The 66397-nt window shown below is 59.0% G+C and overlaps 5 protein-coding genes across 16 annotated transcripts; 1 reads left to right on the forward strand and 4 right to left on the reverse strand.

The window, feature by feature from the left end:
* Positions 1–2117: 2117 nt before the first annotated feature.
* Positions 2118–3209, reverse strand: UBL4A (ubiquitin like 4A). The gene is made up of 4 exons (XM_025460558.3): positions 3069–3209; positions 2807–2912; positions 2414–2628; positions 2118–2303 (listed from the first exon to the last, which is right to left on the reverse strand). The coding sequence occupies exons 1-4, from the start codon at positions 3114–3116 to the stop codon at positions 2193–2195; spliced, it is 480 nt and encodes a 159-aa protein (XP_025316343.1). The 5' UTR covers positions 3117–3209; the 3' UTR covers positions 2118–2192.
* A 457-nt stretch (positions 3210–3666) lies between these two features.
* On the reverse strand, positions 3667–7724 carry SLC10A3 (solute carrier family 10 member 3). Of its 3 annotated transcripts, none has more exons than XM_049107742.1 (2): positions 7645–7724; positions 3667–5478 (listed from the first exon to the last, which is right to left on the reverse strand). In XM_049107742.1, the coding sequence occupies exon 2, from the start codon at positions 5338–5340 to the stop codon at positions 3907–3909; it is 1434 nt and encodes a 477-aa protein (XP_048963699.1). In that variant the 5' UTR covers positions 5341–5478; positions 7645–7724; the 3' UTR covers positions 3667–3906. The 3 variants fall into 3 exon arrangements, with proteins under 3 accessions (XP_048963699.1, XP_025316341.1, XP_048963698.1); XM_025460556.3 differs by lacking the exon at positions 7645–7724 and adding an exon at positions 7476–7563; XM_049107741.1 differs by lacking the exon at positions 7645–7724 and adding an exon at positions 6804–7171.
* Positions 7725–11664: 3940 nt separating this feature from the next.
* FAM3A (FAM3 metabolism regulating signaling molecule A) lies at positions 11665–19217 on the reverse strand. The gene is made up of 9 exons (XM_025460554.3): positions 18750–19217; positions 16923–17036; positions 16365–16388; positions 14521–14644; positions 14328–14386; positions 13767–13817; positions 13354–13438; positions 13150–13276; positions 11665–12400 (listed from the first exon to the last, which is right to left on the reverse strand). The coding sequence occupies exons 1-9, from the start codon at positions 18760–18762 to the stop codon at positions 12305–12307; spliced, it is 693 nt and encodes a 230-aa protein (XP_025316339.1). The 5' UTR covers positions 18763–19217; the 3' UTR covers positions 11665–12304.
* A 47-nt stretch (positions 19218–19264) lies between these two features.
* Positions 19265–38528, reverse strand: G6PD (glucose-6-phosphate dehydrogenase). 4 transcript variants are annotated; one of them, XM_049107743.1, is made up of 13 exons: positions 38267–38528; positions 37264–37391; positions 30121–30158; positions 29927–30035; positions 29119–29336; positions 26921–27079; positions 26703–26828; positions 26231–26324; positions 25738–25924; positions 25251–25486; positions 25098–25174; positions 24870–24962; positions 19265–19532 (listed from the first exon to the last, which is right to left on the reverse strand). In XM_049107743.1, exons 1-13 carry the CDS (start codon positions 38376–38378, stop codon positions 19301–19303), a joined length of 1809 nt encoding a protein of 602 aa, XP_048963700.1. In that variant the 5' UTR covers positions 38379–38528; the 3' UTR covers positions 19265–19300. The 4 variants fall into 4 exon arrangements, with proteins under 4 accessions (XP_048963700.1, XP_048963701.1, XP_025316330.1 ...); XM_049107744.1 differs by lacking the exon at positions 38267–38528 and adding an exon at positions 37980–38138; XM_025460545.3 differs by lacking the exon at positions 19265–19532 and adding an exon at positions 24014–24765.
* A 184-nt stretch (positions 38529–38712) lies between these two features.
* On the forward strand, positions 38713–60194 carry IKBKG (inhibitor of nuclear factor kappa B kinase regulatory subunit gamma). 7 transcript variants are annotated; one of them, XM_025460548.3, is made up of 10 exons: positions 38713–39367; positions 42580–42781; positions 45963–46174; positions 51985–52103; positions 54007–54159; positions 54684–54780; positions 55904–56047; positions 56309–56451; positions 56838–56899; positions 57107–60194. In XM_025460548.3, the coding sequence occupies exons 1-10, from the start codon at positions 39269–39271 to the stop codon at positions 57247–57249; spliced, it is 1374 nt and encodes a 457-aa protein (XP_025316333.1). In that variant the 5' UTR covers positions 38713–39268; the 3' UTR covers positions 57250–60194. The 7 variants fall into 7 exon arrangements, with proteins under 7 accessions (XP_025316333.1, XP_025316338.1, XP_025316337.1 ...); XM_025460553.3 differs by having other exon boundaries at positions 38713–38900; XM_025460552.3 differs by having other exon boundaries at positions 38913–39367; positions 51988–52103; positions 54684–54759.
* Positions 60195–66397: the final 6203 nt, after the last annotated feature.

The raw sequence follows: 66397 nt of genomic DNA on the forward strand, positions 1-66397 counted from the left end.
CTCATACGGGGCTCCCCTGTGGCCTAGTGTCAGGAAGCTCCTTGCCTTCTACCGTGTCCCCAGCAGGCAAACTGCCTCCAGGCCCAGTCCTCTCTTCTCTTTCCTGCACTCCCGGGGAAGCCACCTCATCCGCCCTCAGAGATTCTGGGACATCCCGTGCCCACCCAAGTCCTGATGGTCACTGTAGAGGCTGCACAGCGCTCTGGAACTGGCCGGGCCGGGGGCCCAGTCAGCTCTCCCATCAGGCTCCCAGCACACCCTGAACACCCCACTCCTGTCTCCACGTCCGTCCTCACCTCCACGTCCAAGTGGCCCGTGGATGGCTCCTCATCACCAGAGGGTTCTTGTCACTCGTGGGCCAGGAGGCGCTGGCACAAGGGACTCGACGACCGTGTCTAGGGCCTGTCGGATGCCCATCTGTGTCACTCCCCTGCAGCTAATGGTTGCTGCCTGGGGTCGCCACTGGGTCCTGGCTTTTGCAGAGAATCGCCCTCTCCTCCCTCCCGCCCACCACCCACCGCAGCCGTGGCCAAAGTGACTGGAGCATGAGCTGATTCCGACCAGTAAAAGGCCAGCGGTTATTTGCTGGGGCATCAGAGGAAGGAGCCACACTCCAGGACGGGAGGCCTAACCTTGCTGGCTGTGACCCAGGGAAACTGCAAAGAGCCATCTTTTGATCCTGAGGCAGCGGCCCGGGACGGAGGGGACACTTCCGAGCGCCACGGGAGGTAGGAAGAGACTGGGTATTTGGTGAAATGGTCCTTCTGCTGCCAAGACCCCGGGACTTCTCAGTTTTGTAAACCAATGTTTCCTTTATTGTTTAAACCAATGTCTTTCATGGTCCGACCAACTATTGGAAACCGAAAGCTGCCTGGCTAACAAAGTTCCTTTTGGATCGGAGTCAGTCTCACATTCACCTTCAGTGGGATTCAGAATTGGAGCAACAAAAATTCTCCGGACTCAAAATAAAACGAGCGCACGGGCGAGCGTCACGTACATTGGCACACACATCAGCTCCCGGGCGCGGGGGCCGAGCACTGCGTTCCCCTGTTCACAGTCTTCTGCCCACGAGGCCCAGGCGGGAGGGCAGCCCGAGGTGTCCCCCGCCAGGGAGTAGGCTCCTAGATGACCTCTAGTGCCCACGCGCCAGGTGAGGTGGGAGGATCGGTGCTGGCAGCCCATGCCCCCCGCCCCAGCACTCTGACGCCTCCTCTCAGGCCGTGAAGGGTGTGCGGCGTGAAAGGCTGGTATCCATGTGGCAGGGGAAGGGCCCACTTCCACACTGTGGGTGAACGCAGGGTGTGGGGGCCCGGCCAAGGCTGAGCGACCTCGACTCAGTCACCTGTCATCCCTAAGAGGTGAGAAATGCCCACGCCCAGAGGGACACAAGCAGGCGGAGTACCCAAAGAGCTGTGACACGAAGGGCCAGGAATCGCCCTCTGGGCCATGCTTGCTTGGCCATTCATCGGGTTTTGGCCTGTGTGCTTATGGATCACAGGGGACGGGTGCTGCAGACTTGTCACCCGGGCTGGGTAAGGATGAAGGAAATGGGAGGTTTCAAGAGTCATCCCCACTGTGCAGAGTGAACCAGGGACCAACGTGGCACCAGGAATTGCCTAAGGTCATACTGCAGAGGTCCCTGACCCCTCAACCTGCTTTCCCTTGTCAAGTGCACACTGGCCGCAGCAGCCGGGAGAGGGGGCCCAGGGTTTGGCTGTCACTTGGCATCCACCAATGCCAAACCTGTCAGAGGTCGGGTGACAGGACTGGGCAGCAGGGCCCAGCTGCTTCCCCTTTCAGGCCTGAAGAGGAGGTGCTGGAGGGCTGATTCTCAGTGCGCTAAACATGATATGCCAAAGGCCGTCTCCTGGAACCCGACCAAACAGCCCCCTTTTTCCTTTGCACCCTGAGGCATTTCTAGAAGCTGACTGCACTCAGATGCTGGCTCCCCCACCTCACTGCTGGGTACCTCGTTGTCTAAGCTTTTGCGGGAGGCATGGGAGCAAACCCACGTCAAATGCTCTGAGCTGTACCTGGCACCTAGCAAGAACCAGGTATGGGTACCCAGGTACCTGCCATTACTATTATTATTATTATTATTATTATTATGAGTCAAATTGCAACAAGAGAACACATTTAATGCTACATGCAGCTTGCAGCCTGGCCAGGCTCCTCCCCACGCTCTGAGGATCTTATTTGGAGAACCCCTTCTCCATAGCTTCAGTCACTTCAGGGTGCAGAAAGCGGCTCGCCAAGCGTTCGATGTCATCCAGCGTCAGGCGATTCAGGGACCTCTCATAATCCTGCGGACAGAAGGCCAGAAGGACTCAGGGGGGTGCAGCTGGGGGTGCACTCTGCCGGAGGCAGGGGATGGGCGCGGCTGGGCGGGGATGCCCCCGGCTACCCTTCTCACCCTCTGTAGCTGGTCGAGGACTCTGCTGGCATCCGCCGCACTGAAGTGGCGGGCCAGGACTTTGGAGACCAGCTGCCAGGCTGGGGCGGCTGGAGGCGGCGCCTCGGCGAGTCTGCGGGCAGCGCTTTCTTCCAGTAACACCTTCTCCAGAGGTTTGACCACTAGGTTCAGCTTGGAATTGGGCCCCACGCTGTAATCCGAGAGTCTTTTCCCATCTGCCAAAGAAAGACCGATGGAGGCGTTCCCCGCGGCGGGGTCTGCGGCGGCCGTCCGCGGAGGCTTCGGTCAGCGCCCCGAGGGCGGAGCGGCCAGCGCCCCATCCATCACCCGGCCCAGGCACCCCGTCCCCCGAAAAGCTGCGGGGCTCCCTGGGCGGCTCCGCTTCCCGGGTACCTGCCAGGGCCTTGCCCTTGAACAGCAGCCGCTGCTGGCGCACGGGGACGTTGAGTTTCTCGGAGACCAGGTGCTTCAGCGTGGACACGGGCTCGTCCTCCGACACCTGGCCGGGCCGAGGGTACGAGGCGGGGGTTGAGTCCGCGGCCCCCCCCCGCGAGGGCGGCTCTCCCGGCCTCCCCCTCCCCGGCCCGGCCCGGCCCCGCGCCCGCCGGTGGGGAGTGCGCAGGCCGGCGGGGCGGCGGGGGCCCGGCGACGCTACCTGCAGGCTGCACTCGCGGCCCTGGAGCGCTTTCACTGTCAGCTGCATGGCGTCCACTGCGGCGGGCGCGCACCCCAACCGCCCCCCGCTGCGCGCCGCCGCCCCGGGCGCGCGCCGGAACCGCCCGCCGCCGCCGGAAGCAGCGCGAGGGGCGCGCCCGGCCCCGCCCCTCGGCCCCGCCCCCGGCCCGGCCCCGCCCCCGGCCCGGCCCGGCCCCGCCCCGCCCGCCCGCCGGCTGCCGCGGAGGAGTCACCTTGGAGCCCGCGTCGCCGACGCCCGGGGCCCCCGGGGCCGCCCGCCGCGGGAGGGGCGGGGAGCGAGCCGGGCCAGGTTGGTCGCTCGGGAGTCCGCATGATGGCCCGGCCCCGCCAAGCCAAGCCCGCTCACTGCCCCCGCGGGATCGACGGAGCCGCCCTGCCCCTGCCCTCCTCGTCCCACGCCCATTCTAGAAGGGCAGGACAGCGGATGCATGGGGACGGGGGGCTGAGACACTGTGGTGCAGAGGTTGCCAGGCCTGCACCCCAGTCCTCCACGCCGGCCCGCGCCTTCCCACCCCACCCCCAGGCCCCAGAGGGCAAAGACTGCAAGGCACCACAGCTTGCTTCTCTCTTTTATTGAAATATATTTTCTGAGCAGTGCCCACCTACCTAACTCAGCATGGCCTCTTTGGCACTGAAAGCTGGAGAATAAAAAACGAGTAAAAAAAATAAGCCTGGATTTTTTCGTTTTTTCTGAGTGCATAGTGCATGAGAGCTGAAGGCCTTTGGTACACAAGAACTGTGGGGACAGTGGCTGGAGGCTGGGGGGCGAGGGGTGGTGAAAGCTCGACCCAGCGGCCTCAGGGGACTGAGCACAGGCTGCTGTAGATGAAGTGGCCAATCACCAAGGCCAGCATCTCCGAGGTGCCGCTCAGTGCTACAATGAAGGGGGCCTGGGAGGCGTAGTCTGCTTGAAGGCGCCGGAGGGACAACTGCAGCATGGCCAAGGCCAGCAGGCTGTTCTGCACCCCTACCTCAATGCTCACCGTCCGCCGCTGGGCCACTGGCAGCTTCAGGCAGGTGGCCAGACAGTAGCCCACCAGGAGGCCAACCAGGGGCACTGTGAGGCCCACCAGTACGATGGGCAGCCTGACGCCAGCCAGGATGAAGACCCCCATGCGGTAGGCCAGGAAGAGGCCACCCAGGAGAAGCACAAAGCTGAAGGGCTTGATGACCTGCAGCAGCAACTGGGAGAACTTGGGGAGCTTGGACTTGATCACCACGCCTGCTGCTATGGGGATAGCGATGAACAGCAGGGTCCCCAGGATCTTGGAGATGGGCACGTGGAGGGTTTCGTGGATGCTGAGCAGATGGCTGTAGATGGCGGAGGACAACGGCAGGAAGCCGGTGGCAGCCACTGTTGAGATGAAAGTCATGGAGATGGCCAGGGTGACGTCCCCTCCAAGGAGGAGGCTGAAGAGGTAGCTCCCCCCGCCGCCGGGCGACGAGCAGGTGATGATGAGGCCTAGAGCCAGGGCCTTGGGCAGCATGAAGACCTTGGCCATCAGGAAAGCATAGAAGGGCATGACCAGGAACTGGCCCAGGAGGCCCAGCAGCATAGGCTGGGGGCTCTGCAGGAGCCCCTTCAGAACCTCGAGTTCTACTTTGCACCCAAATGAACACTTGTTGACAAAGATAAGAGGCAGGAGCAAGTAGAGTATTGGGTTCTCCGAGAAGTGGACCATGTCAGTGCCAAGGGCGGTAGGGGTGTCTTCGGCAGGTGACACCTTGATGCAGAAATCTCTCCGTTCCTCAATTAGCACGGGCGGAGTCTCACGGGGGTCCATGAGCTGGATGTGGAGTGGGGCTAGCCCAGGCAGGCCTGAGTGGATGCTCACCACAAAGCCGCCCCCACCGCCCCAGGTTATGGCACTCACGTTCTTGATGGTCAGCACCTCTGTGTCCAAGGAGGTGACCTTCAGCACCGGCCTGGGCCCTGTCCTGTTGCCCTGGCCCGGGTACTGGCTGGAGATCACGATGATGCCCTCGCTCTCCTCTGGGAACTCAAACTCCAGCACAGAGCCGTCCCCAATGCTCAAGTATCGGCCCCCTGGCAGTGGCACCGTCTGGCTCACAGCTGTGCTGAGGTTGGCACTGGCTGTTCCCCGGGCCCCCAAAGGCAGGCTGACAAGCAGCAAGGAAGCCCTGAGCAGGCCTAGGGGGCCTGGGCAACCTCCCCCGACTCCCAGTCCAGGCCACCACCGACAGCTGCCCCTGCCCCTCCTGAACACCATGGCTCCTCCCAGAGGACCGTGTGTCCAGGCCCTCTGTGGCTCAGGAGAGCAGCCCTGCTGGTGCTGTCCGGTTGCCCAGAGAAGGGTCCATGGGCTGGGCTTGGCCCTGGGCTGTGTTCTCAGATGGCAGAGCTCTTCCTGAGGAGAGAAGGGACACAGAAAAGTGGCTGGTAAGGGTGAGCACCTGTTGAATGCAGAAGCAATGGGATCCGCAAGCCCATGGCTGGGAGCCCCAGCAGAGCCCGTCGGCCTCCCAGCAGAGCCCCTTGCCCCAAAGCTGGGAACAGAAAGGCAGTGCCTAGTGCTGGCCCTTGAGAGCCATTTGGCTGTCCCCTATCTCAGCACATCCTCCTCGTTTCCCATTCCTGACCCGGAGGGGCCGCGGGCAGGCCGGACCTCCAGGTCAGGCCACTGGCACCTGCCCCTCTCCCTGTCCTTTTCCAGCATAGCCAACAGGCACCAGTGTTCTGATACCGAGAGACTGAGGAGATCAATCTTTCCAGTCCTGTCACCACTAGCCTGCCCCCCACGGGCTCTGAGGGAAGGACACAGAAGGGCCACGGTGACACTGCAGCCATGATGACATCTCTGAAAGGCTGCATGGGAATGGCAAAGAGACAAGCCTGCTGAGAGCTGGGTGCTGAGGGCCGCTGACACCCTGGCTTGGGCCTGCTGTGAGAGGCCAGCAGGGCGTTTGGGTGTCCTCGGCCAGGCAGAAGGCAGCTGGCAAGGTAGTGTGGGCAGCGGGTAACCATCCGGCCGGAGGCCTCGGGGGCTGACCTGTAGCACCGCCATGCAGTGGTGAATGGTGCTGCTGTGGCTACCTGGCCTCCCCCGCCTGCTGACAGTGTGAGGTAGGGGTCCTGGGCGGGGAGCAGGTCCTCTCTCCCCAGGGAAACTGCTCGAAGGGGAAGTGGGAGGTGGTTCAGATGGGACCATGTGTTTGCTGCGTGCTTTTCTTCCTCCTGTCCGAGCTCTGCCTCCCCTGGCAGCCCCTGGAATGTGAGCTTCTAGAAGCACTGTGTCACATGTGAGAGGCTCTGCTTGGGGTCCAGGGGCTCCTCCCCATGCTCACATGTGGCTCTACCAGAGCCCAGAACTTCCGGTGGGACCATGAGTGTTTGTGGTGTGGGGAGGGTGCCTCAGAGGTTCGTCCGCTTCCACTTGTCAATCTGGGCAGCCACCGTCAGCTGCTGGGCCTGGGGCCACCAGGACGGGGACACAGCAGTTTGTCATCGCCACTGTTGGCTGCCGCACAGTGCTTGTCTGCAGTGTCCCAGTGCTGGAGGAGGCCCTTGCCTCTCCGGATCCTATCAGTCTTTGGTCCTGTCCGCCTCACGTGAGACTGGAGGGCAGGGGAAGTAGGGGGTGGAGGGCAGGTCAAGCCATAAGCTCAGCCCTGGGAAAGTTCTCTCACGCCCGCATGCCGTGGCCTCTGCTGGTTTGGAGTTCGGGTCACTTACCCGGGAGGCCTTGGTCCAGCTTTGCATCCCACCGCTGAAGAGGGAGGCAGGAAAACCAGAGGGAGTATGAGAAGCAAAGCGGAGGGGAGTCACAGGGAAAAGATGACAGCGGCCGGGCCTGAAGCCGCCGGGGTGGTGAGAACCAGTTCAGAAGGGAGAGGAGGCTAGGGGCCATCCACCCTGTCCTTGCAGTACGGCTGGCGGCTTTGAGTCACTGCCAGAGGGTTCTGGCCCAGATCCCACACCGGTTCTGCTTCGGGGGCTGGAAGAGTCTGAGCCGATCCGCCCCCAGGCAAGGGAGGGAACCCCGGGCCGGCCGCTTTCGGCAGCGCGGCCGCGCGTTCGCGGTTAGGGCAGCGGGCATGCCGGCCCCGGGGCTCCTCCCCGCCCGGGAGTCCGGAAGTTGCCGGGCTGGGCACGGGGCCGGGGCGCGAACCGAGGAGGGAGGGAGCGCCGCACCGCCGCCGCCGGGCTCGTGCTGCCGTCCTGCGGTCGCGGGCGGGCGGGCGGCCCCCGAGGTCCCCGGATCGCGCTCGGGGCCCTCACGCCACTCCCAGGCCCCGCGGCCGCGCCCGTCCCCGGCCGGGCCCCGCCGCCCGGGCAGGCGAGCACGGCGCCGGGCCGGGGCCGGAGGCCGCCTTCCGCCCGCCCTTTCCGGCCCCACGCTCTCACCTGCCGCCTAGGCCCGGGAGCTCGGCGCCGCGGCCAGCGCCTGCCCGGCCGGCGGACGCCTGCGAGCTGGGCCGCCGGGGCCCCGCCCCGCCCCGCCCCGGGGCCCCGCCCCGTCCCCCGCCGAGGCCCCGCCCCGCCGAGGCCCCGCCCCCCGCGGGAGCCGCCTCACCTCTCGCCGCGGGGGCCGGTCCCGAGCGGATGTGACGGCTGCGGGAGCGGAGCGTCGGGGACCCGGAGCTCGATGCCTTCCGGGTCGGGGGGCGGGGGCGGCTCCCCTCGCGCGGCGGGGCGTTCCGGGGCGCGGCGCCGGTCGTGCGCGCTCTGCGGCCGCGGGACGGTGCGGGCAGCGGCTGAGCCGTCAGCAGGGCCGGGGGCCCGGGCTCGGGCTCCGCCTCGGTCCACGTTCCTTCGCTCCGGCCTTGACCGAGGGTCTCCTTCCACACCGGGGCACACGGGTGGGCGTGTGCGCCTTTCCCAAGTGGCGCCGCTCGCACGGGATGCAGGCCTCCCGGAAAGGGGTGCGAACGGATGGCACGAGCTGTGCACACAGGCGCTGGGGGTGTGGACGGGACACGGGGAGACAATAAGCGACGGCTCGGTGTAAGGGGACGGGCATGTCCCGACCGTTCGGCCGCAGGGCAGGTGCCCGCAGTGCGCCCGCGGGGACGGTGGCCGCCCGCTGCTCGGCAAAACCCTGTCCCGGCTGCAACGGGGACTCGTGGTCCTGAGTCACAGGCACTGGCCCGCGGGAGGGGCTGAAGACGCCTCCCTGCGACCGAAAATGAAACAAATTAGCACGTGCAGCGTACTTCACTTTTCAGACACATAATAACTAATAAAAGCCTATTAGATGAACCTTAGATATATTTTGCTTAAAAAAAATGGTTTTATGGGGGATCCCTGGGTGGCTCAGCGGTTCAGCACCTGCCTTCAGCCCTGGGCATGATCCTGGGGTCCCGGGATCGAGTCCTGCGTCAGAGCCTGCTTCTCCCTCTGCCTGTGTCTCTGCCTCTCTCACTCTATCATGAATAAATAAAGTCTTAAAAAATTGTTTTATGAAGTTCACAGGAATGCGTGCATGTCATACATAAGCACACAGACACGCAGCGGGGGAGTATGTGCAAGATGCTGATTGATGTCGGTGATGAAACCGAGTCAAGGCCCTAGTTCTAGGCTCTTCTGTAGCCTCAGAGGGCAGGTAAGGCATAAGCCATCAGTGTGTGTGGACTCTGGGCCTCAGAACATCCCCCTTACTACCCCTGCCAAATGACATTGGGGGGGGGTCGGAAGCAGCCTGGCATGGGCGAGAGGCCTGCGTTGGGCACAGCACAGCAAGGAACAGTGCGGTTTGCAAAAGAGCAGTGCGGGTGTGGCTGCGTGAGGACCAGCTACTAGCGGCCACGTGGAGAGGGGAATGGGTCACCCGGAAGAGCTGGGGAAGGCAACCCTAAAAAATTGGCCCTGGACAAACTTCTGTTGTAATCAGCTAAATGGAAACTGGTGCCAGGGGTCAAAGGGAGCAAATGTACTTAGGAGGCTGCTCCCCGTTACTGCCAATCACCTCTGCCCTCCCTGAAAAGCCACACTGGGCTGCTGAGGTGTCTGGCATGCAGGAATTTCGGGGGCCCCTTCAGGAAAAAAAAAAAAGGACGGTGAAAATTAAAGGGAAGAGAATGTTCCTAGTTGGTTTAGGGGACTGATCATTTACCCCGGAGGAGGAGGAAGGGCTCTACAAATCAGTCAAGGATTCCCACTTCCAGAAGAAAAGTCATCTGGACAGAGGGAACATAGAGAACAGATGATGGTGACAGCCTGAACAGAGACACAGTTCAGAAGGCCGACCTGCCACTGGACCGCGGAATAGGGACACAGTGGTGACCCTGGGACGTACGCTGACCTCCTGGTCTCCAGGACTTCTACGTGATAATCGGCACACGGAGGGCAGGTTCTATACGAGGGTAAGTATGGCACACATTGGGTATTGACTGAGAAGGAGTGACAACTGTCATTTTGGCCTGCCCAGCATCAAGTGACAGCACCTCAATTTTGGTGGCAGGAACCGACCCTCCTCCACACTCAGTACACAAGCTTTGCCTGTGGATCACCCCGCACAGGCCTTGGGGTGGGCACACACCTGGGGTAGCCAGTCAGAGCCAGCCACGCCGATACAAGGATCGGCCCAGATGCAGTTGGACCAACGAGACTCCGTTCCCAGGGCCCTGTACGAGGACTGTCGCGAAGGTGGGGGCTCTTTCTTCGCTGAATTATTGCTCCCCCTCTGTGGGGGAGACAGCATGCTAGAAATGAAGCGAATACAGGCAAAAGTAGAGCCAAGAAATGGAGAAAGCCCATGTCCTGATAATGTAACTGGGGCTAGAATCACTGGGGAGCATTGGGGTCCCCTATGGGAACGCTGAGGGCCCCCTCCTCTGTCATTACTTATTTTTGCTTAAGTCAGTTGGAGTTGGGATCCTGGCATCCATGACCAAAGGTAACAGAACTCATAGAGGGGGTGTGTGTGGGGGGGTGGGGTGGGGTAGGGGCACCTCCCTGGTGGATGGGGACGCAGGACAAAGCTTTATTTCTGCTGGGAAGGTCGGGCAGCCCGCGCCACACCACCACCGGCTTCCTAGCCCGGCTTGGGCCGAGTGGACCATAGAGCTGGCTTGCTGTTTCCATGTGTGTGGCTGTGGCGACTCCCGGTGAGGGCACAGCCCCCCGAGGAATTAGGGACCGTCAGTGGGGCTCCCTCTTTCACTCCCAGTATGTAACCCAGTCCAGAGCCGGCCCGTGGTGGAGGTTTGGGGAAGGCCGGGCGACGGTAGCAGTAGTGTGAGAGGCACAGTGGAGCCCCCGCCTCCCAGCCTCGCAGTGTGGACTTTCAGTGAGGTTCTGTTTCACTGGGGACAGGCTACCAACCTTGGGGAACCCCACTTACTGGCTTCTAACCTTCCGGTCCCAGGGAAATTCTTTTGAACCCACCAGGGACTTTGATCTGTCCCATAAATGGGGATGGGGAGAGGCCTTTCCTGCTAGGGTCATCCTGAGGCCAGGGGAGGGAATGTGTGACGGGAATGACAGTGGCAGCATTAAGGTGAGAGGTGCCGTGGGGGGTGCAGATGGAACAGGGGCCACATGGTGGTCTCTGTGGCCCAGTAGGTACTGTTGTAACTTCGGGGGACGCTCGAAATGTTCTATAATAAAAGGTTTAAAAGGGAATACACGTAGGATTCCGCAGTCGTAGACACATGTCATTAACCATTTGTCAAACCCACGGACTGCGTAATGCCAGGAGGGGACTCGAATATCAACTCAAGTCTGGGTGATGACAATGTGTCGGTGTAGGCTGGGGACGTGGGACCTCTGCACTTTTTGCTCAACTTTCCGTGAACCTAAAACTGCTCTAAGAAAGTCTATAGGTAATGAATGTGCATAAAGCCCTCGGGTCGGGGTGAGGCTGGGACTTGACCTCTACGACCACCAGCTCCTGGGCAAGCACCTGGGCCTTCCTCGTGCCTCCGCGTCCCTGACCTCTGGGGGCCCGGCGTCATGCCTGCAGCCTCTCCTCCCGGCCTGGCCCTGGGCCTCTCACTCCTCCTCGGCTTCCCCCCTCGATACTCTCCTTTCTTGACACTTCGTTCACACGCTGGCAGCACTGGACTCCCCACATCGAGGGACTTCCAAGTGGCTGCCTCCTTTTTCTGACCGCAGGCCGGCCCTCTGCCCCTGGATGTGCCTCTCCTGCAGCCTGGTTTCTTGCTGCTTCCCACTTCATGAAGCGAAACAGCCAGAATCTTCAAGAAATGCCAAGAAGCTCGTATCACTTGAGCTTGGGAGCCCTGATCTCCTGATCTCTAAGGCGTCGGAAGCCAAGTGTTGCAGGTAGACCCCCGAGCTCTTGGGGAGGCTGTGGGGAGCGGGGGAGCACCCGGGTCGGTGGGAATCCTCACCCCTGTCTCCGCCGGCCTTGGAGGTGTCTGAGGGAGTTGGTGGGTCTCCTGCATCCCTGGAGGGCAAAGGCCTCTCTCCCGGGCAAGGCCATGGGAATGCCAGCTGGGGAGTGTCCCCGTGCCCGTCCGTGGCAGGAGCCCTGCAAACGATGGCTGTGGGAGCAGGTCCGCCAAGCCTCCAGGAAATGTCCCGCCCCGCCAGGACAACGCCACCCCGCTCCCCACTGAACGCACTTGACTCCATTGGGGCCACTCATTTATTAAGAGGTCATCTAGAAGGCGGGCCCCCTGGCAAACTGCAGGAACCGTCGTCTGCTGCGCTAAGGATGGTGATGAGGCTCACTGCTGGCGCCGAGGCCCCTCCGTGCGGAGCCAGGCAGGAGCCGGGCAGGAGCAGGCAGGAGCAGGCAGGAGCCAGGCAGTCGGCCGGCTTCCTGACGCGGCCACCGGGTGTGGCGCATCGGAAGGAATCACACTGGAAACAGGATCAGCCCAAAGAGCAGCGGGTGGCTCTGGGATGGAGAGATTCTGGAGGATGTCCCAACCTGCCGCAGAGCCACTACCACGTCTGTGCAGCGTGGCGGGCGAGCACCCCGGGCCCCGGTGCGTGGCTGCGGGGGCTTGGGATCAGGTTAGGGCTCCCCCCGGGGAAGCAGCTTTGGACAAAGGAGATGGGTACCCGGCTTCCCCTGGCAAAGTGAGCCGGGGCTGGCCCCTGCAGCCCTCAGCACCTGTCACACTTGGTCCCCGGTCACTGCCTCGAAGCCCCGATGTGGTGGAGCAGGACGGTGCTCCCGGCTGGGCGTGGGCTCAGGCCTCAGCCGTGCACTGGCCCTGGCACACGCAGCCTCCCTCAGCCTGGTCCTCGCGCTCGGCCAGCTAGCCGGCCACGGTCCTCCTCGGGATGCAGCCTCCCATCTCCAGCGCCTCGGGCCATCCTTCATACTTATTGGTGTGCTTACTGTTCTTCACGTGCTGTGGGGTTTGGGGAGCGGAAGTCATGGCCTCAGCCCTCGGGTGTGCGGGACGGACAGAACTGTCAGTGCCCTTGCGCTGCTGTCACGCAAGCCTGCGGGCCCGGGGCACTCACCCTGTCTGCCCCAGCACCCAGTTTTCTCATCCGCACAACAGCGATCGCCGCACAGGCCTGTGTCCCTCACGGGTGGAGTGTGAGCACGGCACACACCGGGAAGGTAAGGAGGGACCGCGTACGTTCCTGCCCTACTTGGCCCTCAGGGAGCGCTAGAAGCTTCAGGGAGAACCAAGCCAGAGGGAGCATTTATTCTCAGGGTGCTGAGTTGCTCTTTGTGACAGAGCACAAAAAACGCCTTCCAGAAAGCACTGGAACAGCCTATTTGCCTGGTTCGGCTGTGGGGGGTGGGGCTGAGGGGGCAGCATGGCTGTCACCAGGCTAGGAGGCTCCCAAGCATGAGGATGGTGCCTGGGGCTCCCCAGCCCCTCACATGGGGCTTGACAAGTGTGGCTCCGGAGGAGCAGTGGACGAGAGGGCAGCAGGGGCTGGTGAGAGAAGGAAGTGCAGTGTGAATCGGGGCACTGGGTGGCAGGGAGCGGGGACAGGATGGAGCGTCTTGGGGGTGTGTGGGAGAAAGCTTTCTTAATTGTGAGTCTTGCCACCGTGAAAGCTCTGCCATTTACAGACCCTGGAGGGGTCCGAGTTACTGGTCTGGGTTGGGAAGTCGGGGTGCCAGGCTCTGCACCCGTACCTGCTCAAAGGGGCTCTTGTTCTGCACGCCCTTGGCCCCCACAAACACCCAGCTGTCCCGGAAGGCCAGATCCTTCACGTTCTTGCTGCCCAGATCGCTGAAAAGCTTCCTGGTCTCTTCGTTCATCCTGCCACACAGAAGGAGGAGATAGAAGCAGTCGCCGTTGGGAGGGTGAGGCTGAGGCTGGCCTTAGCAGTCACTTACTTGGTGGCCGGGTCGTCGTAGGATGCCACAAACACCAGGGTGCCTTCATGCAGTGGCCGGATAAACTTCAGCAGATCGTTGACATCTGGGGCGACAGGTCCCACGGAACATGGAGCGTCAGGCACCACAGAGCACCCCTTCCCCATCAACCCCTGTTCTCCAAACAAGGAAACTAAAGCAGGGATCGGGCCAGGGACGCACCCACCAAGCGTCACCAAGTAAGTGAAGGGACCGACTGGTGTAAGAGGCCAGGGCCATCCCTCTGACCACACGCCTGTCCCTCTCCCTGCCTTTCCCAAACCCAGGCAAGTGCTCAAGCCACAGTGAATGGACAGAGGGCGGTGCTTCAGGGGAGAGATGCTCGGTCATTCTGCTGCACAGGCAAAAAGCAGGAGGCCATGGCGGCCACTCACCTCCTGCCCACATGTCGAAGGCCCGGGCCTCGATGAGCTCACCGCTGACCCCTGGGTTGAGAGGGAGAGAGGGGTCCTGCTGGGCGAGCCGCCAGGGCAGCTCCACCCTACCACCTCAGCCCCCTGAGGTGAAGCTAAGGACACAGCGGTGGCCACTGGTGCAGACCTTCTGGAAGCTTTTCAGACACGCCTCCATATTCATGCCCACTGTGCCCCCTTCTTCGGACGGCTGCAGCCCACCCAAGGCTGTGCCGGTTCTGTGTGCCATTGGAGGCTCTCCAGGGGCTCCCTAGGAAGCACCTCCAACCTCTTGGAAGCTTCTGGTTCTTTAGGGATACTGTGCTTTTGTTTCTTGGGTCACTTCTTCTGGGGAAGCTTCTGCTGGCACAGACCGTTTCCCAGGCCTCCCTGGGCATTCCCAGCAGGGAGGCGGGGGGAAGACCAAGGCAAATATCCAGACACCTGCTCACGGGGAGAGCACGGGGCGGGGGCAGGGTGGCAGGTCACGGGCTGGCTCTGCTTCTGTGCTCTGAACCTTGATCCCACGTCACAGGGACTCACCATTCACGAGGGCGATGTTCAGTCCCCGGCCCACGTTGTCCTTGACACTGCTCATGAGCCTAGCGGGGGGAGCGGGGAGCGGGGAGGCAGGGCCCTCAGATGGCACATTCGCTCCACTCTCCCTCACAGATCCAGCTTCTGGTCCCCCCCTCCCCCCCGCCCCGGCATCCCCCGTCCAGCCCACAGAGCTCACATCCTATCTTCGAGGCAGATCTTTGGTCCGATGACATTGGCAGCTCCGCTGACCATGCGGAAGGCCAGGTGCTCCTCGGGACATGGCTGGGGCAGGCCGCATTTGTACTTCCGGGCTCGTGGCTCTGGGCAGGGACAGCAGGGGTGACCCATGGGCCTGGCCCCGGGTCACCTGAGATCTGAGGGGGGGAGGTCAGGACCGGCCCACAGGGGGTAAGAGTGGCCACAGAACAGGGATACTTCCACCGACACCGCATCCTCCTGGGGCTGGCCTCAGGGCAAGGCGACAGGACCTCAGGGGGGCTTTTCTGCCACTGGCGGGAGACAAGAGGTAGGAAGGCTGGCCTTGGCTGTGGCCCTGGCAGGAACAGAGCAGAGGTGGGGAAGGGAGCAGCTGGGAGGGCGACCGCAGGAATGCGGTGACGAGGAGAGCACCTGACCCCCATGGGCAGAGGTGGCAGGGCAGGAGGAGGGTGGCCTCCGTCACAGGTTGGACTGTAACCCATGAAACACGTGTTGAGGTCCTAATTCTAGCACCTACGCATATAACCCTGTTTGGAAATAGAGTCACTGAAGATATGATTTGTTAAAATGAGCTCTTCCTGGATCAGGGTGGCCCGAAATCCAATGACAAGGGTCCTTATAAGAGGCAGAAAAGAAGACACCGAGACAGAGAGGACTGAGCGCAGACAGAGGCGCAGACGGGAGGGATGCAGCCACGAGCCAAGGATCCCCTGGGGCCCCCGGAAGCCCGAAGAGGCAGGAAGGACCCTCCTCTGGAGCCTGCAGAGGGGCTGTGACCCTCCAACAGCTAGATTTCAGGCTTCCAGCTTCCCGAACATTCCTGAGACAAGAAATGTGTGGCGTTTAATCCATCCAGTGTGTGGTAGGTTATCCCAGCTGCCCCAGGAAACGGAGACAGATCTTCACCGCAGGTGTTGGGGGCTGCTGCCGTTACAGGTCCCCCATGTGGGAAATGGCTGCAGGATTCCGAGGGGCAGCTAGGCCAGGCCGAGACTGCCTCATGGGACTGCCGGTACAATACGGACGGACAAGGCGGGCCTTGTCAGAAGGGGGCCAACGACTCGGCCACATCCTATTCCAACGTTCTGTGTAGAACGGGACTTGTAAGTGCGGACCTTGGATATTTAGGTGAGGACACCTCCCCACGCAGCGTTGAGGGCACAGCCTGGTTTCTCCCGTTTGCTCCCAGGAAGAGCCGTTGAAAACAGAATTGCCAAGCACAGAGGAACCAGAATGTGAACGCTTGGAAAATACTCGGTCTAGCGCTAGTGCGAAACGCGAGAAAGCAGGCTCTGGATAGAAGAGCAAGGCTGTGGTTGGAGGGCCGGGCATCGAGCGGGAGCGTCCAGGAGAGACCTGCAGGGCCCTCCTGTCTCACGGCTGAGCCTCATGAATCGCAACAACACAACAACAAGGTTTTTGAGGATTTTATACCGGCGGAAACGCTGCCATCGTGGGCCGACAGGGACAGAAACAGGATGGAAAGAAGCAAGGAGTGCTCTGAGGGCAGAGCAGCGGCTGCAGAGGGCAGGGACAGCACGGGCCCAGATGATTCTTCTCGGGCCCTGAATCCTGATGGCATTGGTCCTGCTGGGTTTCAGACTGGTGGGGACCGGTGATCCCTTCATTCCTCCCAGGGAATGTCTATCCTACACTTGTCTCATCAGTGTATCCTGACAGCAGGTAACTGGTTTTCTAGGTTCACAGCATGCCAGCAGCTCCAGTGGGCTGTGATGGCCAGTGTGGGGAGGGACGAATGGAGAGCAGCGGCGGTGTGAGGGCTAGGTACGGGGCGGGGCGGGGAAGTGGCAGGGGCCTTACCTGGGGTCGCTGAGTTGTCTGGGCCTGTGGGAAGAGAGTTGTTTGTGTTAGGGTGGAGGCTTCCAGGGGCTGGCCCCATACCATGAAGTCAACGTGGAGAGCCGGTCAGGCCCAGGGCCCAGGGCCTAAGCCAGACGCAAGACCCTGCTCCAGGAAAACGGTCAAGTGCAACTGTTAACAGTACTTGGCCAAAGTGCTACTAACATCAAGGTACGGAGTGCCCTCCCCATCCCAGAGTCCACCGAGGCCTGCAGGGAACAGCTGGGATGTCGCCGTCCCTAAAACTCAGCAGAACCCCCCTGTCCCTCACTCAGACTCTGACTCCAACGGGGCACAGAGTCCTATTCAGCAGGGATGGGAGTTCCCAGCTGATGCAACAGGGTGGGAGGGGGAAGACCAGGCCGGGTGCCAGGAGGCAGACTGGGGGCAGCTAGATGTGGCCTGCCAGGAGACAGAAAACCCAGGCCACCCCCACTGCACTCTGAGCCTCTGACCAAAGGCCTGCAGTGCCCACGCTGGTGGCCTCCGCAGCAGAGCAAGGCAGTGTCCCACACTCACTGATGAAGAGTTGCTGGATGCGAGGAAAGCCACTGCCAGGTCCACCCAGGAGGATGCTGACCACGATCCAGGTGAGGCCCACGGCGACAATCAGGGCCACAATGCGGAGGGGGCCTGGAGGCAGACAGACAGGGGCAAGGCCACTTCGGTTGCCAGTGAGTTCCCGGATGACCCTGGGGCCTCTCAGGACTGAGTCTCTCTGCCGCTTGGGAAGAAGTGAGCAGAGAACAGGAAGGTGGCGACTTGCCAGGCACCGTCCAGCAGGACTGAGAGGGGGATGTGAGCTCCCAGGTAGGTGGACGGGGGACACTGAATCCAGGGCTCTTGGCTTGGTCCTCTGTGGCAGATGCGGAGGAGCCTTCCAGACCTCACTGCTCGAGATGCACCAAGCATCCTTCAGGAGCCCCCTAACTTCCTGCCTTTGTGGCTACCAACCCAGGCAGATCCCACCTGGCCTGTCCTCTCTTTGTCCTGCTGGGACGGAGGACGGTATCCCTACTTCTGAAGAGCAGTTCCGGCAGCTTCTGTGAGCTGGACCCTGGGCTCTCCTCCCAGGAATCACCGTCCTCTCTCATTCGTTCGCCTCTACCTGCAACACCTCCCATTGTAAGAAAGCACAAGAGCGGCCCTTCCTCTAATCACATCCCCATGCAGCCACTGACCCGTCTCCTCTCCGTCTGCCGCTCCCAGTGTTCCCATCGCTCTCTGCCAATGTACTCCAGTGTGGCCTTGTCTCCATCACCCCACTGAAGCAGCATGTGGCCAAGGCCACGTCTGACCTTCTTGGGGCCAACTCCCTGGGTCACCTGTTGGCCTTCCTGACCTCTGTTGGCTGCGCAGGTCCTCCTGCTGGAAACACTTCCCCAGTGGCTTCTGTGACAGCAGGTTCTAACCCCTTTGGGTGGACAGTTCCCTTTCCTCCTTGCTTACATCGTCCTCCTCTATTCTCCCCTGAAAAGTTGGATGTGCCCTGGCTTCCATCCCAGGCTGCCTTGTCTGCGTGCAATGTGCTCTCCCTATAGGTGATCTCCTCTGCTCCCGGCCTGGAATTCACCCACAGAGCAGTGAGGGTTTTCTCGCTCCAGCCCTCACTGACTTTTTTTTAGATTCTATTTATTTATTCATAAGAGACACAGAGACGGAGGCAGAGACCGAGGCAGAGGGAGAAGCAGGGTCCCTGTGGAGAGCCCGATTTGGGACTGGATCCCAGGATCTGGGATCACGACCTGAGCGGAAGGCAGAAGCTCAATCACTGAGCCACCCAGGTCTCTGAGCCCTCACTGATCTTGAGGCCACATCCTCGCAGCCAGTTCCTCGTGGGTCAGCTCTACTGGGATACGTTTTACAAAGTGCAACATCAGCAGGTGCAAACCGGCAATTCTTGAGTTTTGCTGTCCATCGTCCACCCGCAGCTGTCCCGCCCTAGCCCCGCCGTCTGTGGCTGTGGAGCGGCCGCGGGTTTGGCCCCGGTTCTTAGCCAGCCCCGTCCAGCCACTCGGGTCGGCTTCTCCTCCGAGACCACGCCCCTCCGCCACACCCCGCCCCCCTGTCCACCTCGTCGCCGCGCTCCCAGGAGCCTCCCCCACAAGTCCTCCTTTCCAGACAGCCGCCGGTTATCCGACTTGGCAAATACCGACTGCGGGAATCCTCATTTCCCAGCTGTGGAAGTCCTGGGAGGTGAACGGGTTCGCTCAAGGTCACAGAGTGTGTGAGCAGCGCCCCCCGTTCCAAACCCACTCTGTGGTCCACCCGGGCCCCCGCGGCCCCCTGGGCCTCCAGTGCGGTCCGCTCTCCAGCTGCCTCCCGTTCGCCGTGGAAGTCACTCACCTGCCAACCTCATGTCCACTGCTCCCGGTGGGTGGGGGCCGCCGGCAGGTGCGCTGCTTGGGGACGGTGCGCTCCGGGGCCCGCAAAGCAGCAGCGCAGCGCTGGGTGGGACCCAAGGATGCGCGGGGGCTTGGCGATCGCTGCGCCGCGAGCTCGGCCCAGCAGCGGGCCGGCCCTCGGGCACGCGCACAGGGGCGCTGCCAGGACAGGACGGTCCTCGGGAACCCGTCGGCTCACGGTCGTGCCCACCGGAGCCTCCGGGCGGGGAAGTGAAGGCGGTTCTCCCGGACGCGGGCCTCCTCCGAGGGCGCCCTGGGCTCGGGCCGGCCGTCACCCCGCAGGCCTGGCTGGTGGAGCGCTGCCCCGGCCGTGGGGGCGGGCGCAAGCTGGGCTGGGGCAGCCCCGTCAGGCCGGCCGCCCGGCTGCGCTCGGCGAGGGGACGCGACGGAGGTGCGCAGCGCTGCCCGGCAGGCCCGGCAATGGCGGCCCGGGCGGGGCCACGGCCCGCAGGCTCCGCCCCCGCCGTCCGCCCGGGCCCCGCCGCCGGGCGCTCAGAGGACGGGACGCGGCGAGGCCCCGCCCCGGCCCCGCCCCGGCCCCGCCCCGGCCCCGGCCGCCGCAGGGGAGGGGCCGTGCGCCTCCGGCCGGATCCCACGTCGGCTCCCGCGGGGCTCCCTCCGGCTCCCCAAAGGCGGCGGATGCCGGCCCTCCTGGGCCTCCGGGCCTGCGGCTGCGCTCGTGGCCTGCGGTCGGGGTTCTGAGGCCTGGACGAAGTGGATCGATCTGGGGGCGTAATTAGAAAGTGATTGCAAATTGAGAGGTGTGTACTGTAGACACTGGGAGGCTCGGGTCGGGTGGGGGGGACACAGGGGCAAACGGGAACGCGACGAGCCCGAGGCGACAAGCGCGGCCTTGTGACGCCTTTGCTCACACGTCCACAAGGTCCCCCTGCCGCCCCCGACGCGCCGTCACGGGGGCCCACCGTTCTGTCTGGAGGGCGGCTCCCGTGCCCTGGGACCCAGCGATCCTCCCACAGGGACCTTGTAAGGAAAGAGTCTAAAATACAGAGAGCTCTAGCGCCACGACGGCTCCGCTTAGACTCCAGGAGCCTCCCCGTTGGCAGACGCAACTTCCAGATCGAGGTAACCGGTTTCAGGTCTCTACTGCTGCAATCGGGGCTTCGTTTTTTTTTTTTTTTCTTTTCCTCTCTCTCTCTCTCTTTTTCATGGGGTTTGGGATGGGAGATTAAGCGGACCACCCGTCAAACTCTTACACGCTCGTGGCTGCGGTCCGCGCGCCGCACCGGCGGAGCCCAGGAGAGGGAGCCGGTGCGCGCACACGGGCCGCCGCCGGACCCGGACCCGGAGCTCGGAGCTCGGGGTGTTTACATCTGGCTCCGAGCAGGCAATTCGGAAAGATCGGCTTAATGAGTCCTCCTGAAGGTCCACTGGCACACCCCGCGTCCCCACAGGCAGCACAGAAGTGATGGGATCCAGTGCCAGGCCTTCTGGGCCCCACCTGCACGACTCCCTTATTGTCCCTGGGGCTGTTTTCAATGAGGACGTAGACAGGATCACGGCCTCAGGTCCCTCCTGCCTGCGCAGCCTGAGGTGGCACTCGTCTCTGCCAGGCCCACGTACTCCCCGTACCTCAGCTGCCACTGGCTGTCCCCAAAGGATCTCATCTGCCTCTCTCAGTGTAGACACTGAAGCGGGTTGTCAGTCAAAGGGGATGGTATAGGCCCGCATGCCTCTGCTGAGTAGGCCCCCACACGGCTTGCCTCTACTCTAGGCCACCAAACCTCAGGTGACAATTGGTTTCTCCCACCTGGTCTATCATGCCTCTGCCTTTCACGGCCCACAGCTTAAATGACAGCTGGAATGACCTCAAGGACCCCTCGTCCTGCTTTCCAGGACAGGCACCAAAATGTCGTTTTCATGTCACTGTCGTCATCAGGGCCCTCGTGTGTCTACCTAGTGCCCCATTCTCCTTTCTGGCCTTCCAATGGGACCCGGGCCCCAAGGCCCTCATGTCTGGGACTCATGTGCCACATGGGGCAGGGGAGGCCCGAGTGCCCTGTCATGTGGCTCCAGCCTCTGCTCCCGGGGAGCTGGCGCCGCTGCAGCAGGTGGGCGCAGTGGCCTGGCTTCTGGAGGAGCCCAGGTCCGAACTCAGTCGGAGGCCCTCACCCCTCCGCCTGAGGTGAGGCACCAGGAGCTGACACCTAAGGGAACACTCCCCTCCCGGCCCCAGGCCTTGCCCTGGCGTTGGCATCCAGGGGTTACATGTTAGTTGAATGTTGAACCGGGCCCAGAGCCTCTACCCCAGCTTGGGCACCCAGAGCTGAAGGGACTGTGGGCTGTCCTCGCAGGGGCCCTCCTGTCCCGTCCCCATGCAAGGATCTGGAGCCAGTTCAGAGCCCTCATGCCTCACAGCTGAGGTGACAGACGTCTTTCCTCACCTGGGATTGGTTGCATCTGCCTGCTGTAAACACAGGGATGCGAGGTGACAGACGTGTCTCCTCACTGGGTCTGTAGGACTCCAGAACTGAGGTGTCACTTGTCTCACTTCAGCGAGGCCCTAAATTGTGTGTCAGACTGTATTCACTGAGAGCGAGCTGAGGTGACAAGCCACTGTCCTCACCTGGCCCCTCACGCTTGTACTTCATTGTGGAGGGGACAGCTGATCATCATGACCTGGGACCTCATGCCTCTTCTCCACCATAGGTTCCTAGAGCTGACAGCTGACTGTCCTCATCGGGTCCCTCTGTCTTTGCTCCTCAGTCACCCAGGGGTCAGGTGACAGTTGAGTGGCATCACCAGGGCCCTTATGTGTATGCCCCAGGGTGGCACCCAGTTCCAAGGTGTCAGCTGACTACCCTCACCAGGGTCCTTGTGCCGGCCACAGTAGGGACCCTCAGAGCAGGACACGGGGAGGTCCCAACCCTCCTCCCTCCCCACTCACACATGGTCAGTACGTGTCAGGCGCCCCGGGGGAGCTGGGTCCCTCTCCTACTTTGGGCTCCTGCTGCCCCCCTTACGTGGATCTCCCCACAACTTCAGGGTAATCCTCCCTGGTGAGGCCACGCCAGCAGGTTCCCTGGGGACCCGAGACCATCCCCAGAACACAGCCCTGCTGGGTCCCCAGGGCCCACGAATGTCTGTGGGGCTCTGGAAAGGACTCTAAGCTTGAAGACACCTGCCAGGGTCAGTAAGGGCTCTTCCCGAACCCCAGGGGATTGAAGTCACCCTCTGGTCCCCAGCCCGAGGATGGGAGGTTCCAGGACATAGGCCACAGCTGCTGGGAATGGAGGCGGCCCCCAGCCCGACGTGGGCAGAACAGCACCCTCTGGTGGCAAGCAGGGGATGGCGTGGCCACTTCGGCAGAGGCCCCCCCCCCCCCCCCCCCCCCCCCCCCCCCGGCGACCCCACTCTGGGCCACCATCCCCTTGTGTCGTCCAGGGCATGTAGCCGCACCGCAGTCAAGGGTAAGCCCCTCTGCAGCTACGCAGGGGGCCCGGTTGTCCCAGGCTGGTCCCACCGGCCCCTGGGGGCATCTGCCGCGGTGCCCTCCCCAGAGGCCACGGGCACCAGGAAGGACCAAGGCTGCTGCCCCGGGGCCGAAGCCCGGCCTCCCATCCTGGCCACGCGGGATCCTGAGTCCACATCCCACCGAGCAAAGTCCACACTCGAGGGTGTGGGATGCATCCCTACCCCATCAAGCTCCTTCCTTCCCTCTTCAGGTGAACTTGGTCCTCTCCCTCCTTCCTTAATCTGGGGGCACCACCTCCCCTGGTGGTGGTGGGGACGGGGAGAATGGAGATGGCACCCAGGGGTGCAACTTGTGTGCACAAGGGTGACACCTGCTGTTAGTCTCTCCTCCACCTACGTATTGCTCGTGGGTGGGACCCCGCCTCACCCCCACAGCCGGCGCTCAGCCAGCCAGGCACACCCTGGCCTTCGTCCCCCTAGCCAGGCCCCCCAGCTGTTGCCATCTCAGCCCAGAGGGACAGCGCAGGAGCCCAGCTGGTGTTCAGTGGCGGGCTGAGGCCTGGATGGCTGGAGCAAATAGCTCTGGGCAACTGGTTCCCAAGCAGGGGTGGGGGACCAGAGGGGCCCAGGGACAAGCTGGAGGGAGGACTCGTGGCGGCCAAGTCCTTGCTAACAGCCTGGGCTAAGTCGCCACCTCGCCGGGAGCAGAGCCTCCCCACCCTGGTGATTCTCTGGGTTGCTGGTCCCTCCGTAAAATGTACCACCGTCTGACCATTCTGGTGCTGGGGGGCTGCGTCTCCCAGGACCCAGGCTCCTGCCGTGTCCCCAGAGCTCAGCTGAGCAGAGCTGGGGGACGGCAGGACAGACACTCAGGGGCTGCTGCCTTTGTTGGGCTGTGCTGGGGTGAGCAGTGCCCCCCATCTGTGTGCGCCCGGGTCCTTGGAGCGTGGCCTTATTTGGAAATAGACTTTACAGAGATAATCAAGGTAAGTTAGCCTGACGGAGCGGAGCGGAGCGGGCCCCTGATCCACCGTGACTGGTGTCCTGAGAAGACAAACCAGGAGACACGCAGACAGACAAGGCAGTGCGTGCAGACGGCAGACAGAGACCGGGGTGCTGTGTTTACCAGCCAAGCAAGGCCAAGGACGCTGGCCACGACCCGCCGCGAGAAGAGGCAAGCAGGTCCCCAGAGCCTTCGGAGGAGCTCCGCCCTGCCAACACCTGGGTTTCTCACCTCTCGCCTCTGGAGCTGGGGGAGGACGGACGACTGTTGCCTTAAACTCCCTGTCCCCCGCACGCGGTGCCTTGTCACAGCTACCCCCCACCCTGGCGCCAAGGTTGGTCACAAAAGCCCGCTCCCTTTCCTTCCTAAATACTTCTTGCCTCCACGGACCCTCCACGGCAGGGAGTGTACCTGGCCCTCAGCGATTCTGTGATGTGACCTCGCTGTGGCAGGGTCGGGGCTGGGGTGGGGGCCCACGTGGGCAGCGCATTCAGTGGAAGCAATGCTGGAAGGTGAGAATCAACGTGACCCCATCTCGTACCCCTACGTGGTCTTGTGCCCAACCCCCCCCCCCCCCCGAGTGGAGCAGAGTGAAGAGCCCACGTGGGGGGCGGGACTCAGTGGTGCCTAGATGTGGGGTCAGGGTGAAGGCAGCCTGGACTGCCACTCCCAGCGGGTGAGGGATGGGTGGCCACGGGCCGGCCTCAGGCGCAGGCGGCCTCCTCCACGGTTACAAGTGGCAGGAAGGAAACAACCAGGGAACAGGCGGGTCTGTTTGTGGATTTAATGGCAGGGGGCTGAGATGGGGTGTGCCACTTGCTGTTTCTGCATTTCTGGTGGCGAGGGATCCCCTGTAGGTGCGCTGAGGTGGGCGGGCCATGGAGTGCAGAGCTGGGGTGGTGGGGGAGCTGGTGGGGCAGAGGGACATTCAGGGGGCTCAAGACACAGGGGACTGACTGCTGGGCAGCATGGAGGTCCCTTCCAGCGGGTGACCAGGAATGTCGAGTGGCACAGAGACTGCTGTGAGAGCGCTTGACCCCTTCCCCCCAGTTCCGAGGTCCTTGCCCACAGCCAGCAGGAGTGTGGGGTGGCCACTGGCCCCCTCCCCGCCCCCAACGTCACCCCTTCTTCCTGTCCTAGGTGGAGGAAAAGTGGAGAAGCCACTCTACTTGCTTCTGTTGGGGTTCAGTCCTGGGGGCAGAGGCTGGCTCAGGAGGGGCCAGTGGCAGCTAGGGATGGTCACGGCGCGAGTCTCGAGTGCTTGGCGGTTGCGGAATGTAGCTAGGCCCGGGGTGACCAGGGACCAGGAATGTGACACTAAGGCCTATGGTCCTGAAGCCCTCCCGACGTGGGGTTAGGGTGGTAGGCAAGTGGGACGAACAAAGACGGATGGGGCCAAGGTGGGTGGGGTGGGGACCTGGGGCCCGGGGCTCAGAGCTTGTGGGGGTTCACCCACTTGTAGGTGCCCTCGTACTGGAAGCCCACTCTCTTCATCAGCTCATCTGCCTCCGGGGGGCCTCGGCTGGGAGAGTGACAGGCAGAGGGGAGATGTGAGGGAGGCCCTGGGCTCCCGTGCCTCCCCCCGCCCCCAGGGTCCCGTCCTTCCCTCCCCACTCGGCCCCTCACCTGCCGTAAACGTAAGGGATGGGCTGTGGCTTCTCGCGCTCGATCTTATGCAACAGTGGCGTGAAGATCCGCCAGGCTTCCCGGAGCTCGTCACTGAGGGGGACACGGTGTGGCTTGCGGGGGTGCTTCTGGGGGGTATGGGGGGAGCGAGGGAGGGAGAAGACTGCCCCCTGACCTGGAGCCCAGCTCGGTCCCCCCGCACACCCAGGGCACACAGGTGCCCCTCACCTGCGTACAAAGTGCATCTGGTTCCCACAGAAGACGTCCAGGATGAGGCGCTCGTAGGCATCGGGGAGCTTCACGTTCTGCAAGGAGGAGGAGGGGTGAGGCCGCCTGTCCACGCGGACCGCAGCCACCCCTACCCCGGGGCCGGGTGCCCACCTTGTATCTGTTGCCGTAGGTCAGGTCCAGCTCGGACTCCTCAGGGTTGAAGAACATGCCGGGCTTCTTGGTCATCATCTTGGTGTACACGGCCTCGTTGGGCTGCACGCGGATCACCAGCTCGTTGCGCTTGCACTGCTGCTGGAAGATGTCGCCGGCCACGTCGCGGAACTGCAGCCGCACCTCAGCCTTGCGCTCGTTCAGCGCTTTGCCGCAGCGCAGGATGAAGGGCACCCCTGGTGGGGAGGCTGGCGTCAGGCCCCACGGTGCCGTCCCGAGGGTGGGAGGGGCAGGGGACGGAGCGTGGGGACGGGCGTGCAGGTGTGTGCACGTGCACGTGCGTGTGCAACGCGTGGCCACGTCCCCCTGACCCGGGGCCTCTCCTGTCCAGCATCCCTTCCTGGGAGGGGCTCGGACCGGAGGGCAAGGGCTCCACGGGGCCCCCGAGGCCCTGCCCGCCAGGCCTGGTGGCGTCCCGTCCACATACCGTCCCACCTCTCGTTCTCCACGTAGAGGACGACGGCTGCGAAGGTGGCAGTGGTGGACCCGTGGGGCACTGTGGGGTCATCCAGGTACCCTTTGGTGGACTCCCCCTCTCCACTGGGGTTCCCCACGTACTGGCCCAGGACCACGTTGTCAGCCTGCACCTCCGAGATACACTTTAACACCTTGACCTGGAAGAGGATCAGGAGACGGGGTCCGTGGGTAACCGGGTGGAGCAGCCACGTACGGGACCCAGCGGGGTGGGCTTCCTGGAGGTGGGCGACGGGTCAGCACAGGCAGGGGGCGGTGGCCAGTCAGCGTGTTCACCCTCCTGAGGGTACGGCCACGGCCCTCCTACCCAAGGGCTCTGTGGGGCCACCTGGAACCCCCCCCCACGAAGGGGAGGCTGAGAGCTAGACGCCATGAGTCTGCCTGGGGTCCCCCAACAGCCACCGCAGGCCTGGCAGCAGGGCCCAGGAGGGTGCGCCTCTGCCCACCTTCTCGTCGCGGACGTCGTCTGAGTCCGTGGAGGCAGGCTTCTCCATGGCCACCAGACACAGCATCTGCAGGAGGTGGTTCTGCATCACGTCCCTGCGGAGGGAGAAGTGGGTGGAACTCGGCTCGGGGGGCATTCGGGTGGTGAGGAAGGAGCGAGGAGGGCTCACCTCGGCCCCGTCCCTGTTGGCCAGGCTCTGGGGACTCAGTACCTCAAGTGGGGCTTTCTAGCAACAAGCTGTGAAACCTGCTTCCTGAGCCGTGTCTGGCCCTGGAGGTCCCCTCGGGGAAGGCAAGGGCCGGGACCCCTTCCTTCACAGCCTTCACAGCCACCACCGAGCACTCACACCCACCCACGAATCTGAACCTTGGCGTGGAAGGAGCCCCCCAGAACAGGGAGGGGTGACCCTGCAGAACGGGAGGATGGCACCCGTCGCTCGTGCTGACTCTCCAGGAAGGGACACAGGCTCTCACCGGATGATCCCAAATTCATCGAAGTAGCCCCCACGGCCCTCGGTGCCAAAGGGCTCCTTGAAAGTGAGGATGACGCAGGCGATGTTGTCTCGGTTCCAGATGGGGCCGAAGATCCTGTTGGCAAACCTGCAGGAGGGGCAGGGCGGAGGGTGCTGCCGGGCCCCCCGGGCCCCCACCCCGGCCCCAGCCCCTCTGCCCGCCGCCGGGCCGGGCCGCACCTCAGCACCATGAGGTTCTGGACCATCTCCTTGCCCAGGTAGTGGTCGATGCGGTAGATCTGGTCCTCGCGGAACAAAGACGAGATGTGGTTGGACAGCCTGTCGGAGCTCTGCAGGTCCCTCCCGAAGGGCTTCTCCACGATGACACGGTTCCAGCCTCTGCGGGGGCCCAGCGCTGTGTCACCCCACACCCTCGCTGGGCAGCAGGGCCCCGAACCCCGTAAGTCCCCCTCCTCGAGAAGAGGCAGCGCCTTCCCTGCCCCTGCGCCTCCTGAGGTGCCCAGCAGAGCCCCCGGCACCTCGTGTCCCCCAGAGCTGCGCAGACAACTTGCTCAGAAGCCTCCCTGCCCGACCCGCTGGTGCCGCCCCTGGGTGGCCCCACTCCCTTCCAGCCCCGTGCAGGGTCCTCAGTCAAAGGTGGCCTGGGTGCGGGCGGGACAGCTGGGGAGCCTTTCTCTGCTGCTCCCCGCAGGCAGTTAATGTGGCATTTTGCCTTCAAAACCAGGACACTCCTGATTCTAGGAAGCAAAGGGTTGCAGAAAAGGAGGTGGTGGGGGGCTGGGGTGACTGGGTGACGGGCACTGAGCACGGCACTTGATGGGATGAGCGCTGGGTGTTAGACTGTATGTTGGCAAACTGAATTCAAATTAAAAAAATGTAAGAAAACAAAACGTGGGACAGCTCTTAGTCCCGCGGCCAAGATGACCAAGAAAAGAAGGAATAATGGTTGTGCCAAAAAAGGCCGCTGCACCAACTGTGCCTGTTGTGTGCTCAAGGACAAGGCCATTAAGAAGTCCGTTATTTGGTGGGGCGGCCTAGGTGGCTCAGCGGTTTAGCGTCGCCTTCAGCCCGTGGCGTGATCCTGGAGACCCGGGATCGAGTCCCATGTCGGGCTCCCTGCATGGAGCCTGCTCCTCCCTCGGCCTGGGCCTCTGCCTCTCTCTCTCTCTGTGTCTCTCATGAATAAATAAAATCTTAAAAAAAAAGTTCATTATTCGGGACATAGTGGAGGCTGCCACCGTTAGGGACATTTCCGAAGTGAGTGTCTTCGACGCCTATGTGCTTCCCAAGCTGTATGTGAAGCTCTATTATTGCGTGAGTTGTGCCACTCACAGCAAGGTAGTCAGGAATCGCTCTCATGAAGTGCGGAAGGACCAAGCCTCCCCCCACTCCGATTTAGACCCGCGGGTGCTGCTCCACGACCTCCACCAAAGTCCATGTAAGGAAGTAAGTCCTTAACGACTGGAGAAAAAGTGTTCTCCAGAAAAAAAATAAATGTCGATGATACTTTTAAAAAAAGAAAAAACCCCAAAACCTGAGGCAAAGTGAAACATGACTGTGGCTTTGAGAAAAGCACGGCCGAGTAATATTCCATTGTCGGAAAAGAATAAACATTATATGGTCTCATTCATTTGGCGAATATAAAAGTTAGTGAAAAGGAATTAAGGGGAAAGGAGAGAAAATGAGTGAAAATATCAGTGAGGGTGACAAAACATGAGAGACACCTAACTCTGGGAAACGAACAAGGGATAGTGGTAGGGGAGGTGGGCGGGGGGTTGGGGTGACTGGGTGACGGGCACTGAGGGGGCACTTGGTGGGATGAGCACTGGGTGTTATGCTATAGGTTGGCAAATTGAACTCCAATAAAAAAAACAAAAAGAAAAAAAAAGAAAAAATAATGAAAAAAAGAAAGAAAAAAGAAAAAAGAAAAGAAAGAAAAAAGAAAAAAAGAAAAAAGAGAAAAGAAAAAAAAGAAAGAAAAAAAGAGAAACAAAAAGAAAAAGAGGAAAAAAAAAAAAAAGCAGCAGCAGGGCCAGCAGGGCCAGGGCTGGAGGAGGCGGAATCCCGCGAGCGCCGCCGCCACCTCGCGGCCGCCAGGGCACCCAGCGCCCCCGAAGGACCGAGAGCGCCGGCAGCAGGTTCCAGGTTCGTGGAGCAACAGCGCCCCCCCGTGGTCGTCGCGGGAGCAGCTGGGGGAAGGGGCATTCCTGGCGCAGGGGCCGCAGGATCGCCAGGAGGGAGCCGGGGAGGGGGGGCGCGTCCCCCCACGGGGACCCCATCAGCGCCTCGGAGGGCTAACGCAGGTAGAGAGCAGACGGGTCGCCACCTGCTGCGGACTCCGCAGACGCTCGCCCCGGGGGCCCGACAGGTGGGGCCAGGGCCGCCTAGGAGGCAGGAGGGCAGAGGACAAGCCTTACGTGTGGCTCATGCAGGTCTCGCGGATGTTCTTGGTGACCGCCTCGTAGACCGTGGGGGGCAGCGCCAGGTAAAACAGGCGGTTGGTGTGCGGCCCCTGGTGGAGCGCGTTCACGTGGCTGTGCAGGCGCTCGTAGGAGGCCACGTCGTCATACTGGCCGGCCACGTAGGAGTTGCGGGCAAAGAACTCCTCCAGCTTGGGCTTCTCGTCTGCTGTGGCCTGAGACAGTGAGAAAGGTGGACACAGGGACGCGGCCCGGCCCTCCCTCCCGCCCCACAGCCCAGCCCCCTCCCATCAGCTGTGCGGGCCCACGGGGTTGGCGGCGGCAGCACCACGCGGGACACGGGCTCCAGCACTCCCAGGCTGGGCCCTCGGCCTGCAGTCACCCCCCGGGGGGCCTGGGGCCCTGACACAGGGGTGGCACTTCAGGAGGTGTGACCCGGCGGGACTCTCTGAAGTCACACCACCAGCCTCTGGTGTGTGGGCAAGAGGCAGCTCTGTGATTTTTGTGGGATGATGCTGTTTCAGCTCCTGGCCCTGGCAGGGGTGACGGTGTGGGGGGCACGGCAGGGAGGACCCTGGGAGCGCTGGGGAACGGGGCCTCAAGCTGGCAGGGTCCCTGCGCCGGGCTCCATGACACTTGGGTCATCAAAGTGGCAGGGGCGGGCGGCGCACGGCTGTGTGGGTTGTGGGCAGCGTGCGTGCTCCGGGTGCGTGGGGGGGGCGGGGGTGAGAAGCGCCAGGGCGGGAGCACCTCCACCAAGGCAGGGGAGGGGCGCCCCTCACGGACACCCCCGGAAGCCGCTCACTTTGAAGAAGGGCTCGCTCTGCTTCCGGATGTCGGCCACGGTGAGGCGGGAGCGCGCGAAGCCCACGACGTAGGTGTCCTCAGGCAGGAGGCCGTCCCGGAAGAGCCACCTGAGGGCAGAGCATGACTCGGGCCGGCCGGATGGGGAGGGCTGGGGACACGGGGACACGGGGACTCGGGGCGGGCGCTGCTTACCAGATGGTGGGGTAGATCTTCTTCTTGGCCAGGTCGCCCTGCAGCAGAGGGAACGGGGTGCTTAGGAGAAGCGTGGGCACGACCTCGACGGTCTGCTCCCTTTCAACCTGGGCACTCGCCCAGGGTCCCTACTGGGCCGCAAGCGTGCCTGTCGTGCCCGTGCAAGCAGCAGGAGGAGCTCGAATGGGAGCCTGCGCTGGCACTTCACCCTGACTCAGGTGACAGCGCCCGCGTCCCGCGGTAGCCACCTCGAGGTGAACGGACCTCATGCCAGGAGGCCTGTTGCCCGACCTGCAGGCCCTGGGATCACACGGACCACGGTCTCTGGTCACAGTGTAAGCAAGGAAAGCACAGCCAGGCCCCAAAGCCCACCTCCGAAGGCCCACGGGCTGAAGAGAATCTGAAGGAAGACTCTAGAACTGAACGGCAACAGAAATAGCAAAGAGCAAAACCTATGCGGTGTGCCCTGGGCTGCTGCCTCTAGATCGGGGCCAATGAGCTTATTAGTGTCCGATTTAAGAAGTCACAGAGGGACGCCTGGGTGGCTCAGTAGTTGACCATCTGCCTTCGGCCCAGGGCATGATCCTGGGGACCGAGTCCCACGTCCGGCTCCCTGCGTGGAGCCTGCTTCTCCCTCTGCCTGTGTCTCTGCCTCCCTCTCTGTGTCTCTCGTGAATAAATAAATAAAATTCTTAAAAAAATTTCAGACAAAAGAGTAGGATTAGAAAGCCAAAGCCAAGCAAGTTACAAGGCAGGAAATGATGAAAAAATATAAATTAATAAAATAGAAAATAAGCCAAAAGAAAATATCAAGAAATCCAAAAGCTGGTGTTTGAAAGAGCTGAAGAAAAACCGACAACCCTCTGGCGAGACTACTTTTTTAAAAGGTGCCAGGAATTAGGGGTGCAACAGAACACAAGTACAAGCAGGAAAACACAACTTCAATGAAATGGGCAAAATTCTAAAAAAATGCCACCTACCCAAACAGAGACAGGGACCCGAGTGGGCAATGGTCATGAAGGAAATTGGATTGTGACCACAAACCTTTCCACCAAGGCAAGGGCAACACTGACCCTGGCACTAGATCGCTTTCCCAGGGTGGGGGTGGGGGGGCTACCACAAAGCCAGAAAGATGGAACTCCGTTCTGAGGCCGAGTCCGTCTGCAACCTGGAAACATAACCTACTCCTGCAGCAAAATTTAAAAACCCACTTAAAAACTGATCAAATAAAAAAAAAAAAAGAAAAAAACCTGATCAAATACTTTGCGGGGAAGAGAAACGAATGGCTAACAAACACACGACAAAGTTTTCAAGATCTTCAGTTGTCAGGAAAATGCAAACGAAAGCAGCACACCTAGTGTTGGAGGGGATGCGGAGCACACGTCTACACATGCACGTGCACAGCAGCCTCAACTCAGTGTCCCCGCGGGGTAGACAAGCCAAAGGCTCCAGGTAGGTGGACAAGCTGTAAGTGAAGCTCTAGGATACGCAAGACGAATCTATTCTGGTAAAGATGACATCGCTGGTTGTCTGGGGTGGACTGACTGGGGTGGCCGTCTAAGAACTTTCTGCAGAGATGAAAAGTCCTATGTTGATTTTTTTTTAATTTAAAAGAATACATTTATTTGAGAGAGAGAGGAGAGACACGGAGAGACCGCGCACGTGGAAGGGGCAAAGGGAGAGGGAGAAAGGGAATCTCAAGCAGACTCGTCACTGAACGTGGAGCCCGACGCGGGGCTGGATCCCAGGACCCTGAGATCGTGACCTGAACTGAAACCAAGAATCGGATGTTTAATCAACTATGCCACCCGGGTGCCCCAAAAGGTCCTATGTTGTGATAAAGGTGTTTAACCTGCACCATTAGGATTCGTGCATTTCAACACATTTCAGTTTTGTCCAAGAAAAAAAACCCTGAAAAACAAAAACAACAGTTGAGCGGAGAGTGGGGAGTGGGCGAAACAAGAGGCGGAATGTCGTGGGAACTGGGTAATGGACAGCGGCCATTCATTGTACTTTCTTTTTCTTTTTTTTTTTTTTAAGAGTGAGCAAGTGAGCGAGCAGGGGGTAGAGGGAGAGGGAGCGAGAGAATCCCAAGAGGCTCCACAACCAGCACGGAGCCGATGCGGGGCTCGATCCCACGACCTGAGATCACGACCTGAGCCGAAACCAAGAGTCGGAGGCTCAACCGACTGAGCCGCGCAGGCGTCCCTCATCGCACTATTGTGTCAACTTCGTGGATGTGTGAAATTTCCCAAAATAAAAGGGTGTGAACATATGGCAGCTTCTAGTGACAACACGGCGGAGCCCACATATTCAACAGAGGACTCCCTCGAAAGAGTCACAGGCTTCCTTCTCCCCGAGCTCCAGTTCGGTCACTGCAGCCATCGCAATATGCTGTAATTTTGCAACCTGACAAAGGCACTGTACTCCAGGTGGAAGAGGACGGGGCGGGAGAGGTCACCGGCTGCTGAAGAACAGGAGGCCGGGGCCCTTTCATCTGCCCACCCCGTAACTAGAGCGTGGGATGGGCCTGGGGTGCAAGCCCACGCGCGGCGCCAAGCTCTGCCAATCGGCGGGGAGACAATGGGCCGGGCTGGGGTGGACTGGACTTGCCGTGGGCAGAGCTCAATCCACAGATGAACCTGAATGTTCAACACGAAGTGACCTTTCGGAAGCAATGTGACCCCTGGGTAAGTTCGTTTCCATGAACGACTGCACGACGGAAGCCTCGTGACCAGAACGAAAGCAGCTCCTGCCTGGTTCAGTGCCCCCCAGAGACAAGCACTTCGGACAGCACCAGGGGGCTCTGGGATGGGAGATCCCTCCCCTGGGGGGTGCAGGCTCGGGGGGGGCCCTGTGCCTTGAATGCTCGAGCTCCCTTCTGTCGTCTGCTTCACCTCGAGTCTCCCTGGGTGAGCCCATGTTCCCCCGGGGCTATAGGTGGGGACCCACAGGGGGACCCCTCCAGGAGTCTGTCCCTGCCCAGACCCTAGTGAGCACTGGGCCCACACAGTCAAGTGTCCGCTGGTCATCTCCAGGCTCCCCTGGGACCCTGGATGCCCGAAGCGGGTGGTTTCCAAACTCGGGTCCCCTGGCTTGGCGCCCTGGCTCACTCTGCTGTTCACAACTGACCTCCCAAGGACCCGGAGTGGGTCCCTGTGGTAACCACCACCTTCACAGGGCTGCCCTCCTGGCCCTTCAGCGTGACTCCAAGCCTCAGCCTGGGAAGCGAGCTGGCTCCCTGCCCGCGACCCTCACTGTCCAGGGGCCCCCACTACGGCAGAGTGCCAGTGCCCGCCTCGGGCTTCTCCCATCGCGGGGCTGGAGGGAGACCCCTGCTCAGGGCACCTCAGCCCCGCAGCTCCAGGGAGGACAGGCCTGCTGGGGACAAGCACCCCGGAGAAACCACCAGAACCGTGGCCTGCAAACACGTCCTCACCTCCCTTGTGGCAGGTAATGTTTGCTTCCGATCACATTCCAGGGGCTCAGAGGACCCGTAGCAGGGGCCTAGTGTCCCTCTGCTGAGTCACGGAGCCCAACACCCCAGCTGTTTGTTCTGCTCCCCTCGGGATTAACTACCGACAGAACCTGCTTGCCTTGTTCAGCTCAGCGCCGCGGCATCCCCGTCATCGGGGGAGGGGGATGTGCACCCCGGGGCGGTGGGAGGGGGCCCCTGGGAGGGGGCCGCGCTGCTGCTCCTCCAGTGGGGAAGTGGGGCGGCCTGCCTCCCGCCAGCCTACGCCAAACACTTGCAAGAACCAACACGGAAAGACAGGGAGCAAAGCTGAGGGCGGCAATCCAGGAACAGCGGGCGACACGCAGGCGACATGCGAGTGGGACGCCTCCTGACTTTGTCTGGGGAGCACAGTGGGGAAGAGCCGCGGGGGACATGTGGCAGGCAGGAGAAGCAGGACCTCAGGAAGACCCGAGCCGCTGTATCCCTCCCGGCTGGGGCAAAGGGCCTAGGGCCACCGCCTGCCTGTCGCCGCCTGGCTCTGACCTCGGCTGCCAGTTGTACAAGCCCCAAGCACTGGCGACACCTTTGTGTGAGGATTTCAGGGCGTCGGAGGCTGGCGGCCAGCTGTAGGCCTGGGAGGGGTGGGCCAGCCCAGTCCCCCGAGGGTCACGGGGTCAAGGATCTGCCCGGCCTCCTGGGGTGGGGCCTGGGCCCTGGCTGGGGCCCAGCTGGCTCCTGGCAACTGGGGAGAGAGAGCCTGGGGGCTGCTGATGTAGGCTCCCTCCTCCACCCTGGGGCTCATGAATCATCAGGCCTTTGGGGAAGTGCCAAGGTCATCATGACACAGCAAGAATCTTATCGACCCAAGGTGGGAAAAGTGGCCCTGAAATATCCCGAAAAAAGTGAGGGGCCAAGACAGCTCGGTCACCCCTTGTCTGGGCGCAAACTGGGAGGAGGCCTGAACACCCATCAAGTCCATGGCCCTTGTGCTCCAGGTGGGGAGACTGAGGTCCAGGGGGGTGAGGGGCTTGCTGAGCAGCCTGCAGCGAGCCCATCCTGCCCCCCCCCACCAACTCTCCATCCTAGTCTCTGCCCAGCCCTCCCCTCCTTCCTTCGCTCCCTGTTGGGGGAGAGTCCTTCAGCCCACCCGAGGTCCTATAAGATGGGGGAGGCCAGGATCTGCCAGGATCTGCCAGGCCCAGGGTGGCCCCTTGCCCCCAACACTGGTCTGTAAGGAGAAACTGGTTTCTTTAATTCCAGAGCTTTCCAGATGGGGACGGTAAGTCTCTCTACTCCTTTCCTGGCTGGGGGCAGGAGTCCCGAGGAGGTGGTAAGTGGCCACATAGGAGGAACAGAGAGCAGCTCAAAGCCTATTGGGCAACCATGAGCCAGCACCAGGGCGCTCTCAGGGAGGAAGCTGGGCCTGAGAACGAGGCTTAGGTAAGCAGGTGAGGAAGGAAGGAGGGGCAGAGGAGGGCCATGTGGGCCCAGCCTGCCCCGGGGCATCTGCCAGCCACTGAGGGCTCTGAGTCTGCTCTGCTCTTTGCACGGAATGCTCCCTGACCCTGGCTCTGCACATCTCACTCTGCAGGCTCTCCTCGTGGGACCTGTGTGCTGGAGGCGGCGGGGCCCAAGGGCCCGGTTCTGTTTTCTGTCACATGTGCCACTACGAGCTCTTATTGGGTGACTGACTCCCCTTGGGTCCCTTCCCTCACCACCCAGATCACACAGGGAAGGGAGGGCCGACGCTCACCAGCTTGCAGAGGAGGCACTTGATCACTGAGCGTTGGACGAATGAGCAGTGAGCTTGCTGGGTTCCCAGAAGGGTAGGTTCTGGGACAGTGCACCCTCAGCACCACTGTGCCTACCTCCTAACAGGCAGGAGCAAGCCTCAGGGGCTGGAGGGTGGGAGCTGTTCCAGATGCTGCCTGAGGACGGGAGGCCCACCTGCCCGGCCCCAACCCCCTGGAGCAAACAACTCCTGGACAAGGGGTCCTCCCCCACCCCACCCTGCTGTATGAGCACTTCCCATTTCTGCTCTGAGCATCTGGTTGTCACTCTTGGAGCAGAGGAGAGCAAAGGGGAACCCTACCAATTGCAAACAAAAGTTGCCCAACCCCAAGCTGGCCACAGGCGAAGGCAGTGAGCAGTCACAGAATCAGCTCAGCCCAAGGTCCCTTGGCATTTGTTTCAAAAGTCCTCATTGGCTCCTTAGAAAAGCTGAGGTGCAGAGAAGGAAAGACACTTGCCGGTCACACAGCAAGCTTGGATGCTCTCAAGAAAGTACCTGACAGTTGAGATCCTAGGGTCCTAAGTCATTTATTGTGGCCTGGACTTCTCTGGGGGAGCATCCTCTGACGGCCTGCTATGGGGGCGGGAGGAAGAGGAGTAATAATCCCAAGTAAATGTCTCCTCCAACCTGTTTCTTGGAACTCATGGTCAGAATCCTAGGTATGAGGGTTTGTGGCCAACACAGGCATGGCTCCTCTGAAGAGAACATGCTGGGGCCAGGGTAGAGACTAAGCCCGCTTTCCCTCCCCCATGTCCCTGGGTCCCTCTACTCTCGGGATTATGGAGTCAGAGGACAGCGCTTGGGGTGGCCCGCTGTCCCTGCCTCTGGCAGAGCCCTATCTGCACCCCCAGCACTGTCTCCAGCCTCCTGCTCTCCTTTGCAGAGTTCTGATCAGACTCCCAACAGCTGGCAGAGAGCAGGCTATGCAAAGGCAAAGGTAGTGGCACCTTGATGCACAAAGAAGCAAGTTCCTCCAAGGCTAAGTGCACCTTGACATGGGTGCAGAGACACGATGCCTCCCCTGTCCACAGATAGCTAGTTTTGGTGGAATTCTTCCTTAAGATTATACAGTAAGTTACCAGCAGAGACGTCACAAGACAGTTAACAGGTTGTTGGTCCTGCCCAGGGTGAAAGCAAAGAGCGAAAGCTTTTACTTGGAGACAAAACCCTGGCAGCTCATCTTGCCGCCCCACAGATCCTGTTTCCATGTGGCGCACCAGCAGGCTGCTTTAGTCCGGGGGTCATGGCTCCACTAGGACTCACTCTCCCTCTCCTGTCCCACCCTCCTTCACCTCTGGTCCATGTGCTATACCTCTGCTTCTGCTTGTACCCTTTGATCTTCTAGAACGTGGCAGTTCCCCAGGGTATATGGTGGGGTGGGACAGGTCATAGCTCCTGGGCAGGCCTTGGAAGTTGGGGTAATGACATGGTATTCACAGGAAGGTTGAGTGTTTGTTCCCACGGAACTTGGGGTAGAGACAGACAAGGTGGAGCTCACACCTCAGATCCTGTCTTTGGAATTAATCAACGTGTAATCTACCAAATTACAAACAAATTTGAAAAAGATACAGTATTTCCTTTTTTTTTGCAGTTTTCCCTGTGAAAGAAGAAGTCCAACCAGATAGTCTTGACGGCCCTCCCAGCTCCAGGACATGGGTCTACAATTAATGGCCACAAACAGATTTCAGAACGGCCTGGCAGTGCACGTATACTGGGCGGTACTGGGATGATAGTGGTGCACAGGCAGGACCAAGAGGGAGAGACCAACCGAGCGGGGCCCTTGGGGCCCCAGGACAATCAGTTGGGAAAGTCCAGGCACCCAGCAGGAACGGACGTGATGCAATGGCACACTCTGAGCTTGGCTCTTGAGATGTGGGGCCTGGGGGAGACTCACCGATGCACCCATGATGATGAAGATATGGGTATCAGATTGATGGAAGGCATTGCCCTGGTACAGCTCTTCCCGCAGGATCCCGCACACCTGGGTCCGGCTCAGGGCCACCTGCTCTGCCATGATGCTCTCTGGTTAAAGAAAGGCTTGTTGACACACCAGAACAGGAGAGCATGGGGAAGTTGGCCTCCTTTTGGAGGGGTCCTTTGGGGTCTCACCCAGTGATGCCTGCTTATTAAAACCGCTGAGTGGCCGGGGAACAGGATGGTTGGGAGATTAGGAACTGCAGGATTTGGGCTCCCACCATACTCTCTAGGCGGCTTTGTTGCACGGCGTACTTTACGGAGTTACTCAGAGCACTAGTGGACTCCGGCTGGAGGCTCTGCAGGGCCAAGTGGAACTGCTGGAGCATTGCACAACCTGCCCAGGACCACCTCACCCCAAACTCCAGCGCAAACTCCACAATGAGCTGGAGCACGTTAGACCGGGAGATGACGGAGGGCAGTTCCGGCGCTCCTCCTGCTAAGCTGGGAGTCGCCGGCAGGTCGCGGCCCCTCTGAAGGGTCTCAGTCCCCCCAGGGGGTCAACGGAGGGATTGGGGGGGACATTGGGATCAGGTAAGCGCTTTCGATTTTGCTCCGCTCCCAAGCTGGGCAAATCAAAGGGCCTGGCGGGACCGCACGCCCCTCCGCTGGCCCGGCGCCTGGCCACTACGTTACCTGCGCCCCGCCGCCGACGAACGCCGCGCTCAAAGCCCCGGAATTCCCGGCCGTTTCCGGGGGCTGCGCCCCGCCGGCTCATTTAACCAGCGGGGGCGGGCGCCTGGGCTGAGCTGACCCGCCTCAGGCGAGGCGCGTGGGCGGGGCCGCAACAGGCCCCACCCCGTGGGCGGGGCCGAGCCCAGGCGCGGGGAGGTGCGCGCGCAGCCCGCGCTGGGGCGGAGGGGAAAGCCCGCCCTCCCGCCGCGCAAAGCCTCCACCCTCGGCCCGCCCCGCCCCTTGGGCACCTGCGCGGGCAGCTCGGCCGCCGGGTGCCTTCTGTTCCCGCTCCCTCTGCGCCGCGTCCTCGGTGCCTCGCGCGTCCTCGTGCAGCTCTGCATCGTTCGCCCGCGTACTCATCGCTGGCCTGGCCCAGCCCTACGGTCCAGCTTTCTAGCCCGCCCCGGGCGGCCCTGCGCCCTCGCGGAGGGCTCCACTTCCGCCGGCGGTGTGGCCACGCCTCCTCGACCCTGTTCCTGGGCGGGGCCTCCCACAGCCCGTGCGCCTCTCTATTAGCTCCTCCCCTGGCTGGGGGCGGGGCGGCCTAGCCCCCGGGAGACGAGTTGGAGATTGGGTCGCGACGCCCCCGAAAAGTACAGGTGCTACAAATCACTAGGAACGTCCTGCGGGCCGCCCAGGGCTGGCGGGCTCGGGCTCCCCTCCGGCACGGCCTCTGGCACGCCTCCGCCGGTTCCCGTACAGGGGCGGGGCTTGTGTGTTTTACTTCCGGATCTCACAGCTACGACACCGAAAGCCGGAAGTGTGGGTTTCGGCAGCGGGACAAGGGAAGGGTTCTCGGACTTTCTCGGAACGCCAGGGTCCGAGGAGTGCTCGAGGCTCGCCGTTCCTGCCCTTTTCACGTCGGACCGACGCTGCTGACAGGTGTGGTCTTCTTCCCGAAGACAGGGTACTATTGGTGGGCGTTCCGCCGCCTCCGACACTCGCTCGGACGTCCTTGCTTCCCCCTCTTGTTGGGCCCTGGCTCGTTTCTGCCGCCTGCTTGTAGAGCCCGCCTTGGCCCGATGCAGGAGCCGGGTTACCTTGGGGCTGTTTCTGCCCCTCCCGCCGCCGTCGCGGAGTCTGACCACACCCTTGCTTCGTGGGTGACTCTTCTATAGTTTGGAGACATTTTCTGTTCATCAAACTTGACTGCATAAGAGCTTGTTAAATTCTTTTAAAAGGTCTCAGATGTAGTTTGGCAATTACATATCTTCATGTGCCTCAGTTTACTCACCTTGCAAAAATGATTAATGTTTACCCGAGCTCAGACCTTTTCTGTGACCCGAGGATGGATGAGCCCTCCTGGCATGTTCGAGGAACAGCAAGGAGACCACTATAGCTGGAGCAGAGTGAGTGAGCGGAGAATACTCGGAGAGGAAGCAATGAGGGACAACTTCGTTCAGAGCTTGCGGGCCATTTTAGAACTTTTGGCTTTTACACGCGGGGCAATGAGGAACTGTGGTAGGGAACAGTGTAGAGGACGGACATGATCGGAATTCCCTTTTAGGCTGATCTGGCCCTTGTGGGGAGAACAAACTATAGGGGACAACGATAGGAGCAGGGTGACCTTTAAGATGTCACTGCAGTAATCCAGATGGGTGGATGCTCGAAATGCTTTGAGCATTTTATTATGAAAAATTTCAAAGATGTTCGAAAGTAGAAAGAATAGTAGGGTGAATCTCATGTCCTCACTCTCCAGCTTTGACAGTTGTCAACTCAATGTTAATTTTGTTTAATTTGTACCCCTTACAATCCTCTTCCTTTATTATTTTCAATAGCTTTGTTGAGATCTAATTCTCAAACCACACAGTTCACCCATGTAAAGTGTACAGTTCATTGGTTTGTAGTATATTCAGGGTTGTGCAGCCATCACTACTCTCTCATTTCAGAACACTTTCAGGACTCCAAAAAACCCGGTGTCTCTTTAGCTATCACCCCATTACCCCATCTCTCCCAGCCCTTAAGTATCCACCAATGTTTCTGCCTCGATGGATTTGCCTCTTCTGCACATTTCATGTAAATGGAATAATATTATATGCGGGCTTTTATGACTTGCTTTTGTTTTTACCATAATTTTTGCAAGATTTGTCCATCTTGTAGCATGTGGATGTACTAGATTTTGTTTACTCATCAGTTGATGGGCATTTGGGTCATTTCCATGCTTTGGCTGGTGTGAATAATGCTGCTACGAGCATTTGTGTGTACACATGTGTTTTCGTTTTTCTCAGGTACATACCTAGGAGTTCCCACATTATTTGAAGCAAGTTCCTGACACCATATCATTTCATCTGTAAATATTTCAGCACGCGTCTGAGAAAGAATTAACAAACAACCACAACACCACTGTCACACTTAAAATACTTAACAATAATTGCTTAGTGTCATCAAGTAGGTTCTGGGATACATTTTGACAGGATTTCCTGATGCATTACATGTGAGCTGAGAGACACAGGAGTCAAGAGGAGGCACAGGAGTCTGAGGTTTTTGTCCTATAGCTGGACATCAGCTGACAATAAGGAGGGCTGTGGGTGGAACTGGCTTTGGGGGGCTGTCAGGAGTGTGATTTTAAGGTTAGTTTGAGAGCAATGCCAGCTAACCAAGTGGAGATGTTGAGTTTGCTAGGTGTCTGGAGTTGAGGAAAGGTGTAATTTGGAGCATCGTCAGCATCATTACACCTTGAAGAAAGGTGTAATTTGGAGAGTGGGGGGTTAAAGCTGTGAGGGTGAATGAACTGTGTACTGGAGTGACTCTAGGTAGAGGAGAGACCCCAGAACAGAGTTTGGGGGGCACCACAACATGATGGGCTGGGTTAGTGAGGAAGAGCCAATGAAAGGGTCTGAGCAGGAGCAGCCAGTGAGGCAGGGGGAGAACCAGGGAGTGGGCTCTTCTGGAAGCTCAGAGAAGGATCAGTGGCTCCCCAGATACCGCCGATGGGTTCGTGGGGGGAGTTCAGTGGAATCCAGTGGAGCAGTATAAATGTAACAGTTTATGGCATTAAAGCCATCCTCTCTCAGCTCAGGGCCTGCTCCTGCAAGCTTGTCTTAGGATCGGCCTCCTCCTCCAGGTAGTCTTCTTGGGCAGAATTTAAAAGGCCTTTAGGCTAGTGATGTCCCTCATGGCCAACTTCTGTACTTTATAGGACAATGCAAACAGCTCTGCATGTGTCTTTGCCCTGCTGTCTTAGGCTGGGCAGCTCCCACTTTCAGATTCCTTTTTATTTTTTTTATTTTTTATTTTTTTAAATATTTTTTTAAAGATTTATTTACTTATGATAGACATAGAGAGAGAGAGAGGCAGAGACACAGGAGGAGGGAGAAGCAGGTTCCATGCCGGGAGCCTGACATGGGACTCGATTCCGGGACTCCAGGATCGCGCCCTGGGCCAAAGGCAGGCGCCAAACCGCTGAGCCACCCAGGGATCCCCCAGATTCCTTTTTAAAAATATTTTATTTATTTATTCATGAGACACACACACACACACACACACAGAGAGAGAGAGAGAGACAGACAGTGACACAGGCAGAGGGAGAAGCAGGCTCCACGCAGGGAGCCCGACGTGGGACTTGATCTTGGGTCTCCAGGATCACACCCTGGGCTGAAGGCGGCCCTAAACCGCTGAGCTACCCAGGCTGCCCCACTTTTAGATTCCTTGGCACGCATCAGATACTATATATCCCCTTCAGGCCCTCAGTTCCAGCAAACACTCATCAGGTTCTGAGTGGTGTCCTTGAAGCCCCTCATCCTACGTGGATTAATTTCCTAAAGCTGCTGTGAGAGATGAGTGTAAGCCGAGTGGCTAAGACAACAGACCTTTATCCTCTCCAATTCTGGAGGCCAGAAGTCTGAAATCAACGTGTCTTCAGGGCCACACTCCCTCAGCGGACTCAGGGGGAGGATCCTTCCTGCCTTTTCCAGCTGCAGGTGGTTCCAGGCCTTCCTTAGCTTGTGGCCACTGTCAGTCTAATCTCTGTGGTCATGTGGCCTCCGTGTTTGTGCCTCTTCTAAGGACACTTGTCATTGGATTTAAGGCCACTCTAATCCAGGATGATCTCATCTCAAGATCCTTCACTTACTTAGACCTGCAAAAAAATCCTTTTTTCGAATAAGGTCACATTCATAGGTTTTGGAGGTCAGGATTCAAGGTACTACAGGAGATGGGGGCTAGCATTCTTCACTCCAGCTTGGAGGTGTATGTAGCAGGTAGGATCCACAGCACACTGACACCTCCCTACGAAAATAACCCTCTCCCTAATTTCTGTTCTCTTGTGAAATTCTTAATTTTAGTTTGCAGCCTGGAGACAGGTGCTTGGTAGTTTTTAACAAGTGCTGCAGCATGGCCTTTCTGACCCCACGTATGGGACTGCAACTCCCTTCGGAATGAGAGTATATGCCACCTTGTAGACTGAAAAAGCCTGTTTTAGCTTTCTATCACACTTGATAAAGTGCTCAGCATTCTGCTTAAAGTGTAGCCCCAGAACTCCACAGACTGCACCCCTTGTCCTGCAAGGTAAGAGAATTCTGCGGGGGTGTCATGTGAATCCTCTGCTGCCTTTCTCTTCTAGACCCTGACTTGTTGGATGAGCAGGGCCCCCTGGAAGAGTCAGCCAAGTGAGATGGTGCAGCCCAGTGGCGGCCCGGCCGGGGACCAGGACGTGCTGGGTGAAGAGTCTTCTTTGGGGAAGCCAGCTATGCTCCACCTACCTTCCGAGCAGGGCACTCCTGAGACCTACCAACGCTGTCTGGAGGAGAATCAAGAGCTCCGGGGTGAGGAGGGCAGCAAGTGTGCGGGGTAAAACGTCAGAGATCCCAGCCCTGTTGGGTGGGGGGAGGCTTAGTCTACTCATCTGTGTCTGCTTTTGCTGGGTCTGGGTGGGGGTGTACCTGAGAGCCAGCTGGTGATTCAAACTCGACCACCTTCCCGCTTGTTTCAGGTGAGATTCCCTGGAAATGGACTCTGAGGTATAGATTGACGTCCAGGAAGTTTTTATTTAGAGTGCTCTCAGACCCCCACTGGGGAAGGGAAGGGAGGGAGAGGACAGGGAAGAAGCGGGAGTGGGCACAGGGAGAAGCGGGACTGCAGCGCCCGCCGACCCTGCAGGGAGCTCAGGGGCTGCAGCGAGCCCTGCGAGTTGCCCCAGTGGGGCCACCGTGGCCGGGCTCTTGTGTCTCCATCCCGGTCCCTTAAGCGCCAGGCTGTCCTGGGAGCGGCCCAGCGGCTCCTGGGGGGCGTGACCGGCCCTGGGAAGGGGCGTGGCCTGTCCTGGGAAGGGGCGTGGCTGGCCCTGGGAGGGGGCGCGGACTCAGGGAGCTCAGGGGCTGCAGCGAGCACTGCGAGTTGCCCCAGTGGGGCCGCGGTGGCCAGGCTCTTGTGTCTCCATCGGGATCCCTTAAGCGCGGCCCTTCTGGGAGCAGCCGTGTGGCTCCTGGGGGGCGTGGCCGGCCCTGGGAAGGGGCGTGGCCTGTCCTGGGAAGGGGCGTGGCCGGCCCTGGGAAGGGGCGTGGACTCAGGGAGCTCAGGGGCTGCAGCGAGCCCTGCGAGTTGCCCCAGTGGGGCCACCGTGGCCGGGCTCTTGTGTCTCCATCCCGGTCCCTTAAGCGCCAGGCCGTACTGGGAGCGGCCCAGCGGCTCCTGGGGAGGGGGCGTGGCTGGCCCTGGGAAGGGGCATGGTCGGCCCTGGGAAGGGGCGTGGCCGGCCCGGCAGGAGGCTGGGTCAGGGGTTGCGTGCCCGCGGTGCTGGGGCGAGAGCGCGGCCAGGGGTCCCATTTCCGTCCCCACCTCGACCTCCGCGCACTCACCTGCCTTGTCCTCACGCGGATGGGGCGCGGGCAGCTTCTCCTGTTCCCAGGGGGGCGGCTGGCGGCCTTTGCGTGGGCCACATTTGTGCCCGCCTTCACCCGCCCCCCACCTTGTCATCATGCTTAGACATCTACGGCTGTCCTGGCCACTGCATGGTGTTGAGCAGCATCCCTGGCCTCTACCCACTAGATGCCAATAGCACTCTTCCGGTTATGACAGCCAACGGTGTCCCTAATGTCAACTGTCTTGGGGTCACATAGAGCTGGGAGTCAGGTTGGAGGTGGGGAGGGCGCACACTTTCAATGACTGTGTGTGTAGCCTCTGCTGTAAGAGAGGGTACTCTGGCAAGGGAGACTTGGGGACAAGAGTGTGGCAGGTTGGCTGTAGAGGGATCACGGCACCACCAGCTCCCCATGCAGGGAGCTGAGGCTTTAGTAGCCCATGGAGACCTTGAAGCTGCATGGCCTCCAGCTGCGCTACCTGACGCTCGGTTGTGCAGTGTGTTGCCCCCACACAGTGTTGGCTCTGCACATCTCTGTCAAATGGGTGCCATGTGTCAGGCCCTGGGTTAAACCCCCCGGGGCCCTGAGGGTGTCCACCCCCAGCAATGCTGATGATTGTGCCTAGGGAGGAGGGGGCAGGGGAGTGGATGTAGACTTTGCTTGCAATATTTCGGGGGGACGTTAGGAAAGAAGTTGCATGTACCTAGTACAGGAGTCTGTTGATGAGATGTTTCTAGGAGAGGCAGATCCGGAGAATCCGCTAAGTGGATGCCAGAGGCTGGGGGTGATGAGGAAGTGACTGCCACTGGATTCAGGTTTTTTTGTTGGGGGGGTGATGGGAATGTTCTGGAACTAGCTAGAGGTGATTGTGCATAGCTTTGTGAGTACACAGAAACCCCTGAATGACTGTGTACTATAAAATACTTAAAATGATGAATTTGGGGTTATGCGAATTTTACCTTGATAGAAAAAGAAGTTGCCTATGAGTTGAGGCTCGGTGGGGGGGGTGGAGGTGGGTGGCAGAAGCATGCCTGAGGCAGGAGACCCTGTTTAAGGGCCACACTCAGCTTGCCTCCCCTGCAGGGGGGGTCACATGGGGGCAGTAGAGTGAGCTGGGCTCAGAAGCCACTGCTACTGCCTTTTGAGTAAAAGAATATTCCGTCAACAGGCACTAGTTAGCTAGTGAAGGGTTTTGACTAGAGAGTGACATGAAGCTACTGCTCTTTCTGATCTTACACAGTTCTGTAGTTGTGAGAACCTTTGTGTGTCACCGATCAGTTTTGTCACCCCTCGATGGTCTTCTGCCCAGGGTGTCCCTGAGTGTGTGGCTCTCCTTTCCTCAGCCTCTGCTGACTGCCTGGCCTTGGCACATACTCATCCTTCAGCCTGGTGATGGGGGGACTGGTGGTTTCTCGAACGTTCATTGTGCCCAGAGCACTTTGCTTTTTCATTTAACTCTTGTGATCCTGTGAGGTGGGTGTGATTATTTCTGTTGAACATGCAGGTGGGGACAGTGAGGCTCAGGGAGGCCACTCACTGGGGCACTTCGAGCCTTCTGGTCCTTCCAGGCTGTGGCCAGCGATGCCAAGGGGCCATTTGCCCTGGTGGCCTTCCCTGAGTCTGTGGGTAGCCTGGGGTTTCCTGATTCTGAAGGGGATGCCTGAGCGCCCCAGGGCAGGCTGGCGAGCCCTGGACCTGGCCAGGATACCAATGGGTTTGAGCCACTTACAAAGAAAGTGGCACTGGGCATATACTTTTATATTTTATTTGACTTGAAGATCTTATTTATTCATGAGAGATCCAGAGAGAGAGGCAGAGGGAGAAGCTGGCTCTCTGCGGGGAGCCCGATGTGGGACTCGATCCCAGGACCCCGGGATCACGCCCCAAGCTAAAGACAGTCGCTCAACCACTGAGCCACCCAGGTGTCCCATTGGCACACACTTGTAAACAAAGCTGTTGTATTCAGTCTCTCTGGAGAAACTTAGGGGCTTTATCAGTGCCATAAATAACTTTGAAAGTGTTATGCAAAATAGGAAGAAGTGTTTCAAGGCCATCTCTGTGTGAGAGGCTGCACAGCGCAGTAGGGAGGGCGCCGTGATGGGCCCACCTGCCGAGTCTGACCTCCCTCCCATCTCCTCTGCCACAGATGCCATCCGGCAGAGCAACCAGATGCTCCGGGAGCGCTGTGAGGAGCTGCAGCGTTTCCAGGGCAGCCAGAGGAAGGAGAAGGAGTTCCTCATGCAGAAGTTCCAGGAAGCCAGGAAACTGGTGGAGAGACTGAGTCTGGAGAAGCTCGACCTGAGGACGCAGAGGGAGCAGGCCCTGCAGGAGGTGGAACACCTGAAGCGATGTCAGCAGGTAGCCAGAGGGGCGGCCTGGGTCCCTCCCCGGCAGCCGGGGCTTCTGGCCGCCTGTCACACCAGCCACCTACATTCTGAAAACCACGGGGGTCCCAGTACGCTCAGGGCTCCCCGAGTGCGCCCTGAGGCTCGGTGCTCCACCAGGGGGGCTCCCAGGACTCAGAAGAGCCGTAGATCGGCTCACAGTTATGGTGGTTATGGTCACTCACGGTGAAAGCACACGGGTTGGAACCAGCAAGGACGAAAGGAGCTCAGGGCAGGGTCTGGGAGAGAGCAGGGACGGCGTCTCCCGTAGTGATGTGTGACAACCTGCACGGGGTACTGGTTCCCGGGGCCTTGGGTGTGGAGTGGGTCCCGGAGACCCGGAGCTCCTGCGGGTGACCTTGGATATCCAGGCCCTGCCCCCCAGACGTGAAGCCCAGAGGTGTGTTCCCCCCCCCCCCCCCGCCCCCGCAAGGAATTACACCTTCTGCACTTGGGAGGCTCCTGGTGAGTGTGCCAGGTTCCTGGGGTTGCCATAACAAAGGATCACAAACTGGGTGGCTTTGAGAAACAGAAACATATTATTTCCCAGTTCTGGAGGCCAGAGGTCCAAGAGCAAGATACAGGCAGGGTTGGTACATTCTGGATGCCCCCAGGGAGAACCTGTTCCTGAGTAAAAGAATGCTCCCAGCCTGGGCTCTGCCTGCCGTCTTTGGCCTCCTCTGGCTTGTAGATACATCGCTCCACCTCCGCGTCAGTCATCCCAGCGCCTTCTCCCTGCGTGTCCCTCTCCGTGCGTCTCTCCTTTTACAGAGACGCCAGCGTTGAAGAGAAATACAGCTGGACATAGTTACCGTGGTGAGAAAAGGTCTTATTTGGTAATTACTGACAGCAGGGGAAAGAGCTGAGCTCCATGTTGACATACGTGTATTCTCAAGGAGGAGAGGGGGAGGAGGGGGAGGAGGAGGAGGAGGGAGCAGGTGCTGAAGCGAAAACTCGCAGAGGGTCGGTCAGGTCAGCGTCAATGCGGAGGCGAGCTGGCTATGGAAGTTAGGGTTCCCTCTGGCATGGGGCCTGGGCTTCTGAGGCTCTGTCCTTCATGGGGAGTCCAGCTCAAAGGAGGGCTTCACAGGTCCTTGAGAAAGACCCTCCTGGGTTGTAGGAGGTACATAGACGTTTCAAAGGCGCAGAGAAGGGTTCGAGTTGGGAGCCCTCTTAGCAAATGCTCTGGGGAAGGGGTGGGCCCCTGTGTCCAGTGGTGGCTGAACCGGTCAGATTTGGCATCGTTGAACTTTGCCAGGTAGACATGCCTGTGGGGGGCTGGGTCTCCCAGGATGGCAGCCTTTGGCTGCTAGAAACCGTGTTCAAGCGTGGTCAGGTCACCGAGCGCAGGGGTTTGGAAGGAATCCAAGTCTTTTGTGCGGATTTCTTTTGTAATTCTCCACAGTCACTGTATCTCCCACCCCCGCCTCTTCCAGCATGACTGGTCGTGACCTGACTGCATCTGCAAAGCCCCTGTCTCCAGATCAGGTCCCATCTATGGTACTGGGGGTTAGGACCTGGACATATCTTTTGGGGGCCACCATTCGGCCCATCCCAGCCTTGAACAGGTGGACTCCGTGCTCTCTGCTAAATGCCTTCAGGGCATCTGTCCGTGCGGCCCGGGATGGGATGCTGGTTTCAGAGCAGAGCAGGGATCAGGACCGCTGCCGCAGTGCTCTTTCTTGGCTGACACGCCTGGCAGTAGCGGCTATTGGAGGGGACCTGGCTTCATGTTGCTGGTGGCAGTGGCAGTTGGCGCCACTACTTTGAAAAACTGTTGAGCATTTTGTCTTCAGGTTGCAGACTCAGCAGCCTCACCCCAGGTGCACCTCTAAGAGAAGCTCTTCCATGTTGACTGGCACAACAACCCAGGCACCAAGCAAGTGCCCATCACTTGGAAGCCAGTAGAACCATAGGTTGGAGTTTATTTTATTTTTTTAAAGATTTTATTTATTTATGATAGACATAGAGAGAGAGGCAGAGACACAGGCAGAGGGAGAGGCAGGCTCCATGCCGGGAGCCCGACGTGGGACGTGATCCCGGGACTCCAGGATCGTGCCCTGGGCCAAAGGCAGGCGCTAAACCGCGGAGCCACCCAGGGATCCCCTGGAGATTTAAAAAAAAAAAAAAAAAGGTTTACTGAGATAGAATTCACACACCATAAAATAACCCTTTTATTTATTTATTTTTTAAAGGGATCCCTGGGTGGCGCAGCGGTTTAGTGCCTGCCTTTGGCCCAGGGCGCAATCCTGGAGACCCAGGATCGAATCCCATGTCGGGCTCCCGGTGCATGGAGCCTGCTTCTCCCTCTGCCTATGTCTCTGCCTCTCTCTCTCTCTGTGTGTGACTATCATAAATAAAAATAAAAAAAAATTAAAAAAAAAGATTTAATTTATTTGAGAGAGTGAGAGGGCACAAGCAGGGGCAGGAGCAGGGAGAGAAGAAGCAGGCTCCCGGCCGAGCAGGGAGCCGGACGTGGGGCTCGGTCTCAGGACCCTGGGGCCATGACCTGAGCAAGGAAGACACTTCACTGACTAAGCCATCCAGGTGCCTCAGAATTCACTCTTTTAAAGTATAGAATCCGGGGGCTTTTTAGTATATTCATAGACTTGTATAACCATTGCCACTCCCTAGTTCCAAAACATCCACCCCTGCCCCCACCAAAGAAAGTGCATCCTCATTAGCAGGCACTCTGCGCCCTTTCCCTCAGCCCCTGGCACTCTCCACTCTGCTTTCTGTCTGTGGGCTTCTTATTCTGGACATTTCGTACCAGTGGAATCATACAGTACGTGCCCCTCGCATCTGGCCTCTTTCATTCAGCGTAAATATCTTCGAGGTTCATCCATGTTGTAGCCTGTAGGAGTACGTCCTTCCCTTTTATGGTGGCGTCCTGGTCCAGTGTATGGAGAGGCCACGTTTTGTTTAGCTATTCACCAGTTCGTGGACATTTGGGTAATTTTCACTCTTTAGCTGTTGCAAGATTATGCTTGTTAGAGAGTGACCGAGCATGGGTGCATGAGCAGAGGGCAGAGGGAGAGGGAGAAGCGGACTCCCCACTGAGCAGGGAGCCTGACTCGGGGCTGGATCTCAGGACCCGGGATCATGACCTGAGCCAGAGGCAGACTCTTAACCAATCGGGCCTCTCTATTTCTTTTTTTAAGTTTTTTTTATTTAAGTAATCTCTACACCCAGTGTGGGGCTCAAACTCATGACCCCGAGCTCAGGATTCTCCTACCTCTTCCACTGAGTCAGCCAGGCGCCCCCAGTAATGCTATGAATATTTGCGTGTGGACATGTGTTTTCATTATCAGGTAAATATCTAGGAATTCCCCCTTTAATTTTTTCCCCCTTTAATTTGAAGCAAGTTCTAGACACCATGATTTCATCTGTGAAAATTTCAGCGTACATCTCTAAGAAGGGATTTAAAAAAGACTAACTGCAAAACCGCTATCTCACCTTAAACAGTTAACATTAATCATTTAGCGTCATCAAATGGATACACCATATTGTGCCATCAGTATATTTTGACAGGATTTCCTGATGCGTTAGATGTGAGCTGTGAGATACAGAGAGGAGTCAGGAGGGACTCCGAGGTTTTTCTCCTGGTAGCTGGACGATGGATTTGCTCTCAGCTGACAAGGAGGGCTGTGAGTGGAACTGGCTTTTTGGGGGCTGCCAGGCTTGCAGTTTTTTTAAAAAAAATATTATTTTTGAGAGACACACAGAGAGAGGCAGAGACATAGGCAGAGAAGCAGGCTCCCTGCAGGGAGCCCGATGCAGGACTCGATCCCAGGACTCTGGGATCATGCCTTGAGCCCAAGGTAGACGCTGAACCACTGAGCCACCCAGGCGTCCCGAGCATGCAGTCTTGAGAGCACTGCTAAATATCCAAGTGGAGACATTGATGTGACAGGCCAGGTGCTGGGTGGTATTTGCACTAGTCAGTGGGGAGACCTTTGCTGAAGTGCATTCTAGTAAGGACCAGAACACAGTGAGGGGTATCTGGGGGCAGCATGTTTTAGGGGATGGGAAAGCATATGCAAAGGTCCTGAGGCGGGGACACGCCTGTCATTTTCAGGGAACACCAAAGAGGCAAACGTGGCTGAAAGCCGTGTGGAGGTGGCTAAAGAGTGGGTGGGGAGAGTCATGGTAGGAGCTGGTTATGTGGGCTTAGTAGGGCCAGTGGAAGGAGTGAGGCTTTGACTCCAGCGTGCCAGGGACCGTGGGGGCTGCTGTGATAGCGTGAGACCTGATGTGGTTTCCTGTAGGCTACAGAGTGTGCAGGGGTATTACGGGATTAAATGGTGTCTCACGAAAAAAAAATGTCCACATCCTAAACCCCGTACCTCAGAATGTGTTCTGGAAAGAGAGTCTGCAGAGATAACGAAGTTGAGATGTGGTCGTAGTGGATTAGCCTGGGTCTAAAACCAGCAATTGCTGTCCTTACCGGAGGAGAGACAGACGCAAAGACACACAGGGAAGACAGCCACGTGATGATGGAGGCAGAGGTTGGGGTGATGCACCCACGAGCCAAGGAGCGCCAGGGACTGCTGGCAGCCTCCAGGAGGCTGGCGGAGCCCTGGCACAGACGTCCCCCCACCGCAACCCCTCAGAAGGCACCAACCCTGCCCACACCTTGCTCTCGGACTTCTGGCCTCCCAAACCGGGACGTGCTATGTTAGTGTCTCGAGCTCCCCACTCTGTGATTCTTCATAGAAGACCCAGGAGTGGATGGGAGCCCAGGTGGGAGTCACTGCAGCTCCTGGCGAGGGCCTCTGAGCAGGGTGGGCCCGCACCCCCGGGCCTGCTGAAGGCACAGATGTGGAGGCAGGGGGCAGGTAGCTGCATAGCTAGGCCGGGGCGCACGGCAGGAATCTGTCCTGGAGGTGTGATTTTGGAAGCTGTCAGCCTGCAGGGGATGGCAGGCGTCGAGGGCACACCCAGGGACGTTGGGGCACGAGGGCCCGGGCCTTGGGACTGCGCTCGCAGGGCAGGGAGTGGCCGGCATGGTGTGTGCGCGCACAGGAGGCCGCGGCAGGGGCTCGGGGGCCGGGAGTGGCCGTTGCTGCCGAGGGTTCTGGATATGGAGGGCTGGGCGCCGAATCTGGGCCGAGTGGCCGGAGGTCGCCAGGGACCTCGTCTGGATGGTTGGATGAGGGGGACCGGGCATCGGGGAGTTCGGACAACTCTTGAGTCTTGTCACTGCTAGAGAGGCCTTCTGGAAGGTGTCAGGCTGGCTCTCTCCTGGTGGCCTTGGCCTGCGGAGTGGAGTGTGTATTTATTCATGAGCGACACAGAGAGACAGAGACACAGGCAGAGGGAGAAGCAGGCTCCCTGCAGGGAGCCTGATCTGGGACTCGATCCCAGGACCCCAGAATCCCGCCCTGAGCCAAAGGCAGACGCTCGACCACTGAGCCACCCGGACGCCCCTGGAGCGTGTGTTTAGACCCATGAGGTCTAACCTCCCTCGGCACCACGTCCTGCTGGACTCCCTCTTCACAGCCTGCTCGTCAGCCTCATAGGACTCGAGGCAGCTCTGCGCCCCTGTGTCTGCAGGCATGAGGAGGGCTTGGGGAGTGTGGGGTCATGGGACGGTTCCTTGCGGGGGCCTGGGAAGCTTCCAGAGGTGAGTGGTGAGACGGGTGGTGGTGTTGGGGGCAGGACAGAAGCCCTCAGGTGACATGTCTTAGTACCTGCCAGCTGCCCTGGGGTTCGGGGATGTCAGGGGTGGGTGGCAGCTGGCAAGAAAGCATCACTGACAGGAAGTGGCTTTTTTTCATGCAGCAGATGGCTGAAGACAAGGCTTCCGTGAAAGCCCAGGTGACGTCCCTGCTGGGGGAGCTCCAGGAGAGCCAGAGTCGTTTGGAGGCCGCCACCAAGGAGCGGCAGGCTTTGGAGGGCAGGTGAGTGGGACGGGAACGCCCCCCGGGGCTGCCGTTGGGGTGCCCGAGAAGAGAGAGGCAGCTGAGGGGCGTCTGGCGGCCTCGTCCGCGAGGGCTCAGCTGTAATGATCCCGGGAAAGGGTTTCCCGCCTCCCACGGGAGAGCAGGCGCTGCACAAACTCTCCTGTCGTGCGAGCAGTCCGGGCACAGGGACCATCCTTTGCAGTATGGGGGTCACGTTGGCGTAGGGGACTCGCCGCAGCCCGCAGCCCGCCGCCCAGGTGCCCCCCGAGGGCCAACTTCGCAAGTGGCCCGCTGAAGCCAGCGGCCGGCCAGTTGCTCTTTTCTGCGCGGCGGGGTTCCCGTAAGCGGCTCCCCGGGTCTGAGGCACCAGTGCTTCCTCGGCTCTCACGGCCCCGGGTGCTGCCCTCCAGAGAGAAAGGTGGACCCCCGTGGTGGCGGCAGGGCTGCCTTCCCCCCAGGGGAGGGGGCAGGATGGTGTTGGCCGTCGTCCACGCTGGGGGGACCTTGTGGACGTGCTTCCATCTAGAAATCGGAGTGTGAGCAAAGGTGTCACAAGGTTGTGCTTGCTCGCCTTGGGCTTGTCGCGTTGCTGTTTGCCCCTGTGTCCCCCCACCCCGCCCCGGCCTCCAGGTGTCTACAATCCCATGTGTTGTTTTTAGGACAATTTGGTGTCCTTTCTGCCTGTTTTCTGTGTACGTGAAAGAAACCGCTGGGGTGGGGCGTCCGGGTGGCTCAGTGGTCGAGTGTCTGCCCTTTGGCCCAGGGCGTGATCCCGGGGTCCTGGGATCGAGTCCCACATTGGGCTCCCCACAGGGAGCCTGCTTCTCCCTTTGCCTGTGTCTCTGCCTTTTCTATGTGTTGCTCACGAGTAAATAAGTAAAATCTTAAAAAAAAAAAAACCGCTGGGGGCAATTTTGGTCCATTAGCGACCATGCACAGACGTCAGCAAGTGTGGGCTCCCAGGCAGTGTCCTTCTGTGTCCTATCCCCTGTGGCTGGCCATATAGATGGTAAGCTGGACAGCTCGGCCTCACAGCCCTGCTGGTGTCTCAGGTCCTTCCGTGTGGCCCTTTGAAGAGCTTCACGCCTCTGACACACGGAGGTCCCCCGAGCCTGGGGTCTGTCCTGCGGGAATGGCACTCACCCTTGCGCCGCGCCCCGGGCAGGCAGCGGGCCCACCTGGTGATGACCACGTCAGCTCACAGATGGAAACGTGCTCAGTCTGTTTGGACAGGTGTGGAGAAACAGCGAGACCAGCGATGATCCCCAGCAGGCCCCACCCCCTCCCGCCCTAGCAGCCCCTGTCGCCTCTGCGGTGGGGTGGGGACCGTGCAGGGCCTGGGGCCAGCAGGATGACATGGTTAGAGATCTGGGGAGCTGTGAGAAGATAGGAGACTGGAGATGGGAGATTGGGGGCTAGGGGGTGCTAGGGCTTAGAGCATGGAGGGCCTGGTGAGAAGAGACGAGCTGTGGCACCATTGCTGTCACCCAGCCAGGCTGGGGAGGCTCCTCTTGCAGGCGGATGCATTTGGGACTGCAGCTGAGCCATGGAGGTGGGTCAGCCGCCTTCTTGCCGCTTCTAGAACAGTGACTGGGAGGGAAAGAGTCGCCCCCAAGCTGGCTCTCTGTGGTTGTCCCATCTCTGGTAACCGTGTGTCCCCCCTGCCCCCCTGACATCCGAGAGCCACGTCCTTTCTCACGGCAGATCGGCTGTGCGTTGGCAGGATGTTCTGAGCAACTCCTGCCCCCGTGACGGCGCTCTGCCTGCAGGCCGCAGAGCTTCCAGGGCCGTCGGGCTTCGAGCTCCTCCTCAGTGCCGCGGGGATCCTGTGAACGCCCCGACACCCTGCCCCCCACTCCTGCCGAGGCCCTCCCGTGACCTCCCCCTTCCCCCGTGCCAGGGCCCGGGCTGCCAGCGAGCAGGCCCGGCAGCTGGAGAGCGAGCGGGAGGCGCTGCAGCAGCAGCACAGCGTGCAGGTGGACCAGCTGCGCATGCAGAGCCAGAGCGTGGAGGCGGCCCTGCGCATGGAGCGCCAGGCTGCCTCGGAGGAGAAGTGAGTGGCTTCCTGCCCCCGGGGGGACAGAGACCAGAGGGCCATCGGGGGCTTTCTGCCTGTCAGCGAGCCCGTCTGCGGGCCGTCCCTTACCGTCATCACACCTACACGATCCATCTCTGATGCGATGGTATGTGCTCTTCAGTCCACGTCCGGACGCCCCCTTTGGGCCCACGTGGCAACAGCGTCTGGTCCCAGTCCCTGCATTGCATCCGTTGGTGTGCCTTGGAGTCTCCATTAATCTAGAACACTTCTCCCACATCTCTGTGTTTTTCACAGAGTTCACTTTTTTGAAGAGCCCAGGACTGTTCCACTTTATTATAGACGGTTCTTATTTTTAAAAACGTTAGCCTTAAACAAAGGGATACTAAGCATTTAGTAAAGCCTGTCTTAGGGCTGCTGGCCTTGAAGGCACAAACGCACCCTGCAAGCAAGCCCCTTTCTGGTCTGTGGACATGAGGAGGAGGACCGTGGAGCGGGGTCAGGACAAGGTGGTTTCTCCAGCAAAGGCTCCTCTTCCTTAGGCGGAAGCTGGCCCAGCTACAGGTGGCCTATCACCAGCTCTTCCAGGAGTATGACAACCACATCAAGAGCAGCATGGTGAGCAGCGAACGAAACCGAGTGAGTATGGTGGGGCTGTCGCGGGGACTGTAGGACTGACTTTGCTTCGCTTCCTCTCCCTGCCGCCTAGAAACAGCAGAGCTCGGGACCTGCTGCCACTGATTTAGGGCCATGGGAGCTCAAGTTCTTATTTGAACACTTGCCAGAATTTGATTTTGGGGGGGATGTTTGACTTGTCGTAGACCTTTGTCAAGGTCGCAGTGTGACAGCTCAGCGCGGGTGGTGGGAGACTGGGATCCTAGGGCTGTGCTGTGTGTGGCCTACGGTCCCCTGGGCCGGGCCTCTGGCGGCGCTCTGTGTGGCCTGGGAACATGCTTGTCTCCGTGGCCAGTCCTTCCCACCAGCTTGGCTCCTGGCTCAGAGATCCCAGAGCCAAGGTGAGGCGTGGGACACTTCATCACACTACTGGGAGTGGTGCTGGGAGCCCTTTTCTGGTTGGTTTTCATCAGACCTGTACTGGGTGCAATGTCAAGTGATCGCGTTTTAAGAAGGATGCTGTCAAACCCGAATGTACCCAGGGGACATCTCTAAGGCTTGTAAGGGTAACACCTGACACCGACCACACCAGGAAGAGTTAGTTACACAACTGTGGCCTTTCGATCTGCAGGAGGAAGGCTTGCTGGCATGTGTGGCTGTGTCTGTGTGTGCATGCATCTGCGTGTGTGCATGGGGGGCTGAGGGCATCTGGGAGGGAGCAGCAGACCTTTGTAGGATGGCAGGGTGGCAGGACCCACAGGTCTCAGCTTCGTGGCGGCATGTGGTGGACTGTTAGCACGGGAGAGCAGCTGAGCGTGGAGGGGATGGCCTCAGGAGGGAGGATGGCCCTGTCCGCTGAAAGGTTAGAGGTGGGCTGTCCGGCTGGGGATTCTGGGAAGGGAGTGTTGGCCTGGGTGGGAAGTTGTGCCACATGATGTCAAAGGTTCCCTGTAGCCTCTGCCTTTCCTGTGCCGTGCACGCCCTGTCGTCTTGTGCTCTCCACCACTCCAGGGTTGGCCAGCCAGGGCCCATCTTTCATTGATTCCTTTTGGTTCTTCTCACCTGGAGCAGCAGCCGGCCTGGTGGCAGCCTGGTGCCTGCCACGGGCCAGTTTGGGCTCCCGCAGTTCCCCCTTGCCCGTTCCTAGGGAATGCAGCTGGAGGATCTCAAGCAGCAGCTCCAGCAGGCCGAGGAGGCCCTGGTGGCCAAACAGGAAGTGATCGACAAGCTGAAGGAAGAGGCCGAGCAGCACAAGATCGTGATGGAGACCGTCCCGGTGCTAAAGGCTCAGGTGAGGGCACTTCTCTGTGGCCCGTGTGCGGGTCAGCCGACTGGGCCTGCTGGGCCCTGGGCCCTGGTATGTCCCTGGTGTCATTTTGCGGTGGCTTCACGGAAGCCCTTTGAGCCCCTTGCTCTTCCTTGATCTGTCTGCGCTTGGCGGTGACTCTCTGTGCCCCGGCTCTGGGAGGGTGGGAGCCGGCTGTCCCCGATCCCCCAGCAGGCAGTGAATGGCCCACAGCTGGCGGGCGTGCCCCTCTCTTGGCTTTGCCAGGCGGATATATACAAGGCCGACTTCCAGGCCGAGAGGCAGGCCCGGGAGAAGCTGGCTGAGAAGAAGGAGATCCTGCAGGATCAGCTGGAGCAGCTGCAGAGGGAGTACAGCAGGCTGAAGGCCAGCTGTCAGGAGTCGGCCAGGTGGGCCTCGGAGGGCCCGCCCCACGGGGGGTGGGACTGGGTGCGGGGGTCCCGGTGGTGACCGCGTGCGTGTGTCAGGTTAGGCTGAGCCGGCCCTCCCTCTCCGCTCTCCCTCTCCTGCCCTGTCCTGCCCCATCCTTCCGTTGGCTCCGTGCATACTTTTTTTTTTAAAAGATTTTATTTATTTATTCATAAGAGAGAGAGAGAGAGAGAGAGGCAGAAACACAGGCAGAGGGAGAAGCAGGCTCCATGCAGGGCGCCTGACATGGGACTCTGTCCCGGGACTCCAGGATCAGGCCCTGGGCCGAAGGCAGGCGCCCAACCGCTGAGCCACCCAGGGATCCCCTCCGTGCATACTTTTGATCTGACAGTTTCTCTTCTCAAAGGATTGAAGATCTGAGGAAGCGGCACGTGGAGGTCTCCCAGGCTCCCTTACCCGTCACCCCAGGTGAGTGAGCGGTCGGAGAAGGGATGGAGAGGGCAGGGTGCCAGAGAAGGGCCCATCTCGCCTCCCCAGAGTCACTGTCCCGAGTGCAGTCCCCTCCTGGGGACGGGGCGGGCTGAGAGGGAAGACGCAAGCGGCGGTGACCCCAGTGGCCGACCCGACAGGCCTAGCAAGTCTCAGTCCTCTCTGATGCTTCCTCTCTTTCTCCAGTTCACGCCTCCTTTCACGTGCCCGTGTCCATCCAGAGGAGAAGCCCCCCCGAGGAGCCACCGGACTTCTGCTGCCCCAAGTGCCAGTATCAGGCCCCTGATATGGACACCCTGCAGATACACGTCATGGAGTGCATCGAGTAGGGCTGCCTGCCAGTAAGCAGCACAGGACGGCCCGGTGCGAGCTCTCCTGCCGCACGGTCCAGAGTTACGGGCTAGGTGACACAGAACAGGCCACTTCTGTGCGCCCCACGAGCTAGCTCTAGGACCTTATGCTTCAGCTCCCCCATCTGCTGGTTTGCCTCTTTTAGGGCCCATGGAACCCCGGTTAGGCCTGATGCTCTGCTCCTTTTGCTCGTTCTGTCCGCTTGAACTGCTTGCCCTGGGGCTCCCTCTGTTTCCACGTCCACTGGGGAACTCAAGAATCAAGGCCAGGGCTCTCAGAGAACTTCTCAAGCCAAGACGGGCAGAAGCCTTGCCTCCCGCCCACGCTTCCACACACCGTGGCCCCAGCACCCTCGTGGGCCGCGTGGTATTCCATTTGGAGGCTGCACCGCCGGCCCATTTTACCAGTCAGCTTCAGATGAACACTTGGGCCCTCGCCACTCACTGTCACAAACGATGCTGCACTGAACATCCTTGGGCGTCACTTACGTGTCTCTTTGGGTCAGGGTCTTAGAAGCAGCACCGCTGAGCATCGAGCCCTGCCCACACGAGGGGTGCCCGGCCTGCGGGCTTTTGCCATTTGTCGGGCACGGCGCTCTCTATTGAGCCTGAGTGTGTTTGCGGAGCTTGAAGGACCTTTTCGAGTTCTGCTCTTAATGGCTCATTTGTACGTTTTGCCCATTTTTCTGTTGGGCTGTAAGTCTTTTGTTCCTCAGTGGGTTTGAGCTCTTTGGTCACTGGTGGGATGGGCTCTTGTGTATGATAGAAACTGCCACTGTCTTCTCTTCCTCTAACTTTGTGTGAGTGTGTTTTGGGCTTGAAGTTGGTCATCCTTGCGTGGCCACGTCTGTGCACCTTCCCTTCCCTGCTTTGGGTTTACCATTGTTGTGACGGGCTCATGGTTTGACAGGGAGGTGCTTCCACATGCGCACTTTTCCTTTCCTTTTCCGACCGACCACCACTGCGTGCTCTTGTCCTCCCAGAGAGTGTTGCTGCTCTGTGTGGTGGCTGCCTTTCATCACGTTGCAGAAGCTTGTGATGCTGCTCCCCACACCAGCCCCAAATGCCCCAGCCTTGTGAAGGGAAGCCACTTGGTGACAATTGGCAGGTTCTGAACGCTAGAGGGCCCCTTACTGTTGCTTTGCAAGATTTCTGGCTGTTTCCTCGGATGCCAAAGCCAAGGGCTGCCAAAGCCAAGGGCGTTAAGCCCGCAGTTGTCAGCAAAGGACATCAGAAGTGGAGGAAGAATGCCCTGGCCTCCCCTGGTTGGGAATGGGGTGTCGCCGAAGACAGCCTGGCCGGCAGCCCGTTCTGGAGACGAGACTGGCCCGGGGGGCGCCTGGCGTGTGCAGCAGTGGGAGCACCTTTTCCAGTTCCCGGAGCCCGGGTGTCTCCTCGCAGATGACTGAACTTTGGGAAAACGTTAAAGGCGCAGACAGGCTCCCCACTCCCGGGTGCTGTGTTTCAGTCCTGACCTGCAGTTTTCTGCATTAGCACTTCAGTTTCGGGGGATATATTTATTTCCCGTGGCCACTGTGACAAATGACCAGCTTGGCTTAGAACAACAAGAATTCATTCTCTCATGGTGCTAAAATCAGGGTGACAGCAGGGTTGGTTTCTTTTGGAGGCGCTCAGGGAAAGATCAGCTGCAGGCCTGTCTCCCAGCCTCCGTGGGTGGTGGCCCGTGGCATTCTGGGCCGGTAGACGTGTCACTCCGTTCTCTGCCTCTGTGGTTACGTGGCCTCTTCTTTTTCCTGACTGCATCTTCTCTTCTTGTCCCTTACAAGAACACCAGTCACTGGGTTTAGGGCCCACCTCCATCATCTAGGTTAACGTCATTTTGAGGTCCTTATCTTCATTATATCCACAAAGACTTTTCCCAAATAGGGTCGTAATCACAAATTCTGTGCATTAGGACATGCATATGTCTTTCGGGCCACCATTTGGCCCGGCACAGGGATATCTCCTGGGGCCCACAGACTAGGGCAGGTGCAGTTGAGGACCGGTGTCTCCAGGACCAGCAGCTCCGTTGCGGGGGCTTGTCCCCTGGGGTGAGGGTGGCCGCTGGGCTGCAGAGGCACTTGGCGCTCCGTGGGAAGGAAAGCTGGTGTGGTGTGGGGCAGGCCCTTGCAGGTGTGGGGACTGCCGCTCCTCGGGACATCTCGTCTCCTGCTGGACACTGTGGTTAGGGCCGGTGGCTGCAGGCAGAAGGAAGGGTGCAGGCTGCCTGCAATAGGACAGAGCAGTCGGACTGACCGGGGCCCTGGGTGACAGCCACCAGCGGTGTAGGGCTGGGCTTCGAGTCCTCCTCTGGCTTCCTCCTCTGAAAGGGAGTTGAAAGGACGAAGATGAGATGCAGGTGCAGTGAGAGGCAGATGGTGACTTCCTGGGGAACTTTCCTGGGGTTCCGGCTGTGGCGTCCATGCGGGCCATGAAGCAGCAGCCGCCAGGAGCTGTGCAGCCTTTCGTGCCTGGGCCCCGGGCCGGCGGAGCCACGCTCTGGGGGCAGGGCCTGGCAGCGGCTGAGCGCCACGGGTCTTCCGAAGCTTCCGTTCCTGGGGTGCGCTTGCTCCCTGCCTGCTGCTGATGGCACCCCGTGTGACCCGGTGTGCCTCAGGCGGCGTGGGCTTTAAGCCAGACCTTTCAGTCTGAAGTGGGGGGTTCCGCTTTCTTCCCTTCTGGCTTTCCCTAGATCGGGCTTCCAGAATAAGCGTCTGGATGCCTCCTGCGGGGGAAGCAGCCTGCCTGCCTCCTTCGCTGTGGCCCCTTGACCCTCCTGGCCCTGGCCTTGCCGATAGAGACAGCTAGAAGCACCTCCTGCTGTACCTGTGTCCCCTCTTGTTGCTCGCACACGCGTGCCCTCTGTTACCCGCTCGTCGGTGCTTAAGAGAAACCCAGGTGAGCAATAAAGTCGCCAATGAGAACGCTTCCGGCCCTGACCTGTACCTGAAACACGCAAACCAGGCGAAAAGGGGTGTGAGCCAGGAACAGAGGGAGACCTCTGGTGGGCCGGGGGGCCGGCGTGGCAGGATGGAGGGCGTGGTGGCCACCAGGGCCTGGGGTGACTGTGGTGGTGCCTGTGGGTTCTGCTGATGTGCGGCCGGTGCGGGAGCCCTGCTCGGGGGAGCCCTGCTGGTGGGGGCCCTGCTCGGGGGAGCCCTGCTGGGGGGAGCCCTGCTGGTGGGGGCCCTGCTCCGGGGAGCCCTGCTCAGGGGAGCCCTGCTTGCGGGAGCCCTGCTTGCGGGAGCCCTGCTGGTGGGAGCCCTGCTCGGGGGAGCCCTGCCCGAGCAGCTGTGCTGGCGGGAGCCCTGTTTGGGGGAGCTCTGCTCGGGGGAGCCCTGCTGGTGGGAGCCCTGCTCGTGGGAGCCAAGCTCCGGGGTGTGCCGCCTGCGGCCCGCAGACACAAACCTTGCGAATCGTGGCTGTGCAAGAACGGCCAGGGCCGCGCGTGAGTGCACGTGGGCGCCAGCCTTGGCAGCAGTGACGCGGCGCTGGGCTGCACGCGGGTGGCCTCGACCTGGCAGGCGGCGCGGCCGCGGGGGGAGGGGGGGGCTGCCATTGCCCAGCAGGGAGCGCGGCCGCCTCGCTGTCCAGGCACTGCGCGAGCATCGGCCGGGGCGGCTGCGACACCGGCCGAGCACCTCCGGGGCCGCGGGGGTCTCCGGGCTGAGAGTGAGGCGGTGCGGGCCTGGGTCCCTGGCTCGTGGGTGGCAGTCCTCGCCCTGCGTCTGCCCGTGGCCGCCCTCTGGGGGTCCGGGGGACCCCGTGATGTCAGGAGGCGGGCCCGTGGGACCGGGGCGCAGCCCCCCGACCTCGGACAGCGGGCCCCTCGGGAAGGCCGGGGCTCCCAGGAGGCCCGGGGGCGTGGGGGTCCGCAGTCCCTGGGGAGAGAGGGACACACGTCAGCCCAATCCCCTTGTACACTAGCCCGGCTTTACAGGGGGCCTGACACGGCGGGCGGCTGTGCCCCAGCGGCCTTCAGGGCAAAGGGCTGCTCTTGCTCCCTGACACGTGGACGCGGGGGGGGGGGGGGCAAGGCCGAGCAGCCGCTGACCAATGACTGGGAGCTGCAGCAGGCGGCAGCCAAATGCACGGGGCTGCCACCAATCCTATGCGCTTCGCCGACCCACCGACCCACGGACAGGAGCTGCCAAGATCCCCCCGGGAAAGAGAGCACTAGGCTGTGCCCTGTGCGCGGAAGCGCTGCCTCACGGGGATGCCTTACGGCGATGTGCTTTCTTTTTTTCTTTTTATTGGAGTTCACTTTGCCAACATATAGCACAACACCCAGTGCTCATCCTGTCAAGTGCCCCCCTCAGTGTCCGTCACCCAGTCACCCCCACCCCCACCTCCTCCCCTTCCCCCACCCCTAGTTCGTTTCCCAGAGTTAGGAGTCTTCATGTTCTGTCTCCCTCTATGATATTTCCTACCCATTTCTTCTCCCTTCCCTTCTATTCCCTTTCACTATTATTTATATTCCCCAAATGAATGAGACCATATAATGTTTGTCCTTCTCCAACTGACTTACTTCACTCAGCATCATACCCTCCAGTTCCATCCACGTCAAAGCAAATGGTGGGTATTTGTCGTTTTTGATGCCTGAGGAATACTCCATTATATACACAGACCACAGCTTCTTTATCCATCATCTGTCGATGGACACCGAGGCTCCTTCCACAGTTTGGCTATTGTGGACATTGCTGCTGTGAACATTGGGGTGCAGGTGTCCCGGCGTTTCATTGCATCTGAATCTTTGGGGTAAATCCCCAGCAGTGCAATTGCTGGGTCGTAGGGCAGCTCTATTTTTAACTCTTTGAGGAACCTCCACACAGTTTTCCAGAGTGGCTGCACCAGGTCACATTCCCACCAACAGTGCAGGAGGGTTCCCCTTTCTCCACATCCTCTCCAACATTTGTGGTTTCCTGACTTGTTAATGTTCTCCATTCTCACTGGTGTAAGGTGGGATCTCATTGTGGTTTTGATTTTGATTTGTATTTCCGTGTCCATCTCCATTTTATTTTATTTTATTTTAATTAATTAATTAATTAATTTATGATAGTCACAGAGAAAGAGAGAGAGAGAGAGGCAGAGACACAGGCAGGGGGAGAAGCAGGCTCCATGCACCAGGAGCCCGACGTGGGATTTGATCCCGGGTCTCCAGGATCACGCCCTGGGCCAAAGGCAGGCGCCAAACCGCTGTGCCACCCAGGGATCCCCTAGCCAGTGTTGATAATAAATTAATACTCACGTCATGTGACTTGAATAGAGCTTCGAAAACTAATTCACAGTTCCTTCTGAAAGATTATCACAATACAGTAAGTGTGTACTGGGGGTTAGGCTCCTTTTTTGTTTGGGGCCAAATTTTTCTAATAGACAAAGCTAGTCTGCTTTAGGAAATCTTTGCCATAGTGAAATATAAACTTCATTGCATTTCTTTCCAAAGGCAAGTTGCCAAGGGAAGATGCCACCCCTTGAATTAGTCATGTTATTACCTGTGTGACATGTTACCAAGGTGTTTATAAGTTGAAACAATATTTTCTCTGACATTAAAGAAGTCTGTAAAATTTATAGGCCCTAGCTGAGGTGGATTTATTTTGAAAGGACCAAAGCTTGAACTTCAGGGCACCTCACTTCCATAGGCCCCTTCCAAGGTCTTGAGAGAAGTCCTAGCAATTTTTATACTCATGATTTTGCATGTTTTTATTAGACAGGATTTTCCAAAGTAGATGAGGTTCAGGCCCCACAAGACCTTGATTCACCCTGGGTTTCAGGTAATTATAACTCAGTAAGCTTCTTGAATGAAGCCTCTAAGTTATTGATAAATACCGAGTGAACAAGTTAGCAGTGTGGTAAGGTCTATTTTGAATCTGAAATCCACCTCAAAGACATGCCAAGAGCTTATTAATAAAGTACCACCTTTGGGTTTTTTTTTAATAATAAATTTATTTTTTATTGGTGTTTAATTTACCAACATACAGAATAACACCCAGTGCTCATCCTGTCAAGTGCACCCCTCAGTGCCCATCACCCAGTCACCCCCACCCCCGCCCTCCTCCCCTTCCACCACCCCTAGTTCGTTTCCCAGAGTTAGGAGTCTCTCCTGTTCTGTCTCCCTTTCTGATATTTCCCACACATTTCTTCTCCCTTCCCTTATATTCCCTTTCACTATTATTTATATTCCCCAAATGAATGAGACCATATAATGTGGTTTATGTATACAATGGAATATTCCTCAGCCATTAGAAACGACAAATACCCAGCATTTGCTTCAACGTGGATGGAAATGGAAGGTATTATGCTGAGTGAAGTAAGTCAATCGGAAAAGGACAAACATTGTATGTTCTTATTTATTTTTAAAAGATTTTATTTACTTATTCGCGAGAGTCACAGAGAGAGAGGGGCAGGGACACAGGCAGAGGGAGAAGCAGGCCCCACACAGGGAGCCCGACGCGGGACTCGATCCGATCCCGGGTCTCCAGGATCACGCCCTGGGCCCAAGGCAGCGCTCACCCACTGGCCCCCCGGGTGCCCTGAGTGCTGTTTTATGCCGTCGCTCCGCATTTCCCGAGCTGCCTATTATATGCCATGTGGTTCCGTAGGAGAAACCATGTGTATGAATAGACATCGCGCAGGCTCCGCCCCTTTTCTTTCTTCTCCTTTTCTCCTTTTCCTCTCTCATTCATCCTCTCCCTGTCATTTACTGGAAGTCTTCGTCGAGGATGGAAACAACCCGTCGTCCTGTTCTTGCCAGTATTAACCAGCCCGGGGCGTCAAAGCAAGTGGATCGGAATTGCTCAAGTAAGTGTGGTGGGGTAGGGTCGGGATGCACTACGGATTCAAGGGAAGGGTGTCACGAGGCTTCCTTAAACCATCCCGGGGAGCTCGGCTGGTTCAGTCGGAAGAGCACGCGACTCCTGGTCTTGGGCCGTAGGTTTGAGCCCTACATTGGGTGTAGAGATCACTTAATGGTAAAATCTTGGGGGGCACCTGGGGGGCTCCGTTGGCTCAGTGTCTGCCTTCGGCTCAGATCAAGATGTCAGGGTCCTGGGATGGAGCCCCGCAGTGGGCTCCCTGCTCCATGGGCTGCCTGCTTCTCCCTCTCCCTCTGCCTACACCCCCCACTCATGTCATGCTCATGCTCTCTCTCTCTCAAGTGAATGGATGGGATCTTTAAAAAGAAATAAAATAGATTCCTGGGACACCTGGTGGACTCATTTGACTGTGCAGCTGGCTTGGTTTCTGCTCAGGTCATGATCTCATGTGTTATGACATCGAGCCCCATGCCTAGCTCCATGCGCAGGGTGGAGCCCACTTAGGACTCTCTCCCTCTGCCCCCGCTACTCAAAAAATAAATAAAAATTTGAAATACTAAAAAAAAAAAAAAAAAAAATAAAAAAAAAAAAAAAAAAAAAAAAAAAAAAAAAAAAAAAAAATTTGAAATACTCTGATTCTTTAAAAAAAATGCCCTGATTCCTTAGAATGTATTATGTTGGCAGTGGAAGTGACGTGATGTTTCCATGATCTATTTGATTGAAGATCAGTTTTTACCAGTGAATTTACATTTTACAGCAATTTTTACTTGTGAGCTTAAAGATGCAGTTGACAAATTGATATTTCGGAAGGCACTACGAAGGACGTAAAAGCCATGACAGTCTGTGCTTCTGGATGACCAGCTACCAGTTAACATTTAATTGGAGTATATATACAAGAGGGAATGAAAAGCTAGGAAAATACTTGAAATCTTTCCCTATCAGATGTTCCCTCCTAAGCTTCAATGTTCCTCTTTCAACAAAAGAAATATCTTAGGAGAATATTTATGCCTGGACCAGGAGTTAGAGGAGTCTGGGATTTTTTTTCTGAAATCGAGTAAATTGTATTTTCTTTTTAAATGACTTTGTGAATTTCCAAGACTCTCGAAATATCTTTGTATCTCTTCCAATTTGCTGTCATTTCACCTGAAATCCAGTTGGAATGCTTTTATTTCAGCTTTATCCCATTACTGGTTTTCTAATCTAATAGTTCATGGTGACCAAACTTAATTTGAGACATGGTTCCTAGGACATTGGGACCTAATGCCGGATGCTGGAAGTCCACATTGTGCTCTGTCCCAAAAGAGCATCTATTAGGGCCTCACTCTGGGCTATGTGGAGCCACCTGAGTGTGGTGTGGATGTTGGAGAATTGAGAAGACATCACTGCAGACCCTAACCCTGTTACACCTGAGAGAGAAAAGTTGTGAGAGGGGTGCCTGGAGGGTTCATTCAGAGCACGTGGCACTTGATCTTGGGGTTATGAATTTGAACCCCAGGTTGCTTGTACAGATTACTAAAAAAATAAAAGAAAAAAAAGAAGAGCTGTGAGAATATTTATTATTGCCCCTACATAATGCACAACTCTTATTATTGAGATCTTAATCTCTGTCTCAAGCCTTTTTTTTTTTAATTTTTATTTATTTATGATAGTCACAGAGAGAGAGAGAGAGAGGCAGAGACACAGGCAGAGGGAGAAGCAGGCTCCATGCACCGGGAGCCCGACGTGGGATTCGATCCCGGGTCTCCAGGATCGCGCCCTGGGCCAAAGGCAGGCGCCAAACCGCTGCGCCACCCAGGGTTCCCACAAGCCTTTTCTTTCCTTTGAGAATATGTCTTTTTTTATATATCTGCAGTGGTATTAAATTGTCATCCTTAGGATATGTTTATTGGTAAGCTATGAACAATGTGATTATTAATAAAGTGATCTCGAATTCCCCCATTAAAAAAAGAGTCCTAACAGAATATGAATAGTTGTATGCCAACAAATTAGGTAACTAAGATGAAATGGACAAATTCTTGGAAACACAAACTACCAAAATGGATTCAAGAAGGAATAGAAAATCTCAACAGACCTTTCATGAGTAAAGAGATTGAATCGTTGCTGTGATCTGAATGTTTGTGTTCCCCTAAAATTCATATGTCAAAATCCTGACCGGCACCGCCCCCCAAAAAAGAAAAGATGGGATTCGGAGGTTGGGCATTTGGGAAGTGATTGGGATGGGATCCATGAATGGCATTAGTGCCTCTTGGCACCAGGGAGCTTGCTTGCCCCTTCCATCATGCCCCCTCCATACCACGAGAAGTCTGCCGCCAGGA

This window comes from Canis lupus, chromosome X (assembly GCF_003254725.2).
Source record: "Canis lupus dingo isolate Sandy chromosome X, ASM325472v2, whole genome shotgun sequence".
NCBI classification, from domain to species: Eukaryota; Metazoa; Chordata; class Mammalia; order Carnivora; family Canidae; genus Canis; species Canis lupus.

Excerpts from the sequence above, each read along its gene's own strand:
- UBL4A (XM_025460558.3), bottom strand. The coding sequence starts at position 3,116 with ATGCAGCTGACAGTGAAAGCGCTCCAGGGCCGCGAGTGCAGCCTGCAG. Across the intron at positions 2,629-2,806 it reads CAAGGGCAAGGCCCTGGCAG|ATGGGAAAAGACTCTCGGAT; the intron begins GTACCCGGGAAG and ends TTTCTTTGGCAG. Across the intron at positions 2,304-2,413 it reads TCCTCGACCAGCTACAGAGG|GATTATGAGAGGTCCCTGAA; the intron begins GTGAGAAGGGTA and ends TTCTGTCCGCAG.
- SLC10A3 (XM_049107741.1), bottom strand. The coding sequence starts at position 6,830 with ATGCAAAGCTGGACCAAGGCCTCCCGG. Across the intron at positions 5,479-6,803 it reads GCTGGACCAAGGCCTCCCGG|GAAGAGCTCTGCCATCTGAG; the intron begins GTAAGTGACCCG and ends TTCTCTCCTCAG.
- FAM3A (XM_025460554.3), bottom strand. Across the intron at positions 14,645-16,364 it reads AGACAACTCAGCGACCCCAG|AGCCACGAGCCCGGAAGTAC; the intron begins GTAAGGCCCCTG and ends GTCCCTGCCCAG. Across the intron at positions 12,401-13,149 it reads ACAAGAGCCCCTTTGAGCAG|CACGTGAAGAACAGTAAGCA; the intron begins GTACGGGTGCAG and ends CAAACCCCACAG.
- G6PD (XM_049107743.1), bottom strand. The coding sequence starts at position 38,378 with ATGAGTACGCGGGCGAACGATGCAGAGCTGCACGAGGACGCGCGAGGC. Across the intron at positions 30,036-30,120 it reads AAGATCTACCCCACCATCTG|GTGGCTCTTCCGGGACGGCC; the intron begins GTAAGCAGCGCC and ends CTCTGCCCTCAG. Across the intron at positions 25,925-26,230 it reads ACGACGTCCGCGACGAGAAG|GTCAAGGTGTTAAAGTGTAT; the intron begins GTGGGCAGAGGC and ends ATCCTCTTCCAG.
- IKBKG (XM_025460548.3), top strand. The coding sequence starts at position 39,269 with ATGTTTACCCGAGCTCAGACCTTTTCTGTGACCCGAGGATGGATGAGC. Across the intron at positions 52,104-54,006 it reads CGGCAGGCTTTGGAGGGCAG|GGCCCGGGCTGCCAGCGAGC; the intron begins GTGAGTGGGACG and ends CCCCCGTGCCAG. Across the intron at positions 54,781-55,903 it reads TGAGCAGCGAACGAAACCGA|GGAATGCAGCTGGAGGATCT; the intron begins GTGAGTATGGTG and ends GCCCGTTCCTAG.